Source organism: Indicator indicator, chromosome 6 (genome assembly GCF_027791375.1).
Source record: "Indicator indicator isolate 239-I01 chromosome 6, UM_Iind_1.1, whole genome shotgun sequence".
NCBI lineage: Eukaryota > Metazoa > Chordata > Aves > Piciformes > Indicatoridae > Indicator > Indicator indicator.
The window spans coordinates 27189256-27261344 of record NC_072015.1 but is presented as its reverse complement, the minus strand read 5'-3'; positions in this window follow the sequence as shown (position 1 = coordinate 27261344).

The following is a 72089-nucleotide window of genomic DNA, read 5'->3' as shown; positions in this document are numbered from 1 at the left end:
AGCACTTCTGCTTCCATTCAGTGCAGCTGGGACTGGTCCTGTGTTGGTCTTATAGATGGATACTCTTCCTGCAACATCCTTGGGACAAGCAGAGAGCTGGATGAGAAGGAAAATGTCTCCTAATTGACCATAAGTGGACATTCTGATTTTAGAGGTATGTTTAAGGAAAAAAAAAAAAAACAAAAACCAAATTTAGTGCTCAATATTAAGCTTCATCTTGATTTCTCATTGTGATTAGCTTAAACTCAGAAGTCAGACACTTAATATTCTTGCTGAACTGTTGTAACTCTGGACAGCCTTCTGATCTGCACAGATGTCATCATATGCTTTATGAAATTCTTACCCTCAGCAGTCTCTAACAGGCACTGCTACCATCATGTGCATATTGCAGGGAAAAGTGTTTCCTTTTATGAAAGTAGTCAGCAGTCTTTCTCAAGGCCTGGTAAGCCAATGTTTAGATGTGATCAAGTTGTAAATTGCTCAGGTCAGGATTTGGAGGCTGCAGAGTCCTGGGAGAGCACAGCTCTGTGCACCTGGAATGAAGACATGTGCTTATCTGGTATTTTTTAATGCCTGAAATAATGAACAAATATGGAAAGGCAGGAGAGTCCTCTGCTTTGAATTTGTGTATCTGGGGAATCATGGGGGGAATTAGCAGAACCTGGAGGAGAGTTCCACCTTTCAGCTAGAGTTGACAGCCTGTTAAATGATGTTTCTGGATTTCAAATCAGAGGACTCTAAAACCATGCAAAACACCTGACTCAAGCTATTTCACAAAGGACTGTTTCTAATCATTAATGGCTTATTGAATACCTCAGATGAACAGAAGTACACAGTTGGAAGTAAAATTGATTAAAATAATTAAATCAAGAGGAAATCCCTTATCCTGACTGCAGAAATTTCACCTGAGGCATTCTGGATGTCCTGTTGTTGAAAATTATTTGGCACAGGGGAAGTCCCCCTCAGCTTTGTTCTAGAAGAAGAGCATTGGTGTAGATGTTCCTCCTAACTTCCAGGATTTTGTAGCAACTGTGACACACTCCCAGCTATTTCTGGTTTTAAATGTTGTAAACAGTAAACCTTGAAACACTGTTGTTGACGGCATAGCAGGGAATGGAATAAAATCTGTTGCATCAGGGAGGTCCTAGTATAGTATGTGTGGATGTTAACCTAAAGTATATATGACATAAGGTCTCTTAGTAGATGACTGAATCATTGTCTAGGATATGTTCAAATTCCTTTGGTACTTTGCTGACAAAATTGAGTTTCATAACTCCAGTTACAATTATGGCAAATAATTAATTTGATACCATTATCACTTTAGCTTTGGCATGCTTTATTTTGTCTGTGTAGCTCAGACTAAAAGGAGTTGCAGATGTGTTATGGGAGTTATGTGCTGAGTTAGGACATGATCTGTGCCTGGGAAGCATGGCTGGGTCCTGCTGGAAGGCTTGGGAAGCAGAACAGTCCTTAAATATTCCTTTGACTGGAGCCTAATTTTCATAGGTGGAATATGTTTTACTAAGCATCTTCAAGGGCTTTGCATTCGAGATAGAGTTTTCCTTTTTTTGATATTCTGTTGAATATTTGAGGAACCTTTTATCTTTTGCTTCCTGGCTGAAGGTAACTTTAGATAAAGCTGCGACTGGAGTGTGTGCCAATCCGTAATGAAATTTCCAAGTGTAGATTATGTCAGGCACGCTGCTTTGACCTTTCTGCTTTGTTTCTGTAGGAGATGTGCAATGGCAGAGCCTAATCTGCCTCTTTCTAAAGTCAGAGCTTGTTTGGTGAGGTTTTCAAAATATTCCAATCTGATAAATTTATCTGACAAGATTTATGAACCTGTTAATATTCCTTAAATTAACTCAAGACATCCCATTATCTTGATAATTATGCTTGCACAATATCTTGTTGGCCATTAATTTGATTTCATATCTAGCTACATACAGGCTTTGAAAAAGTTTTGTGCAACACATGCATTTGTGTACTTTTATCTATAGTATGGAGCTACTTACCTGAAAATTGTTTTCAGCTTTATCTGTTCTTGGTAGAGCGTGACATGCCTCCTGTGTGTCCTGCCCTAAAGTAGTCCTGCTTTGCAGGGGGGTTGGACTCAATCTCTGGAGGTCCCTTCCAACCCCTAGCATTCTATGTACTGTAATGTGTTCTGTCCTACCTCTGCATCATCTTCACACAGGGCAGAGCTGTGACTCTTCAGGAAATATTAGAAAGGAGCACATTCCTCTGAGGACCATTGTGTATAGAGAGATGCTAGTAACTGTCAGCCTCAAACAGTCCATACAGGCTTTGAGCAGACAACCATTAATCACCAACAAACCACAGATTCTGTAAAACAGCGAGTAATATTTATTTGGCATGTTACAAGTTTTAAATAAAGCCCTTGAGTGAAAAATATTTGGATACTCACACAGACTTGCCCCTGTGTTGCTGTTAAATATTTACATTTCTAGGCAGGGCTTCAGGGTGGTGGTCTGTATCTCAGCAGACATGTATAAATACATTCCATGCAGTGATTTATCAGTCTATACAGTCTCCTTGCACTGTACTATGTACATCTTACTGTACAAGCAGCTTGTCAGCCTGACTTCAGTACTTGAGCATGGCACCATCCCAGCTCTTCCACATGGCTTCAGAGACCAGCAAATGTACAGTTTTTCTGGGGTCTCCACAGCAGAAAGTTCTCTGTCCTTGAGCAGTGACTGGGCAGCCTGATTTAGTTGAGGATGTCCCTGCTTGCTGCAGAGGGGGTTGGATTAGATGGCCTTTGGAGGTCCCAACCCAGACCATTCTATGATGGAGCAGGTCAAAAGAAGGGCCATGAAAATTATCAGGGGGTTGGAGCGCCTGTGCTATGAAGACAGGCTGAGGAAGCTGGGGTTGGTCAGCCTGGAGAAGAGGAGGCTCTGGGGAGACTTAATAGCAGCCTTCCAGTACCTGAGAGGGACCTGCAAGAAGGATTGAGAGAGATTGTGGTGACAGGACAAGGGGCAGTGGCTTCAAACTAGAGAAGAATAGATTTAGATTGGATGTTAAGAACAAGTTCTGTGCCATGAGGGTAGTGGAACACTTGAACAGGTTGCCCAGGGAGGTGGTTGTGGCCCCATCCCTGAAAATATTCAAGGTGAGGCTGGACAGGGCTCTGGGCAACCTGATCTAGTTGAGTGTGCCCCTGCTTACTGCAGAGGCAGTTGGACTAGATGACCTTTGAAGGTCCCTTCCAACCCAGACCATTCTATGATTCTACAATTTTATGATTCTATGACCTGCCTCATCAGTTGCTAGTGAAGCAAAAACATCTTTCCAAAGCCTTCCTAAGCTGCATTTGAACAGCAGTCATATCTCTGCAGCCTGGGCAAACCAACTGTCAAGTCTGCAAAAAACCCTGCACCTGCAGCCTTCCCTCCAGCCCTGACCAGGTCAACTCTGGGAGAGTGGTGGGGTATGACCTGTGACAAGGATTGCCCAAAGTAAAAAGATTGACCAAAGCTTCAGAAGTAGTTAGCAACACCATTACAAGGTAGTAGCTGTCTCATACAGGTTTTGCAGGGGCACCAGCCCTTCTTAACTAAGCAACTCTGCTTTGCTCACCGCAGGACAGGTGGCTGAAAGATCAGACTAAATTCCACTGCTCCCTCCTACTCTCTTCTCCTTGCTGAAGTCAGGCCCTGCAGTTGGGCACTGACATCCACATTCATTCGTGACCTCATTTTAAGGAAAATATCCATATTTCCCTCTAACCATTTAAATGTCTGATCATTTGGATGAGGAAGACTGGGCCTTCTAGCCTTCTGCTTGGTAGTCATTGTCTAGAGGGGTGTTGGGCCAGTGAAAGTTGCTTTTGGAAAACTTAGTGCTGTTTAAATGGCAGCTGTGCCCCATTCCCCAAAGGGCTTTGGTTTTATCTGTTTGTTTCTAGTGTCTGTGGAACAGATTTTAAACGGAATGAACAACAGTGGGGCAGAACTTAGCAGGTCAGGGAGGAATCCTGGGGATATTAAAACTGAATGGGAAACAAGACTTTGAAACAAGACTTTGACCAAACTCTAGAAAAATATGGGCTACAAGTCTCCTGTGAGTTACCTGGCTGGCTTTCTACCTCTAAATTATTTCCATACAGCAAATTTAGCAGGGACAGACCCAACAGGCATTGGTTGGGAGTCTCCAGGAATTTTGTGTATAATTGTAGGTATTTTTAATCTCCTTCTTAGATAGAAAAAGTATGCTTTTGATTGGTAACAGTATTTGGCATGACAGCAGCTTGAAAGGGAAGCTGCTTTGGAAAGAACTGTGAAGAGAACGTATCGATGTGTGTCTAGTAGAGGTAAACAGACTCCCTTTGTGCAGGAAAAAAAACACTTCTATTCTTCTCTGGTGATTTGCCAGATGAGATGGATAGGAAGAATTTCCCTGCCCTGTTCTTTGCCCCTGTCTCTGGCATGGCTTTCACCAGCAGGCTCAGCTGGTTTCTTGGCCACTCATGGCAATGATACCCTTACAAAACACTGTTGACTGAATCCAACCAGACCAGCCTCTTCCCTGTAAAAACAAAACTTTCAAGTGAGAAATAAGTTTGATTGCTTTAATCTCTTTGTGTCTTCCTCTGTGCATTCCTTTTTCAATGGAAGCACGTGTCTTGATTTTTTGTCTTACTTGGAAATGGAAAACTGAAGGGGAAGGCGGGGAGTGGGGAGGAGTGGAGAAATAATGATGAAGGAAGAGATAAATGTGGCCAAGGTGGAAGCGATGGTTTATTCATGGCATTACATCTCTGTTATCTTGATCTGCCCTACTTGAAGACTGTTTTTTTTTTTCCCATCCAAGCTCCCTTGATGGGTGTTGATAGTTCTCTTCCCACGGCTGTGGCCGTGGCCTGATCCTCTCGCCCCACTTCCCTCACAGTCAACATCCACAGGATGTATATTGTAATTTTTGTGGATGGAAGCAGAAGCAGCAAAAAATAACCTTCCCTGGCATAGCAGGCAAACCATCCATCTGTTTTCCACCAGCTCCCACATCTCCTGTTTCTGAGGCTGCTATACCTATTTTGCAGCTGACTGCCAGGCTCCAGCTATCATGCTGGAATCAACAACCCAGAGATTCTCTTCCATGCTTTATTACCTTTCCTACCAGGAATGGCTCCAAAGTCCAACATACTTCTGGAGTTCTGCTGGTTTTATTATTACCCTTTGATTTAGAGAAGTATGAGACTTGTGTTGTGGTTTGGTTTGTTCTGTTGAGAGACTTTCAAAGTCTCTCTATGTGGCTATAGCTTTCCATTTTTGCTGCCAATTTTCTCATGCTCTTGAGGAATTCATTGAGGCTTAGTTTTGAGGCAGGGTTTGTTGGGTTTTTTTTTTCACCTTTCTGATATTGCTAATGCCAACTATTAAAATCATGAGGCAGTCTGTCAAAATCAGGATTAGCTTAAAAATCACAAGCCTTTAATAAATGGCTTGTTTTCTTGAGGAAGTGCTTCCTACTTGGGCTTTTCAGGCTCCTCTGTGCATCTGTGGTGGAGACCACCTTTACTGGAGGCTGCTTCCAAGGTAATCAATTGTTTTCAAAAGCTATGACTTGAAATAGAGCATCGTGAGACTTGCAATAAAACTGCAAGGGTTTGCAACACTGAGCTTCTCATGCTATAAGCTTTACAGTATTTTAAGTGCTTTTGTGAGATACTTACAGTGGCACTTCCCCCCCACCTCCTTAGCTGCCTCATTTGAAGCAATTCATGCAGCTTGCAACATGGTTCTGTCAAGGTTCACAGAGACTACAGCTTCTTTCCTATGTGACCCAGACATTCTGTCCCCTGAAATGTGCCAGACAGACTTTGAGAAACACTTTGCACTTTTCCCAGACTCTACCGCTCAGCTCCTCTAACAAATACGTAGCTGAGGTGATGTCACTGTGGACAGTTATTTGTACAGCTTTTCCAAAAGCCAAATGTCTAAGCTAATAAAATCAAGAAACTTTGTCATAAGCTCTCTTTTTTCTTTTCTTTTCTTTATTTTTTTTTAACCCCAAGTTTCCTTCTGTCACTGCTTTAGGAGAATTTATTGAGACTGTTTTGCAGTGTAAGGATTCTTCTCTCGAGTATCAGGTGGTAAGTCCAGAGGAAGTGGCCTGACATTGTACTAGGGGAGGTTTAGGTTGGATATTAGGAGAAATTTATTTACAGAAAGAATGGTCAGGCATTGGAACAGGCTACCCAGGGAGATGGTGGTGTCACTGTCCCTGAAGGTGTTCAAGAAGTGTGTGGACATGGCACTCTGGGATGTGGTTTAGTGGCCATGGTACTGTTAGGTCCATGGTTGGACTTGATGATCTTAGAGGTCTTTTCCAACCAAAACAATTCTGTGATTCTGTGAACCAAAGGACGTCCTTGCCAGCGTACAGAGGGTTTGTTTGAAGGGCTTCTGACAGCAGCAGAGTGCATTTCTTCTTCTGCACCTGAACATGGTTGTTTCTACTTGCACTGATAACAGCAGTAGCTCCTAGGCAAATGCCATTTAAAGCCATGCTGCTCACTTTTAAGGCACTTTCCCCCACACACCTCACACAGAGATCTTGCCCACCCCAATCTTATGCTTGCTTGGTGGAATTTCCTTTTTGAGCAGGTACTTCAAAGCATCAGCAAATACAAACAGAGACTCCTTATGTAGCCTGGCAATAATCTCAGAGAGGCCTGAGGTCAAGTGTTTTCTTCAAATCCAGCAGAGGTAGTTTTCCATACTTGAGGTAAGGGCTCTCTGATTTGGAATTAATTCTTGTTAACTTTATCTCATCATGGATACAGACCTGTTGGAATGAGTCCAGAGGAGGGCCACAAAGATGATCAGAGGGCTGGAATGCCAAGTCTAGTCGAGAGGCATCCCTGCCCGTGGCAGGCAGCTTGGACTAGATGATTTCTAAGGTCCTTTCCAACCGTAGCCATTCTATGATCTATAATTCTATGAAGACAGGTTGAGAGAGTTGGGGTTGTTCAACCTGGAGAAGAGAAGGCTTCGAGGAGACCTTATTGAAGCCTTTCAAGACTTAGTGAGGCCTATAAGAAAACTGGAGAAGGACTTTTTATAAGGGCATATAGAGACAGGACGAGGGGTAGTGGCTTTAAATTGAAAGAGGGTAGATTTAAACTAGATATAAGAAATTCTTCATTGTGAGGCTGGTGAGACACTGGAACAGGTTGTCCAGAGAGATGGTAGATGTATCATCCCTGGAAGTGTTCCAAGGCCAAGTTGGAAGGGGTTTTGATCAACCTGGTCTAGTCGAAGATGGCCCTTCCGATGGCAGAGAGACTAGATAAACTTTAAGGTTCCTTTAAACCCAAACCATTTACTCCTGCTTAAAGAAAGAACTTTTCAAATTTATATTTCTTTCTGGGTTTGATAGTGATTTACTGTCATTAGTAAAAACTTGGTGTCTTTTATGTGCTCTGCAATTATAAAAAGGAACAGAAACTCTAGAAACTAGAGTGCTGTACAGTAGCAAAAGAACTGTGACACAAGGCAAGGTAGAACAGACAGCAAGCCATAGAATGGCCAGGCAACCAGCGAGCTGTACAGCTGTGCAGAAGCCTTCAGTCTTTGCCTCAGAATGGTGACATGGAAAAAAAACCACAAATCAGAAAGGAAGGAGCAGAGCAATGGAAGGAAACAGAGATAGAAAATTAGGTGACTTTTTTCACAGAGAATTGGAGCATGAATACTAGAACCTTCCTACCTCTCTACAGGTACCTGAAGGGAGGCTGAAGTGGAGGGGGCAGCTTCTTCTTGATGACAAGCAAAAGGACTAGAGGAAATGGTTACAGGCTGTGGCAGGGGAGGTTCAGACTGGATATTAGGAAATATTTCTTCACAGAGAGGGCTCTCAAACATTGGAATGGTCTGCCCAGGGCAGTGTTGTGGAGTTTGGTAGTTTTAGGCTGTGTCTAGAAAATTTTCCACAGATCTTGAACAGAAAGTAGTAGAATGTAAATAAATTACCATTGGATGTGAAAAGGAAAAGAATGATAAGGTCTAAATAATCCCATTGGACAGATAACAAATGTAAAAGTTAGATCTGTAAACTAACTTGTCTCTTTTCAACTCCTCTGCTCTGGCAGATACTAGCTCGTGCTTCTGCTGGCTTTGCTGACCTTGAATATGTTCTTGTTGTGGCTAAGTATTAACAAACAGCAACTCTCTGCTCTTTCTTTTGTTCTGTGTACAGCAGGGGAGGGAAAGGAGCAGGGAGCAGGGAAGCTATCAGTAGCTCTCTGGTTTGTCCAGGGGGGGGTTGTGCTGTTTACAAATTAAAAATACTTGTAAATATTGCATATTGTATATTTTGTACATATTCATTGCATTCCATATTTTAGCTTGTAGTTTTGCTTGTAAATACGGCTTAATTTGCTTTCTAACTGAGCTGGTCTGGCAATTTTATGTTGGGGGGAATTTTCAACCCACCACATGGAGCCTTCATCCCTGGAGGTGTTTAAGCACCCTACAGACCTGGTGTTTAGGGACATGCTTTAGTGTTGACCCTTCAATGCTGGCTGGAGGTTGGACTGGATGATCTTGAAGGTCTCTTCCAACCAGATATATTCTGTGATTCTGTGACCTGATCCAACCACCCTGACTTTCACCTTGCCCTAATTCCTGTGCCATACCCAAGAGCTGTAGAATTAAACTGAAAAATGTGTTTGTATGTAGCCAAAACTCACGAGTTTTCCCAGTGACACAGCACACCACATAAACTGGTGTCTCTTTGTTAGTCATTTTTCTTTAAAATCCTTGATGGAATGGTCCTGGATGAAGGTTAATACCTTCCCAGTGACTCTTGCTTACCCCAGCTGGAGATTGGGTTGACATTTAATTTAAGGCACAGCTGACATTCAGGATGAGCGTGAGACACTCAGCACCAGCATTAGTAAAGTCCTGGTTTAGTATAACCCGAGACTGTGATAGACTGGTCTCAAGGGCAAGGAGGGTAGTGGGGCTTACATCACCAGATCTCTCAACCTGCATCAGATGTCTCCTAGAGATGTCCCTTTAAGGACTCTTCTTCTGAGCATACACTGTGTTACACATTTCCCAAGGACTGTCACTTGTACTAAAGATGGGGGAGCCTGTAATTGGTTTCACTTTATACATAGATTCAGTGCAACTCTGATGAATTGCAAATTTGATGAACTAGCAAGTACCTTGATTATGTAAAGAAATATAATTCAATTATTAATTGAAGTTTCATTCAAGACCACTTTTTTTTTTCCCTGAATATTTTGGGTTGATTTTTCTATCTCTTTTTCATTTGTTCCGGTTTTAAGTTGGGAGCTGCCTCGGCATGTTACATATGCTACCGTAGTGGCATTTCTTAGTGAAGCTCAAGGGAAGGTTTAGAGGTTGCTGCCTCCTGAGAGTGTAACTCATTAAGACAGTGGCTTTGCTGGAGAAGTCAGTGCAAGAGCCTTCTGGCTCTGCATATCTGCCTGCCACCGCTGAGGTTTTGGCAGTGCAGCTGTTGACAGGGCCAGATTGCTGAGCCATCACTGAAAATATCTGTGTGGAAAAACAACTCCACAGGAAAAAGAGTGGATATTGTTATGCCAGTTCTGTGATGTGTTTTGTGGGATGGTGGCACAGGCAGTTGTGGTGGCTAGCTGTGGTGTTGAGTCCAGGTGAGTGGAACCCTTTAAACCTCAGCTCACTGCCATAGCCAGACATTTGTCTAGTGCCACCGTGCTTGCTGCTGAGACATCTGAGTTGGTTTAAGCACCAACAGTGGGAGCATATTATGGAAATACCAAGAGCCAACCAAGACACAATTACAGGCTTCTATGGTTTCCATCAGTTGTGACATATTCCCCAAGTTAAAGCTTTCTTGTTAAAATAAGTAAATGTTAAATTAATCAGACTGGTTACCACATTCATTTTCAGAGACATGGTTAGCTGGTGGTATATTTGTAGATTGCTGATTCACCTGGGAGATGCAATGCAGCAGGGAGCATGGACACATCCCCTGGAAAAAGAGGCATTTCACTTGTGTCCTTTAAAGCCTTTCTTCTCCTCAAATGCCCTCATAACAAAAGCACTTTCTGAAAGGTATTCAGTGGTGGTTGAAAGAAGATGCATTTATGCTGCAGGTTGTTAAATATATTTACAGCCTTTATTGGGGAGCTCAGTGGGAACTGTGCTGTGGTTATTTATTGGTCTGCCTCAACAGCTACTGGTTGAAATTAAAGAAAATCTATTGCCATGATTTGCAAAAACATTATAGATTGCTTGTGTTACAATGAGTTATGTAAGGCAATTTCAGTGAAGTCCAACACGTGCTGGTAGCTGGAGCATTTCAGAAGAAAACATGTAGTGTGCAATATTCAGATAATCAATATGAGTGGTCTGCACTTCCTTAAGATACAAAAGCAGTCTGGTTTGAACTGAGTTCTCAGTTTCCTTTGTGATTTTTCAGGCCTGGCCAGAAGGACTGAAGGCTCTGGTTTCACATTTGAGTTAATGGTGGTGACTTCAGCTTGTGCCACTCTTTCCTGCCCTGAGCTATGCAGATACAGGTGTTTTCCGCTAGTGCGAACTATTTCTGGCAGCTTAGTTGGCAGAAAAATCATGTGGAAAAAAAACAAAGAGCACTGGAGCCAGTACTGATCAGTCCACACAGCCAGTACTGATCAATCCTCATACCCAGTAGTTTGAGCAGGTGCTTCCCCGGATTCCTGGTCCTCTGGCAGCCAGCAGTTCTCAGGCAATTCTTTCAGGTTCATCTTTGAAGGAAAGAATCATAGAATAGTTTGAGTTGAAAGGAACCCTTAAAGATTATCTAGTCTAACCCCTCTGCAGTAAACAGGGACATCTCCTACTGGAACAGGTTCAGAGCCATGTTCAACCTGACTCGGGATGTTTCCAGAAACAGAGCATCTACCACCTCTCTGGGCAACCCGTGCCAGTGTTTCACCACCCTCAGTGTAGAAAATATCTTCCATCTAACTAGCCTAAATCTCCCCTCTTATAATTTAAAACTCTTGCTCCTTTTCCTGTCACAACAGGCCCTGCTAAAAAAATTGATGCTGCTTAAAAAAGATAATGTTGCCAAAGAAAGATCTGCATGCAAGTCTCTCTGACCACAGGCAGAATGCAATATGGGAAGCCCCATAAAAGTAGGAAGACCTGCTCCCAGATGCCTACTTAGTCTCTCCTCACTGCAGCACCATTCTTTTGGCACTTTTTCCCTATCTCTTCTGTTCTCTGGAAGCCTTGCCGCTAGGAGCCTTCCTCTCTACGTTTTGATTTCTCTCTTCTGAAGTGACCCAAGAGGCAAAGAGCATCTCCAGGGGACTCATTACTTGCCCAGCATAGACTTGAAACTAGAAGGAGTACTTTGCCTGCAGCTCAGGTATGTTTGTCTGAAAGGACAGTCCATGCAGTTATTAATAGGTGCAACTATTGTCACATCCAGGACATTCCTATCTTGATTGGGTGACCATAAGGCCAAGGTCATGGCACACAGCAGATCTGAAAATTGTTGACTAAGGAAAAGTCCATAAAGCCAAGTAGAACGTATAGGTCATAGGGGCAGGTAGGCAGATTGTAAAGTGTGTGAGAAATCTGTGGGCAATTACGTTGTTTCAGAAGATGAGCTAGCTCTGTAAGGCAGGGACTTTCCTCACATCATATTTCATTTTATTTTCCACATAAAAATCTATTGGAAATCACTCAGCCTCTTCAGTGAGATTTTAGTTTTCCATTGCAAGTAATGATAAATTAACAGTGGGACACCAGAGGTCTTTTTCTTCTGTGATTGGTACTGATCCTTGTCAATGGGATACTGTGTTTGGTTTGAGTTCCTTCACTTGGAGAGAGAGCAAAAACTCATGTAGAGAAGGTTCTGAATGCTCAAAGAATCCAACTAGGTAACCATAGGAAAAAAAGACAGAAAAAATTGGCTTGTTTAGTCTACAAAAAAAGGAAACCAGAAGCTTTGAGTGACAGTGATAAATGGCTTACTGTAATTTCAAGAGGAAGCAAAGAAATCAATCTCATGTGCCACAGAGGGGATTTAGGCTAAAATTCTGTAAGACCTTTCCATTGCTGAGATGGTCAAATATTATCAGTGGCTACCTGAGGGTTACTCAGTGCAGCGTCCTCACTAGAGGTGAGAACAGCTTCATCATCAGTCATAGACAGTCTGCATGCACTTGATCCTACCTCAGAGTAGGAGGTTGGACCAGTTAATCCCTGAATTCTTCATCTCCTTATTTCTATCTTTTTATACATGAATAAAAAGCCCTACAGCACCCTGTGGCTACAACAGAGGACTTTGCAAGATCTCTGTCGACTTTCCGTGTCTAATTTTATCTCTGTCTGCACTTGGTCTTGCTCTACCTCCGGCCACATGTTCTTGCCCACTTCCTTGTGACAGTTCTCTCACAGCTGCATGGTGACCTAGACTGCAACACTGACCTAACAGGAAGGCAACTCAGTAAGAGAGATGAGTTTAATGTAATTTATTCAACTCGTGTAGCTATTTACTAGGTTTAATGCAAACTTTTACAGTGGTGATAGCTCATACTTACCTACTGCATCAGGAGTGCTGATTAATGGACGACACAGGATACAAGACCAAGTCTGAAGTTTTCTCTGCGTTTAATAATGACTTGGGGAAGCCAATTAACAATTTTATCTTGTTGCCCTGTCTGCAAAACAAAAAAACCCTCATCTAGCTTGCAAGAACTGTTGTACAAGATTTAGAATTAAGTTTTAAGAGTGGGAGAAAGTCTGGAAATGCTCTATTTTTCTTTAAAGGTCAAACCAACATTTTCTGATAATTGTGCCACAAAATTAACTTGAGCTGACACAGCTTCTCATCTCTATATGCCAAAATAATTTTTCTCCTGTGAATGTAGAAGGTAGAGTTAGGGAATCCACTCAAGAGAGGAGTTTCTTAGGTATTTGTCTGCTTCTATTTTCTCATTTTTACTCTCATTGTATAAGGAGAGGAGGAATATTTCCCCAGCTGTCTTTGCCTGCACATTGGAGTAGTTTATGGTCAAAATGTGTTGAATACTATGAAAAGGCTGCAAAGATTTGAGCATTTCAAAAATGCAGGCTGTAATGAGGGGACTGTGCTAGTGCTGTCTTTTTCCTGCCCAGAGAACCAGAGAGTTCAGAGCTGCCTGAGCTGTAAACACTGTGTCATCCCTCCTTAGGCTTTAGCAACAACATGAAAGCCCTGAGTGGTGGTTTTGGCACATTTTCCTGTAACCTTGTTGGTGCAGAACCAGCTAAGCTAAAGGAGTAAACAGCTTTTGATCCTATGTAGTTTCCAGAAGTCTGGAATACAAACCCGTGTTAAGGTTGGGTTCAGGAGCAACACTTGGCAGCCCATGCAGAAAAGTGTTTTACTTCTTTCTGGCAGTGATTGACTGCGAGTCCTGTAAATACACCTGACGAAGAGTAGACTTCCTCCTGGCCTGCTGGGGTATTTATGTATGGGTAATTAAGTATGGCCACCTAGGGGTTCTGAAACACAACCAAGTGAGGTCAACCCTCATGTATAAACCCTTGTGTCAAATGCAGCAGTAAATACTGAGCTGCTCTTGGTGGTTACCTGTCCTCTAGATCCTTGTGCGATGCTTTATCTATGGCTTGGCCAGCACACTGCAGATATCCTGGGTTATGACTTGAAGCAGACACTGCCTGGGATTTCATTGGAATTTCACTGTTTGATTCTTCCTGAAGTTAATATCCAATTTATGGTGTGCTGTCATTGCTGGATTAGTGTTACCAACTCTTGCAGTCTTCCTCTGTAGTTGTGTGTTAATCTGCATTTTCTTTAAGACCTGCCTTCCAAGGCTGCTGATTATATAAATACTTCAGAATTTTGGTCTCACTGTAAAAAAGGTTAATTTCCGTCTCTCTCAGTTGCAAAGCGAAGCTTAAACACATGATCCCCAAAGGCTCTGAAAGCAGATAAAATTAAGGAAAAAAGGAATGAGAATCTTTAAGCTCTCCTGATATAAGCACTGCCATAATTTCTGAATGGTTTGAAGTGGCAACTCCTGTTATGTTGATTGATTCCACATAATACTCATTCGTTAAAGATCTCTCTGTGTGTTTGGCTGTGGTTTTCTTCAGTGCCATCTTCAAGACCTGAAATGAATGGTTGGAGTTGAAGATCTTAAAGGTCTTTTCCAATCAAAAGGATTCTATGATTCTATTCTATGAATGACTCTATGCTCTGGATAATTTCTTTCCATTGGTGACAATATATTCTGATCTGTGTCCCCACTGTAAAAGGGACATAGATCTGTTGAAAAGGTCCAAAGGATAGCCATGAAGATGATCCAGGGGCTGGAACACCTCTGCTATGAGGATACGCTGGGATAAAGACTGTGAGGATAAAGGAACTGGGATGGTTCATCCTGAAGAAAAGAAGACTCTGGGGGACCTTATAACTGCCTTCCAATACCTGAAGGGATCCTACAGGAAGGCTGGAGAGGGACTTTTTACAAGAGTGTCCACCAATAGGACAAGGGGAAATCAATTTAAATTAAAGGAAAATAGATTAGATCTTAGGAAGAGGGATCTTCATTACGAGAGTGGAAAGACTCTGGAATGGATTGTCCAGAGGGGTTGTGGATGCCCCCTCCCTGGAGATGTTCAAGACCAAGTTGGATGGGGCCTTGAGTAACCTGACCTAGTTGAGAGGTGTCCCTGCCCACGGCAAAGAGGTTAGGTATAGATGGTCTCTAAGGTCTCTTCCAGCCTAAGCCATTCTATGATTCAAACCTAAACAAAACCATTAAAACCAAAAAAGCTTTTTTCCTCCTGTTACTACTGATAATGCCTCTTAAGTATGCTGGTATCTTTTTTGCTGTCCTTAGTTTTTGTGAATACTACCTTTCAATGTAATTAGTCAGCTGCTTACCTCTACTTCACATTCTCTGCAGCAAGATGCTAACCAGAATGAGCTGTTGGTGTAATCTCCCCAGCCTGCCATCTGTGCTCTGTTTCAAGAAGGTCTTAGTCATAACTGTTCTTGAAATACAGTTGAACCTCACCTGGATTTTCCAGTTCTTTGTTTGTCTTTATGGTGAGCACTGGGAAAAAACTCTACAAGAGCGACCTCCTAGATAGACCCAGTGTGGAGCATGAAGGATTTCCTGTGGAATTCTGTTAGTGACAGGTTTGTTAACTTTGCATTAATGAGAAGTAAACATGGCTTCAAAAGTCACTGACAAACCTAACTAAACACAGTCAAAAATTTCTTCGTTTTTGCTAAGATGTGTTTCAGTTTTGATGATGATTTAACGTTTTTGGGAAGTTTTCTCTTGGGGAGAGAAAGCAGAAAGTTTTATTGTATGTGATGAACTTAAAGACAGAATCTGAAATCTAAATCAGTTTAATTCAGCAGCAGCTTTTTGCTAGTTGTTCTGTGGCTTCATTTATATGTCACAGTTAACTTGATGATTTTTATGCAAGCAAACTTGCCAGGTTATGTAAAAGGAAAAAGGGTGATTGTTCCTCTGCATTTCTTACCAGACCAGTGCAAATGTGGTAACACAGCAATACCACTCTCCTGCTTTTAATGCAAGGTCTAGATAATATTTCACTGCAGGGTGTAGACATGCTGTTAGAGGATCACGTTTCCATAAGACAATAATAGCTTAAGTTAGTATGTTAGGTTTGCTAAAACACGTTTGCTCCCATGTCTTGATCTTGTTTTCATTGGATACAATCAAATACTTTATCATTCAGATAACAAAGTGTGTCAGCAAGTAATTGTATTTGCAAATTTCAGGCCATAATGACGTGAGCATAGGCAAGGAAAGGGTAACTCAGGGTGAGACTGAAAATTTCTGCTTTTTGAAACAGGGAGGGAGAGGCAAAACGTTTCCTGGAAAGAAGTCACTATGGGGTTGGCACTGCTCTTTAATGTGCTTTGCCAGTACAAAGGACAACTTTTTTATTATTACTTGAATCCTTTTCTTTCTGGGACAGGAACAGAAATTAATTTAGAACAAATTGAGAAGTAGGAGCTGTAACGATATGAAGGCTTTTCTTCTGCTTAGAAATTAATGTTTAACAGCTGAAGAGGCTGGAAAATAAATAAAATCTTAAAAGGCAAGAAAATAATCTTACTTCTCATTAATATTCAGCAAATCTGCAGCACATGACCTTTGCCATACAGCTGTGTATGGGAAGAAAGAGTTTGTCCCCCAGCAGAGCGAGAAAGTAGATTTTGAGTGGTGTCTTGTCAGTGCAGACAGGAATAAAACCACCTTTCCTCCTGCATTTCAGAATGTACATGAAAATAACTATATTTTATAGTGAAAGAGATGAGTTTTCTAAACACAAACACCTCTTTCTCCCTTTAGTCTTTGCTACCCTGACTACCAGCCCCCTGACCAAAGCATCACTTCAGTTCAAGGGAAAGGAAGAGGGATGCCATTCCCCTCATGAGTTGGGTCTCTGCTGCTTCAGAGCAGGCTGTAGGGACTGTGTCAGAGGAACTGGAAGATGCTTGACCCTTGGGCCTCCACATGCCAACTCCACACTGCTCCTAGCTGGGAGCTGAAATCTCCAACTCTGATTCCATGCTGAGTAGCACTGGTTATTCACTGGGTGGTCAGTTTGGGTCTATTTTTAGGGTATGAATAAGGATTACGTGTTTCATCTGTCTACACCTTTTATGTAACACCAGACTTCTTTCCCCATTTACAGTCTGAGCTGACTGGGAAATGTGAGTGGAAAAAAAGGTTTCTTAAATCTGTGGTTTCTTAAGATCAGGATAGCAAGGTTTGGTTTAGGTTGCAAGGCAGTCTGAGACAGAAGGCTCACTTATTGCAGAAGAAGTCTCTGGAGTTTAATTTTATTTGCATGCCACATTCCTTAGAGCAAATAAAAAGTGTGAGTTTTGAAATGGTTTAGATGGATTTTTCCCAAACCTCAACAAAATCTAAGCTCCCATTGTTCACAACTCCTTGTGTTAAATTCCTTACTCAGACTGTATGTGGCAGTGATTGCCAAGGCGCTTCTCACAGCTCTGCAAAGCTGACAATAGGTGGTTTATTCTCTCAAGGGTGGGTTTTTCTCATCCTGGCTTGTTAGTGCAGTAAACATTTTTCACTGTTACAGAAAATTGTTTTGTAAGGGCTTATCTTTACCTCTTTCTCTGGTGAAGCCTCAAAAAAACAGTCTTTGTTATATTTTAAGTATTGAACTGTACAGGAACAAGATGTTTATTTTGGACATGCTGGAATGTGTCCAAAGAAGGGCCATGAGGATGATCAGAGAGCTGGAGCACCTCTCCTATGGAGACAGACTGAGAGAGTTTGGGCTACTCAGCCTGGAGAAGAGAAGGCTCCAAGGATACCTTCTTGGGGCCTTCCAGTGTCCAGTGTCTTAAGGGGGCCTACAAGAAAGCTGGAGAGGGACTTTTCAGGGTGTCAGGTGGATGAGGAGGGTGTCAGATGGATGTCAGATAGGATGAGGGGGAATGGAGCAAAACCAGAAATAGGTAGATTCAGGTTGGATGTTAGGAAGTTCTTCACCATAAGGGTGGTGAAACACTGGAACAGGTTGCCCAGAGAGGTGGTAGAAGCCTCCTCCCTCGAGGTTTTTAAGGCCAGGCTGGATGTGCCTCTGAGCAACCTGATCTAGTGTGAGGTGTCCCTGCCCATGGCAGGGGGGTTGGAACTAGATGATCCTTGAGGTCCCTTCCAACCCTGACAATTCTATGATTCTCCTATAGTGCACTTTGACTTCCATCTGATTCTCTGATGGTATTTAGCCCAATTTACTGCTCTGCTGTTTCGTGCTGCTTTAGCAGGAACTGTTGGCTTGTGCTGTTCACCTCCAGGAGCTGCTTCTCTGTTATTCCTCTACAAATAGATCCACAGACTGGAGCCTGTTAGAGAAGGTGCAGTGCAAACACATAGAGAGGCACTGTTTGGCCTGCAAAGGTTGCAATCTAAAAATGAACTTGATGATGTCTAGACAAGACTGCAAGTATTTAGAACCTTTACAGAGCTTTGCATCTTCAAAGCACTCTGCAAACATTAACTGATTAACATAACTGCGCCATCTGTTTTGTTGTTTACATTTTGTGCAGGCAAAATTCCTGCTTTGCCTTATTACCTCTAGCAGGTATGTGGCTGTCATTATGGCCCTTTAGAGGATGGTAAAGTCAGGTCCATGCACGTCTACAGTAACACCTCACCTTAAAACTCAAGCCAGTGCCATTGGGGGCCTCTGTTCTTTGGGATTTGGCAGTTGGGGTTATTTCCCTCTGAAATTTCAGCCTCTAGTCTGTAGAAATGTTGTTCCCATGGCTGCTGGAGGCTGCTGCCTCTCTTGTCGCTTTGCTGCTCAACTTAACTGTTTTGTTCCTGGCTACAGACAGGCAGGGACACATCCAGCAGCATGGGAGCTGCTGTGCAGAGTGCTCCTGGGTAGGGAGCTGAAATATCAGCTTGGGCAGACAGCGTGGTGAAAAACATGAAAAGAAGAAGGAAGCCTTTACTCAGCTTTTGGCAAAAGGTTGTTTTCTCTCCAACTTCACACATGGCTATCAGAAATTATATTTTCCTTCCTTTTCCCACTTGATAATGGAGGTTTCGTGTAACTCAAGTGTGTTATGGATTGAAGGAATGTTAATTTTCCATTTCAGTTTAAATTTATTCCTAAGGATTTAAGCAAATTCTGGTTTATGACTGATTTATAAACCAAAATGCTAGCAGCACTGAAAACCATCAGAACTGAAAAAATCCAAACCCGAACCCAAAATACACTCTTCATTTATGTCTCACTTTTATTTTCAACTGCTTCCCATTTCAATGTTTCACTGCCTGAGTGGTGTTTTAGTTAGGTCACACAACCTAAAACTCTTGAGTTTATGCAACTTTGTTTTACAGCAGAGCTGTAAAGAGACAGGGCTCTTGTCAGCAGGGAGAGATGGACAATGTTTTGATTCAGGGGAAATGGAGAGAAGTGGATCATGAGAGATGTGTAGGGAGGCAGCATGCTGGCAGACTCTTACGTCAATGAAGGAGTCATCATTTCAAATCTCAGATTAAGCTCCGATTAAATCGTGCCTTGCCATCTTGTGGGACTTGGCCGTGGCCGAGAGGAGACACGGCGGCTGCTAAGTGGTGGGGAAGGGCTTGCTGTAGTTGCACCTCCTTCCTGAATTGCTCTGTGCAGAGAGGCAGACATAGTGCTCAGTCCTGGAATAATCTCTTTCACAAACCCTGTGTCTGGCATAGTTCACACCATGGTTTTAAGTGTGACCCCAAGGCGTTTGCAAGGAATATCTCTCTAAAGACCATAACAGATGTGCTAGAGACTCACACAAACAAATTGGTCATTGATGAACCAACAAACCTGGGATATTAGGATATAAATACAGTGAGAAGACAGACTTGGGCAGACCTAGATGATGGTGTGGCTTTCCTTCACACTGAATATTTTTTGCAGCTTTTTTTTTTTTTTGGTAAAGCTATTTTGCTAGGCTTGCAGGCTAGGATATGGCAGTGGGAACAAAGCACTGACAAAATGGAAGCCTCCTCTGTCAGATTGTGGCATCAGAAAAGCTAATGTCAAATGCTACCATTTCCAATTGGAAGCCCTTACAGAGAGATTGAACATTCCATAAAAGATAGGCTGTGGAATTGGTTTAGGAAAGGACTGTAGTGTCCCTGGGGTGAAGTGAGACAGCCACAGTTACTCTCCTCTGACGAGCCTCTCATTCACCAGAGAAAGGCTGGAAGGAGCCAGACACCATCCTGAGCAACCTGCTCTTGATAACCCTGTTTGAGAAGGGGGGTTGGATGAGATGACTTTCAGAGGTCCCTTCTCACCTCAACCTTTTTGTGAGCCTGTGATTCAGAGCCTTCCTCCTATTTCTTCCTCAAGTTTCATCCTGATGGTTTGATTTCTTTCATGTTCCTGCTGTAGTCCCTTCAGGAGGTTACCCTGGGAAGGAAAAAAAGTAAGAAGACAGAGGATTGCAGGCACTGTTATGAATTTTACAAGATGGAAGAGAACCTCCTATAAACCACCGAGCTTTGTTCACTCAGATGGAAGGAATTGCACTGAGAGCACGCAGCACTCTGTAGAGAATCCCACAGCAATCAGAGTGAGGTTTGCATCTAGCTCAACGGAGATGGATTGTAAGCTTGTTTTCCCTGTCATTGTCCTTAGTATCCCAAGCATTTTTTCCCTCAGAAAACAATGCACTCAACAGCATTTCTGTACGCTGCAAAGGAAAATGTTTCACATAATTGATGTAAATACTTCAGTCATCTTAGATGTGATTTTTCTTTAATGTAATGACCCGTATCTCATCTGCCTTTTTAGTCCTATTCTCTCCTTCATCTCTAACTTTTCATGAATAAAACTGCTGTATCAATGTCTTCAGTTAAGCTGTAATGATGTCCCACATGGAGGTGGGGAACTTCAGATTTTTAGGCAATTTACAAGTAATTCCATTTTATTCTATTCTATAAAGTAATGCTGATAGGCAATTGATGACCTCACATCTCAGAGAAAGAAAAAGGGAGGAGATCTCTCCTACTGCAGCAGCATGATGAAGTTTCTGAAAGTCTGTATAAGACGAAGAATATTTGCATGTAGGCACAGAGGGAAGCACTGTGCAAGCATCTAATTGCAACACTCCCTGCTGACTGCTTTTAATGTGTGTTGGTTTTAGTAAGCATTCTTAATAAGAAGACACACTTTTGCTTAGGCAAGACATACAATAGAAGCAGTTTCAAATCTCACATTATTGAAGTGCACATGGCTGGGGAGACCTGTCAGGATACAGTCAGCTATGTGAATTTGCTCCTTCTGTGAAAAATGATAATGAATTGGTGTTTTGTGGCCCTGCACTGGCTGGCTGACCTTTTGTGTGTGTGCTGTTACATCTACTCTGCTCTGGTGAGACCTCACCTGGAGTACTGCATCCAGCTCTGGAGCCCTCAGTACAGGAAGGACATGGACCTGCTGGAGTGGGTCTAGAGGAGGGCCATGAAAATGATCAGGGGTTGGACCACCTCTGCTGCACGGACAGACTGAGGGAGCTGGGGTTATTCAGGCTGGAGAAGAGAAAGCTCTGGGGAGGCCTAATTGCCACCTTCCAGTACCTGAAAGGGGCCTGCAAGAAGGCTGGAGAGGGACTATTTACAAAGGCCAGCAGTGACAGAGGCAATGGTTTGAAATTAGCGAAGAGTAGATTTAGACTGGATGTTAGGAACAAGTTCTCTACCATGAGGATGGTTGAGCTCTGCAACAGGTTGCCCAGAAAGGTGGTTGAGGCCCCACGCCTGGAGATATTCAAAGTAAGGCTTGACAGGGCTATGGGCAACCTGATCTAGTTGGGGGTGTCCCTAGTCACTGCAGGGGGTTGGACTAGATGACCTTTAGAGGCCCCTTCCTCTAGAAGATCTAGATCTAGAAGATCTAGAAGTTCTGGACTCATGCTTTATATTATCCATGGCCCATGAAGGATAACATTTGCATGACAGATTGCAGATCCATACTTCTCAGCTGTGTCTGCGGAGGTAAAGAGGCAGCCTGCTGCTGACCTCTCATTAAAAGCAACTTCTCTTGAAAATGCTCCCATCAGACACAAAATGGCTGTGGTTCAGTCCTAGATCAGGATGCAGTATCAAAATGATATCACTTGGTACGTTGACTTATGGCAGCCACAGGTCATTTATCTCACTGAAGAGATTCGTAGCTTTGCAGGGAAAGGGACAGGCTTTCTTCCAACATGGGAGAGATCCAGCTTTACAAGTCTTTAATGATGTGACATTTCTGGTTGGGGAGATGTTACTGCAGGTTGTTATTAGCCATTTTAGTAACTCCTCCTGACCTTTTCATGGTTATAGCCTGACTCTGGCCAGGTCTGTGGTAACCTAAAGCTGTGGCTTTACTAAGGATAGTAAGTAGCAATGAAATAATTTTACACTCTTCAGTGCTCAGTTTAGTTTTTAGGGGCATGCATGAAGCAAGATCCATAGAGATTTATCAGCTCTCACTTTAAATGACTTTTTAAAATGCATTCTTGGCTTTGTCTTCATAATTAATGTTTCCATCTCCACTTATGGTTCAGAAACCTTTATACCGGACTACACGATGACTTCCTTGTTCAACACAAATCTCATAGTTCAGTCCTCACAACAGGTGAAATATTTCGCTTAAGGTAATTACCTGACTTCAAAGGAACTTTCACAGAAAAGTAATAATACCAAAAAGAGCCCATATGCTATAAATAGGGTATAAAATTCCTCATTAAAGATGTGTCTATATTACAGGAATATTCAGAGCAGTGTGAAATATAATTAGGGCCTTCTACTGAGGCATAAAATTCTCAGTAATACGTGCTAATCTTATTTGCTTGCAATGAGGTGGGAATATACCTATGAAGACATCTTTTGAGATATCTGAATTCTTTACATCTGACTTTCCTGTCATACTTGTCTGACTCGATATTTTTCTTCCTCATAATTTTTTTTTTCAATCCTGCAAGGTTTATTTGGGAATAAGCTTTCTCCTCTAGACAGGTAAAGTCAGAAGCGTGAACTTTTGGTAGGACAATGAGGATTTTTAGTGAGATGTAAAACGCTTTCTAAGAAAAGAGGAAGAAGAAGTAAAATAAATAAGTTCACGTTTGATTAACTCATATGCTCTTCACAGGGTGTGTTGGCTGTCTGAGAGGTCACATTGTAGTTGAAGGCAAATCAGGTCCTTCAAAGTAGTGCCACTGCTGTCTGTAGCATCTCATTCTTCCCACAAAGAGAGGTCTGTTGTAAAAGAGTATTTTTAATTAACATACAATGTGTTCTATTTATGTCCTTGTTTCCCTTTTTTTTCCCCCCACTTCACAACTAAAGTATTTGTCCAGAGCACATCTGCAGAAATAATGCTTTAATGGAAAGTATTGATTTGGTGCACAAGGGTTAATATGTTTAGTTCATAATTACTGCAGGAATGGTCTGCCTGTGCTGCTGGCTGTGCAAGCAGCTTGGGAATAAGGTAAAGTATTGCTTTTATCCAGAACAGGAACGTTTCTTGTCTTTGATCTCTGGAATTTAAAGCAGTGCTTTTTGCTTGGAAGGTATCGTTACTATTAACGTTGTACAGATGGACAGACTGAGACAGAGAGGGCCAGTGACTCATCCAGCAAATTGCTGATGGGAAGGCATTGAGCTGTCCTGTCCCTTCAGCTTCCTGCCTGCCCTATTGCTGCCATCTCTGATTCGACTGACTGAACAGAAGGTGGTTTGGAGCAGCACTGCTTTGGGTATGCTTCTGTGTCAAGACTTCCAAACTGTCCTCACTCAACAGGATACTGGGGTTGTAAATGCGCTGTTTTTTTAGTGGGAGAAACAGTCTGGAAGGAATGTGTATCTACATGACAATTAAAGCCAGCAGTTTCTACCTGTCTAGTGATTTATTACAGGACTTCTAGTGATCTAGGGCAAAACCCAACCAAGTTACCTGAATTACTGTTTTATGTTGGTTCCCAGTTCATTTTCATCTTTATATTGCTGGGCAGGCTTTAGCTGTTCTGGTAGGTTGTAAAGGTTCTGAAATATTCCTCAAGCAGTGCTTGCCACAGCCAGTCACTGTTGACAGTCATCTTTGTATCTCACTGCTAAAATCAAATCAAATCAAGTCAGAATACACTCAGTATTTTCCTGTTGATAGGTTCTCTGTAAGTAGTAGTTCCAGGTGTCAGTTCCATGGGTTCATGTAGGTGAGAGGGAAAATGGCCTCACTCCATTGGCATCTCTGTTATGACATGGCAAAGCTCTGTGAAACATTTTTCTTTTGAAAAATGGATTTGCAGTTTTATGGCCTGCCATGTTAATTGTAAAAGTTCGTGGAAATCTGGAAGAGGAGACTGGGCTAATTTCCTCCCAGTTTGCAGACAACTTAGTGACCTCTTACGTGGGCCTTTCACCTGAGGGGCTGCGTTGAGCAAGAGGGCTCAGAAGCTTAGGGGCTGTGACACTTTCAGGGCTCCCCAGAAACCATGAAGAGTAGCTGAGGGAGGTGGTGATGGAAGCCCAGCTCCATACTCTGCTTTCTCTGGAGTCAAGAAAGCCATTTTATTTTGGAAACTTCACACAGGACCCCTGTCATGAACACTTATGTTTCCAGAAACCTGCTCCTAGTACCACCAAAGATACAGGTTTTGAAATTTGGGATGACTCAAAAACAGAGGGGAGAGGTGGTGGTTTTGTTTTGGGAGGATGTTATTAAAGTTTTGGGTTTTTTTAAATAAAAACCTGATCTGGACTGAATGGAACTGGACTGAGTTTTAGATAAGCAAAGTGTATCCACACTTACTATGTGGTGTCATGAGGTACTTTTTTTAGGTTGCCTCCTATTCCAATTGTCTAGGCATATGAATTTAATACAGGACCATTATTTTATCATCAAAAAAACATCCTTAAATCTAGTGCCAGCAAGCCTAAGATGCAGAGGAGCCTTTGCAAGTAGATTAGTTTTATTATTTAAGTAAAGGGAAGTAGGATGAACAGTCATTCAGGACACGTGTGCTAAAGTTCCTCCTAAATTTTTTCCTTCTGACTTAACAGAACACAACAAGGAAGAAAAGTAACAGGTTGATATCATAGAGACATAATAAATTAGCTGTTTTAATTTAGATGTGTTCTTCTATCTCTGCATCACCGTTGCATTGTTTACTGGGGAAAGAAGACCCAGTAATAAACAAACACAAAGATGTGGGGCTAGTGACCGCCTGCATATCACTTAGCAACATCAATATTTTTGTGCACAAATAAAGGTCTCCTGCACAGTGCCTGCTGCAAGCATGTGTGTGTGTGTGTGAGAGAGAGTGTGTGTGCCTCTGTAGCACTGACCTTGTAGGCAGAGAGATTGGTTAGTCGGTGATTGGTCACTCCTTAATTTGGATGTCTAGACATTTCAGTCCACGCAAGCGAAAGGCAGACATCTAAAGACGTGAGAGGAGATTCTAAGGGACACCAGGACCTTAAAATAATTCCCCGGCAAACTGCAAATATATTTTGTGCATTTTAAAAATATATGGTGTAAGTGATTGAATGTAACACATGACTGGAGGCTTTTTTTATTTATTAGCACTATTAATTAATATGCTTCTGGGATTTTTTTTTTTGTGTGTGTGTGGCTGTGATATAAATAGTTAAAGCTTCCTTAAAGGTTACATGCAAGTGGGAGAGAGTTAATATTATGAGAGTTAGTATTATGATTGGTCTACTGGCTGGGAATGTGTTTTCTTCATTTGCTGAGAAGCAGAATCTTTAGAAAATAAATGAATGAGGTTTAAATGAGCTATCAAATCTTAATTTTTAATGCTAAAGCTGCAGTCAGGAATGTCATCTCCCAGAATGTCCAGATGAATGGGGAATTATTGTCCACCATCTGCATGGTATTCAGAACCTCTCTATGTGCGAGCAAATGTGCTTCTAGCCACGCATAAGAATGGCTCAGTTCTGCCAAATGCTGAGAGCCCTCGATTCCCACCAATGCCACTGGGCATTTGAATGTTTCTGGGGCATTAGCCCCATGTTTGCAAAACAGTGGTGGGCACGTACATTTATAGCAGTCCACATTTTTAACTGCTCTTTAAATATGTGTGCAAATGGGGCAAATGATCACCCAGTTGTCATTTGCATGGATGGTTGTGCTTGGGATATGGGATATTTGTAAAATTAATAAAAATTTACTTTTTTTGGGGGGGGGAAGAGAACATTTAAATTGAGGAAGCTCTATTACCTTAAGAATATTTTTCTGTAACAGTAAGATCTAAAATGTGACAAAGCATGAGGGAGCTATTAATATCTTTTGGAGATCTATTTTAGTTTTCTTTGGTTTTAATCCTTTCAGTTGTAAATCCCAGAAAGCAGCAACTGGTGCTTGAAGAGCAACAAGCAGGCACTCTGCAGCACTGCAGCAACAAATTGTTTTGGAAATGGTGTGGAAATAGCTTCATTTCAGTATGGGTGTAATTTGTCTCCTATCAGAGTGTTCCCATGTGGGAATAGCTGTAGCAGCATCACAGGAACTTCTGCACGAGTGTAGAAGTGTCTGTATTACAGGCTCTGCTGGTATAAACTAGGTAAGAATCACACCAATAACTGAACCAAATCTACTTGTACAAAAACAAACAGACCAAATGTTAGAGCTGGTTTGTACTGGGAGGATCCCCAGCATAGTGTTAGCAGAGTGGTTGCCCAGCTGTAGCTGTACTGATGTGACACTCCCACCCTTCCCTCTAAATCTGAGCGAGCAATTCATTGCAGCATAAAAGTCAGTTTATTTTCAGATAAATAATTGCTTTCATTCCAGGAGGAAATTGCACATCTAGAATATCTTCAGATCATCTTTCTTACGAGATTTTCCCTGATCCTTTCAGTTTCTCCTTTTTTTACCTTTCCTAATGTTTGATTCAAATACTACAAAGCTACATTATGTCCTGAATTGTGTATCGGGTGAAGGGTTGCCTTCCCTAGGCAAAGATCACTAGATTTTTGTGGATGTGGTGACAGAGTCTGCATCCACACAGACACCTGATGGCAAAGCACTAATGCTGACAAGTGGCTTGATGTAAGTACTGTCCCCTCTGGTAGATCTGTCCCATTTTCAGAGGCAGGCCACAACAATTACTGCATATCTCTTCTCCTTTCCCTTCAACAAAGTTTCTACCTATGCAAATATTAAAATACATTCAGACCCCAAACCTAGTCTACCTACATAGATTGAGCTTCTCCTGCAGCACCAGGATGGCATGTAAATACAGGGAAGAAAGTAAGCTTTTAAAAGAGATTCTTGAGACACTCTCAATAGAGCAAATTGTACTTTAAAAATCAATAGCAATGTAAAATGAACAGCTGGCTTGCCCTTCTTTTATGTGCTAGCATGTTGAAGTGTTTTACTTGCAGTACTGCCTGCTAATTCTTGTGATTTTATTGCGTATTCTCCAGTTTTCTTCAAGTTTCAACTCTGAAGTTCTAGTGATTATCTGAGAATCTCAGCTTTAATCATAACACATAGTGACGTGGAAATTAATGTAACACCACCCCCTGCCCTCCACCCCAGTCAGACAGTTATGGAAAAGGAAGGTGAGATCTGTTTAAACCAAAACTGATTCCTCCCACACTTGTTCTCTTACCAATTTCATGCTTGCTCTCACAACCCCCCCACTCTTAAGCTCTGAGACATGTATGCCCGAGAAGTGATCTGGCCAGGATCAGTTGTGTGCACCTGGAGGACAAGGGACATCACCCACCAAATTCTCACCACGTTGCTTGACTTGGTGATGCAAACACCACATTCCTTAGTGCTTACCTGTTGCATTGCTGTCACTTGTGTCCATGGTTATCAAAATGTTTTGGAGGATTTTTCATAACTTTGCTCTGTTGCCTTGCCCAGTGCTTTTACCCACAGACATACATTCTTCTGGCCAGTTTTAACTTTTCTGCCACAAATGCTGCAAACCAGCAGCAGATTCTAATGGGAAGTATTTTAAACTATAATTTAAAGAAGTACAAATTAAGGTATCAGGTGAAAAAATAAATTGTGTCCAATGCTTTTGTAATGTTGAGTTTTTATATGTGACTGTCATTTGAGTCTGGCATATCTATAATTTGGGTTACCCACATTACAATAAAAAGAGGCCAACTAGGATGTTTTAAAGCATTACATCTTCCTCTAGTCTAGGCAGATTTTCACTAACAGTCCAGCCATGGCCAAGAGTCTCTGTAGATCTAACACAATTCAGATACTGCTACTTTGGGAACATTCTTAGAGCTCACTGGTGCTGAAAACAATATATGAAGATTACTCATTTATTTGCCATACTGGCAAAATCATTTGAGCAGTTGCTGCCTCATGCAGTCACTTTGCTCCCATCCCTGTGCTGCCTCCTGCACTTTACTGGTGCTCAAGAATTGTGTATCATTATTCTGATCCAGCTTGCTGTGTGGCTGCGCAGAGCTTTCTACCACTACAGCAGAATGGGTATGGCAGGATAGGGAATACCTAGAAGCTGTTCCTCAGTGTGTCCTGGGATTTTTTTATATATATATGTAACATCAAGAAGGAGGTGCTGAATATGTACCCAGCACCCATTAATGCAATATTCATAAGCTTTCATTAAGGTCACTTAGTTTTGAATCTTTGGAGGCAGATTGCAAGGCATTATCCTGTCCTCTGAGATGCTAGTGCTGAAATGGGAACTGATGGAGATTTGAACAAATTTCATTTTTTGGAATGCTCTCCATGGTTTTATATACAATTTGACTAGATATATTACTTAGCCTGGTTAACCTGGACATGTAAGGAACTGGTTTACTATCAGGTCAGCTTTAATATTCGTACATTCCTAATCATTAAGGTTATATTTTATGCTAGCAGATATTTTTGCATGCATTTAGAAAATATCTAGTGTTCCTCTATCAGGCCCTTTGACAAGGTATTATCTAAATGAGCTCTAGAGAATAATTTTAATTCAAATTCCTCCCTGTTTTTTTTTTTATTTATTCTTGCCTGTAGTGCTCACAGCAGTGCAGTAGCCAGGATTTGATTTCTGTCAGAAATGATACTGCTTCAGTCTTGTCTCTGTAAGTCTCCACAGGGAGGTTAGAGGGTGGTTATCCTCTGGCTGGTCTGGACCTGGTCCAGCATTCGATGAGAATGCAAATCCTCTTGAAAGCAGATACTTTCTCTGCAGTGATACTGCCTTTATGTTGTGTGTGCTTCAGGAAGTTTATGATAAGTTCATATTTGCATTGAAATAATGCTTTTTTTTTTATGGTATCCAATCTTTTGCTCTTCTGAAAGCTTAATATATGTTTCTAATCCTTTTCTTTTCCCTATTTAACAAGAAGGGAAAAGAAAAAAAAAGAGAAAATATAACACGACTCAGAGCCTTGCCACAGCAATGTAGGAGATTATTGTTACTGCTTTGTTGGAACAGAAGTTTGATTGCTAAGGCTTTTTTTCTGTAGTTCAGCACATCAAGGTTTGTGACTGGGGGATTCCACATCTTCCTTGTTTTCTAAGGCAGAGTATGGCAGCATGAGCTTAAACAGGTTGGGCTTTCTTGTACATCGTTGCCGTCCAGGTACAGAGGCTTTGGCCAGAAGACCCAATCTGAATGAGTGAAGCAGTTTTCAGAGTAGATGCAGTACTGAATTTCTGGAGCAAGGCTGGAAACCCCAAAGCCAGTTCTGTGGCCCAAGCTGCCTGCCGCCACCTCTCAGAAGAGAGCTGGGGAGCCATGCCATCCACACAGGGCCAGCTGTCGTGGGAGAAAGCATGGCCCATGGACCAGCGCACGCTCGCTCAGGGCATGTCCTATGGCTGGGATGGCACAGGTGGGAAGCCAGATCTCTGGCTCTGCCTTTTGTTCCTGCTCTGAAGCTGCACCCACTGCCTGCAGAGGTGTGTTAGGACTGGCAGGGCAGTGCTGGAGAAGCATGCTGCTATTGGGGCCATAATTTGAAATGTTTCTGCACACACTTGTCCTGGTTTTGTGTCCTTATCGAGGTTCAAACCATGACAACGCTAAAAAGCTTTACTTTCTGCAGCAAAGCAAATTGACCTTAAAGTGGCTGTAAATCAGCTACTTGAGGGCTAGAACACCTCTGCTGTGAGGACAAGCTGAGAGAGTTAGGGTCGTTCAGCCTGGTGAAGAGCAGGCTTCAGGGCAACCTTGTAGCCTTTTGGTTGTTAAAGGAGCTGACAAGAAAGATGAAGACAGACTTTTTAGCAGGGCCTGTTGTGAGAGGACAAAGGATGATGGTTTTAAATTAGAAGAAGAGAGATTTAGACTAGATAGAAGGAAGAAATTTTGTATAACTAGGGTGGTGAAACACTGGTGCAGGTTGCCTAAAGAGTTGGTAGAAGTCCCATCCCTGGAACTATTCCAGGTTAAGTTGGAATGGGGCTCTGAGCAACCTGACCTAGTTGATGATGGCCCTGCTCAGCGCAGGGGGGTTGGACTAGATAGATGATCTTTAAAGATCCCTTCCAACCCAAACCAGTCTGTGATAGTCTCCCCCGATTCAAGTTTTATCTTGCTGAGGACATTCAAAAATAGCTGTTCTCTGCAGACCTGCCAGCGGATTGATGGCCGCGCGTTTGCAGAGCCCGGCTATTTCCGAGCGTGGCGGCCAGAGCGGCTGGCTGACATCATGGGGCGGCTATAAACACCCGCGGCCCGCAGCTCCCCGCGCAGCAGCCCCTCTGTTGATCGCACTGTTGTCACTCCCTTAACAACCGTCGCCACGTCGCGCCTTCACGTCCTGCCGGCCCCCCACCTCCTGAGTCCCCGGCTGTCGTGTTTCCACAAAAAGCCCTCCCCAGTGGCGGGGGCCGGGCCGGGGTTGCGGGGCCCTCCCGCCTTGGCGGCCCTTGGCCGGCAGGTGTCCCCGGCGCTGGGGAGCAGCCTCCTTTCTCGCCGCCGGCGGGTTGAACGCCCGGATCCACCGCCGCTGGGTTTCACCGCCCGGGAGCGGCCGCCAGGTTTCCCCCTTGCGGACTCCCGGCCCCCTTCCCTCTGGATGCGCTCCCGTGGGCTCTACCTGTCGTAGCCGGGAGGAAATAAAAGTTGTTTTCTAGGTTCGGGAAAATAGGTAAGGGCTAAACTATCACCTTGGAGCTAACCCGAAATCCCCTAACGGGGAATGAAACGGGCTGAAGGCAGTGTTATGAGATTGAATAAGGCCAAGTTCCAGGTCCTGCACCTGAGGTACAGCAACCCCATGTAGGTGGGGGGGAGTGTGACTTAAAAGATGCCAGGTGGAAAAGGACCTGGGGATGCTGGTTGACATCTGGCTGAACATGGGCCAGCAGTGTGCCCAGGTGGCCAAGAAGGCCAGCAGCATCCTGGCCTGGATCAGCAACAGTGTGGCTGGAAGGAGGCCGGAAGGAAGTGGTTGTGCTCCTGTACTTTGTATGGCACTGGTGAGGCCACACCTCGAATGCTGGGTTCAGTTTTGGGTCCCTCACTACATGAAGGACATTGAGGTGCTAGAGTGTGTCCAAAGAAAGACAATGAAGCTGGTGAAGGGTCTAGAGAACAGGTCTTCAGAGGAGTGGCTGAGGGCACTGGGGTTGTTTGGCCTGGAGAAAAGGATGCTGAGAGGAAATGTTCCAGCTCTCTACACCTGCCTGAAAGGAGGTTGCAGCAAGGTAGGGGTTGGTCTCATCTCCCAAGTAGCAAGTGATAGAAGAAGAAAAAACAGCCTCAGGGTACACTAGGAGAGATTTAGGTTGGGTATTAGGAAAAACCTCTTCCCTGACAAGGTTGTGAAACCAAGGAACAGGCTGTCCAGGGCAGTGGTGGAGTCAACATCCCTCGAAGTACTCAAAGATGTGTAGATGTGGTGCTGAGGGACGTAATGTAGTGGTGACCCGGCAGTGCTGTGTTAATGGTTGCATGCAATGATTTTGATGGTCTTTTGCAACCTAAATGATTGCGTAATTCTATAATGGTTTAATAAAGAAATTAATTATAATTTGATTAAACTGTAGGTATTTCGTAATGTGTTGATTAGTCCCTTTCTCTACCCTCCCGTACTGAAGCCTTCCAAGCAGCTCTTTGGAGCTGCCTAAACATACATCCTTGCCTGCTGTCCCCATAACATGATGGGATAAAATAAAAAAAGTCTCCAGCAGCTGAGCCTGAGGTGAGGACTAAATTTCCCCCACCATTTTCTACACGCATGAGACCAACATTCTGCAATTCAAACAGAGGAGACTAAAGAAGAGTGGACAGACATCAAGTATGCAAATGCTGGTGGTATCTATCCTAGCTTGCCAGATTTTCTTCTTTGCTCCTTGTCTGATGGCACTGTGTTTCACTATTTCAGTCCTTACTCAATGAGGCATGTTCCTGCTCACCATATTGCCTGTGGCACCTTCCCTTCCCTGCAGGTGTCCTCCAGGACCTTCCTGCCTTCTTCTCTTGGTGGTGGCCCAGGCGCTCCTCCCTGGCTAACAACCACCTCTGCCAATGTATGCCAGGGCTGAGCTGGTGGAACAAATGCTTTGTTCCTTGTCTTTTATCGCAGTAGCTATTTTCTTCTTCATAAACCTTTCCCAGCTGCAGAACAGATCCTTCACTTCATCCGGACTTGTCTCTGTTGGAAAATAGGCTACCTTTTATGTTACAGTGTGGCTCCTAGTATATTAAAATTAGCCAGATTTTTAGGATTTTTTTTCTTCTAATGTTTTTGTGTAGACAGAGTAGTTCACATTTTGACATTGTGAGCTGTTCTTTCCTTGATCTATTGTTTGGTTTTGAAAGACTGACTTTGTGTAACTGTGCAGAAGGTGGCATCTCAGTGAGCGTCAGGTCAGATCTACAGTCATCTATGGCCTAGTTTTCAGAGATGCTGAGGATCCTGTTTCCTGAGTAGTCAACAGGAAACAGAGTGATGAGCATCTTTGAAAAGCAGCCTCATACCATAAAAATGGTTATTTAAAAACAAAGAAGAAAGGTAGATGTGTGACCACTGGACTGATAGGATACATGGCTCAGAGTATGCCTCAAGCTAGCCAAGAGGCTCAACAGCTTGGAGACATAACAAAAGTTGGTGGCACTTGTATGAGAACTTCATTGGCATGGACTGTGAAGGCACACTTGTTTGAATTCCAGGAGTGATAACTTTTAGCTGTTACTAAAAAACTAGAACAATTTTTTTTTTTTAATGGTAAGAGGAGGGCTTCAACAACTTTTAACTTCTTCTGATTGGTGTAGCTTCCAAAGAAGTTACTGAGGTTAGATTTTTGAACAAGACAGATCTGCAGCTATGTCATTACATGTTCAGGAAATGTGAAGTGCTGAGCTCTGTAAGGCTCAACATTTCTGGATGCTGAGAACTTCTGAGAATGCTTTCCACTGTATGAAATCATGGTGAATCTTTTCAAAGCAAAGGAAATAAATAATCAGATGGCGTCCAGGTAGCTGGGAAGATGTTATGTCATTCTGCATGGGAGAATGGACAAACAAGGAATGCGTGTTCTGTGTTGGAGACAAGGAGGTCATCCTTGCTGTGTGAGGAAAGGTACATCATGTTTATGGCTTCTCTATAAGTCAACCAGGCAGGCACAGCCTTAGGTTTTCTTCTTGGCTTTGCCAATTGCCTTTAGCTGGTGCTCAGGACAGAGGATTTATCTCAATGTGCCTGTTTCTCTGGTTACCCTTTACCTTTTACATCCACTGACACTTCTGGAGAAAAGCAGCCTGGGAGGAGATCTTATTAATGTTTACAAACATCTAAAGTGCTGGAGGTGAGAAGAAGAGGCCAGTTTCTTTTCAGTGGTGTCTTGTGACAGGACAAGGGGCAGTTAGATACAAGCTGGAACACAGAAGTTCCACCTCAGGGTAAGGAGAAACTTCTTTGCTGTGAGTGTGACAGAATCCTGAGCAGGCTGCCCAGAAAGGTTGTGGAGTCTCCTTCTCTGGAAACTTTCCAGACCCACCTGGATGTGTTCCTGTGTGACCTGCCTTAGGTAATTCTGCTTTGTCAGTGGGGTTGGACTCAGTGATTTTCAGAGTTCCCTGCCAATCCCTCGCATTCTGTGATTCTGTGATTAATTAGTTACGGTCACACGGTGTGTGTGGGCTGCATGTGGCACTGCAGGGACTCGTAGGTACCACGCTGCTACACGCAGCAGCACCAGTATGGGGGTTAACTTACTTTGATGCCACTGAATTGGAAAAACTTTTTCAGCTCTGCTGGTGGCCGTGTGGTATCTGTATATGTAAAGAGTTATTGTAATAGTCACTTTATCTTACAGCTGAAGGACTACATCAGAAAACTGTTAGAGGGCTGCGTTACTAAGGGTACTGGCAGCAGACATTTTCATTTGGTTTGCAGTTCTTCAGTTTTAAAACTCAGCCAGTTCCTCTTCTGCTTGATCAGATCTGTGTCCAAAATATTTTCTCTGTTATTCTTTCCCCTTCTCATTACTAAGGATACTGATTTGTTAATTATCCAAGATGATGGACAAAGCCTCTAACACTGAGGTGATGACATTGCTTACAGACCCTGAACACGTTTGTGCTGAGGGACCGTATAACACAAAGAAACTAAGACTTTAAAGCCAACTCATGTGAGGAACTATTTTTAGGACGTAAGAATAAGAAGTTCTGGAACAGACTTTTTCAAAAATCGTCTATAAATTGCTTTTACAGAGGAATAACTATCATGGCTTATCTCATGGCCAGTAGAAAATGTTGCTGTGAGGACTGGACTGACTTGCAGCAGAAGTACAGAGAGGAATGGAACAGACTGGATTTTTTCCAAGCCTCTGTAGATTTTCTGTCCATTGCCATACTGGTTGGATTGTATTGCTTCCCACCTAATGTTTTCATCCCTGGTAGGCTTTGAGTTCAAACTGCTGATGGCTTGTCATGCCCTAGTGCCACTAGCATGCTTGTTTGAGGGGAGGGAACCTACAAAATGGATGAAGAAATGTAATCTTGAGGCTTTCTTAAATGTGAGTGTTCATTCTTAATTGAGCATGCTTTAACTTGCCTTAGTTCTTCTTTTGTGTGGTGAAGAGTGTTTAAGTATATTGAATTTCATGCTGTTTGCTGTGGAGATACACATTAACACAGGGTGAGGAGTAAATGGAAGTCTGCTGTGCTATTTTGTCTTCCATAACCAGTATTATTAACTAGTTGCCACCTTATTCTCTGTTCTTTCCAATTTCTTTACATTCAGTTACAAAGAACTCAGAATGTCCGTGTTCTCTAGAACAGCTAGAAAACCTGCATACCCAATGAGCTTGTGGTATCAGTAATGGTCTCCAATATCAGCCTTAAGCACAAAACTTGGGGTTGTTTTTTGTGTGTGTGTGGTACATGTTTAGATTAGTGCCAAGATTCTGGAAACCTTTGTTTCTTAATGTTGTTAATATCCTTGGTTTCAGTGTAATCTCATCTTGCATCCATCAGAAGTACAGTACTGACTAATCTTTTTCATTTGCTTGACCTATTTACTAAACCCTGAGTTTCCCAGAGTGCTGAGGATAACACATGAAGGTGACTCAGGTACAGTTTAAGAATATAGAGCACTCTGGAATAAAGAGCTCAGGAATAGCAAGTAGGAGTTATTTACAGCAATTTAAGATAATCCATCTGTGCGTGGAGCCCAATCAGAAAGCCCTAGCGTGAGGGGGCATGGGAGCAGTGAGTGAGCTCCGCAGGAAGAGATCTAATACACCTTTCCTCTGGTGGCCTTCTTTTTGACGCAGTTGTCACTAAAACACAAAACACCAGCCATGTAAAATATCCTGAATGCTTTTGTGTAGTTTTGCACACCATAAAGTGGCAAGGGCTTGCACCTCTTCTCTTTCTTTGTAGACAATATTAATGTGAGGGTTTTAAATAGGTTTAGATTGCCACTCCAGATCCATGGTGTTCCAATAATCATGTTAGTGTACAGACTGAACTTGAGGACCTGTATTTTAAGTTTACAGGTATCTCAAAAACTGCCTTCTGCGGATGGGAATGCTCTTCCCATACACAGAAATAAATTACTTCTGGAAAGGAAGATTAATATCTGTTTGGCTGTTTTAATCCATTGCAGCTTTCCCCTGCTGAATATTTTCTTCAGCTTTGTTTTGAGCTCAGGTTATTCTGAAACTTCATTCTCTGAGCAAGGGGGTCGGTGAAGCTTTGGTATCTGTAAAAGATGGTTATGAAATAATGACAACATGGAGTTTTAAAATAATTTTACTCACTTGTAATTACTGTTTCATTTCCCTAGTTTCAGAAAACTCCTGCTTCATCTTTTGTACATATGGATAATTTTATAATGCAGGGTGAAGGCATTAGCAATATTTATGTTCTTTTTCATTTCTGTTAGTATTTTAATTACCATTAATTTCTCTAATCAGACCATGCCATTAACATTTCTCCTATTCCATGCTTAATGGGAATCAGAGTTGAGGTTCACATGCCACAACCACACTGGGTTATCTTCCTGATTCTGTGTCTGCCTATGTAACACAAACACACATACCCTCCCACTCCCCCACCCCGTCCTGCTTCCTTTTTTAGTTTGTAATTAACAGTATTAATTTTTTTCTGGAAAAAGGTGAAGGAGGTCCATGACAAGTCATAAGGGTACAGCTCACACAACCAAATCACAGAAAACATCCGGTTGGAAGAGACTTCAAAGATCATCCAGTCCAACCTTCGACCCAGTTTAGAATCAATCCTAAACTATGTCCCTAAGTGCCAGGTCCCATGTGCTGCTTAAACACTTCCAGGGTTGCTGACTCCACCACTGCCCTGGGCAGACCATTCCAATGTTTGATAATCCTCTCTCTGAAGAAATATTTCTTAGTATGCAGACTGAACTTCTCCTGGTGCAGCTTGAAACCATTTCCTCTAGTCCTGTCACTTGCCACCAAGGAGCAGAGGCTGCCCCCTCCCCGCTCCAGCCTCCCTTCAGGTAGTTGTAGAGAGCAATGAGGTCTCCTCTCAGCCTCCTCCTCTCTAGACTGAACAGCCCCAGCTCCCTCAAACGTTCCTTGTAGGCCATGTGCTCCAGGCCCTTCACCAGCCTCGTTGCTGTTCTCTGGACATGCTCCAAAACCTCAATGTCCGTGTAGTGAAGGGCCCAGAACTGAACACAGTACTCAAGGTGTGGCCTCACCAGTGCCAAGTACAGGGGCACTCGATGCAGAGGGCTTCTCTTTCAGCAAGCACACAGTGTCCATCACGTGGCACTTGGACAGCTCATGTAAATGTTGCATTGCTTTGATAAACAGCAATGCAGTACTGGGAAGTCAGCTTGGTTTCAGCTCCATTTAATTATCAGTAACTGTCTTCTTCCTTTGAACGCCATGCCCTCAGTAGCCTGACAGTACCTTTGCTGTCCCTTCACAATTTTCTGTGCTGCGAGCTGTGCCTTTACAAAAGATTTGAACTTGTGGAAGTGGCAGGGGCAACTTTCGGAAACGTGTAGCTGCCAAGTTTCCTGTGATGTGATCTTAAAATAGATCAGACTGGGAAAAGAGGGGAGGACTGTCACCAAGTGCCTCTCCGCATGTCAGGACTGTTTTTACTTGATCTGTATCGGCTGGTGAAGTCCTTTGTGAAGAGAAGAAAGAACATCACCCCCACCCATTTCCTCTTTTCAGGCTATTTTGGGCTGACTGTGAAGTTCTCAGTGTACTTTCTCAGCCAGAGCAGCATTGTGAGCTCCTTCTGGTAAATCATATTTTCTGGTTGGGGCATGGGGAGGACTGTAAAGGGGAAGGCAGGAATTTGTCTTTGAACAGGTTGGGTTTGGGGTTTTTCCCCCTTTGTGTGTGTAAGCACATAATCACTATCCCACTAAATGTCTTGGAAGTTTCCAGAGTAATTTTCGTGACCAAGTTTACCTAGCTAGCTTGAATTCATGCTAGCAGGTGGTAGAGACATTTTCTGTTTTAAGGAGTCGTTGAATATAATGACGAGATCATCCCAGGAAAAGCCATCAGAATCTTAAGGAATTTGTGGAATATTCAAGCTGAATGTGCTTATTAGTGCGTGGTTGGAAAACGCCACTGCCTAAACATACGTCACTGATCTATTTCTGTAGTGAGGCAATAGCCTGGTTTTTGGTTTGTTGTTTTTTTTTTTCTGAAGTTTTCACCATTATAGCTCACTTGTTTTCACTGAGATTTTCATTGACTTCAACTACTGTGGGAGGAATAAGAATTGGAGTCCAATTTTCCATGCTGATGTGAAGAATTCCCCTATCCTTAGTTATACCCATATTCCCAGAAAAGCATCTAGAGCAGCAAAAAAAAAAAAAAAAATCTGAAAGAAGATGTGGAAGTATGGGAGAACACACTCTCAGATTTCTCTGCTAAGAAAAATCGGGATTATCTGAAACATAGAGATGTAAAGGGAGAAGAAGAGAATGAGAGGATGATGTGAAGGCTTCTACCATGTGTTAGATTGAAGCTTTTTTGAAGCTTTTTGCTGGATTTTGCAGAACTGCACAGTGCTGCTATTCCTCGAGTCCTCCAGACTGTTACTGCTTGAACCTCCTGAGGGCTAAGCAGGTTAGAGGGGGAAGGATTTGTCCTCACCGCAAAATTTTCTCCATGATGTTGTGAATTCTAGCTTAATCCTAGGGAATGTTTGGTTGAAAGGCTACATTTGGTTAAATGAGAGCATTGTCCAGACTACCCATGCAAAAAAATCCTCTGTGGGGATGGAAAAAATTATGGAATTTTTTTTTTAACCTTGTTAAGTTTGAAATTCAAGAACAAACCAGGAAAAGATTATTTGGGTCTTCCTGAATTATAATAAATTGTCATAACAACAACAAAGACTCGCATTCGTATCAGAAAATTCTCTGAAGTTTGTCTTTGTGAAAAATGATCCTTGTGCAGTCACAGTGAGGTCAGTCAACAGTTCCTGACTTCTCCATGAACCAATGTGTTATTTTTCTTGTACTATAAACACATTGGTCTTCTGGGTGTGTACATATCCCAAACAAGTACATTTTTTTGCTGCCATTTTAAAAGGGAACAGTTATTTTCTAGACAAATCAGTTGTCTTTTGTTTTGCTCCCAAATTAGTTTCACCATTGAGAAACAGCCTTAATGACTCTGAAGTCCTTGGGAGAGAGAGTTGACAAGAAAGGACTTGGTAATATCCAGTTTCTGAATCCATCATTCTGGTTTGTTTGGCCTTTATTAAAATCCCAAGTAAAAGTCCCTGCTTTATGTGTAGAAACTTGGAGTCAGTCCTGGTAGCACTGTGTCCTCCTGGTGCTTTTATCTTGTCTCATCTTTTCCCTGACCTGAGGCATCCTGTCTGCAACATCTTATTATTTTCATGGCAGTGGCAGTACCTTAAACTTACTTTCTGGTTCTTTAATTCCTTGCTGCTGAAAATCTGTTTTGCAACCTCCTGCCTCTCACTTCTGACATAAAAAAAAATGAACTGATGGCATTTTGGTTTTGGTGTGGTGATATAATTCGTTAGAGGCCAATCCAGAGACCTTCATGGGTTTGTTTTAGGGAGCCCAGGCTTGAATCCCTGTAAAACAAATCACATGAAGTAGCTCCTTGTGAGTATTTGTCTGTAGGCAGCTTGTTTTACGATGGCAGATCATGGAGAAGGATGGCTGTTGGGACTGGGTACGCGGAGGGAAGCACATGGGGTCTCTTTCAGGGAGTGGGGGAAGCATTGCCACCCTGGTGAGCCTGGCACCGACAGCCCAGCCCATCTCATGCTGCTTTATGAGGAAGGCTATTGTAAGCAGCCAAAGTGTAGAGGGTCATAAATTCTGGGATGCATCAATGACTTAGTCAGTGCCAGTCGGCGAGCAGGAACTTTTCTCAGCCAGGCATGGTTCCAGGTGGCCAGGGACAAGACAGGGCTGTGTATTTACAGCCCAGACAGCCTGCTGCTAGAGATTGCCACCACTGCGCAATAGCCCTTACTTGTAGTAGCTGGGTCGTGACATTGGCATATGGTAACTTTGTGCAGCTGGGCCACCCCAGTGCCAGATACGAGTCCCATGGTATGAGCTGACCCAGCTGCACTGAAAGTCTTCTTCTGTTCTCTCTCTTTTTTTTTTCCCCCTAACCAACAATGCAAAGCAAGGGCTCCAGCTAACACGGTCTCGCACCCACGTGCATGAAGTACATAGACATTAAGCAAACACAATTCTCTCCTTAAGTATTGTCAGACTTTCCCCTTAAACATCTGCAGATATCCAAGCTGCATATTTTACACTCCTAAAGGCAGAAAGTGTGATTTAAAAAAAAAATAAATTGGGTTTTTGTGTAGAGATATATCTATAGAGAGATAGAGATATAGATATAGATATATAAATAGCATATATCCCTGTTTTCTATTTCAGTTCTGCTTAGGAAAGAGCAGTTTTGAGTACTGAAATAATGCAAGCTGAACATTTTCCTAATGAGCATCACTTGATTTGCGTTGGAAATACTGAAATAGAGTACATTACACAGGTCAGCAACTACAGCCCAATTACATTCTTATTTGTGAATTGTCCAATTGCAAAGGGGCAGCAGTCAGCTTTTCTTGTCCAAGCTGGGGTGTCTCATAGGTATATATTTACAATTCCTGCACCAGCTTCATAAGCGTAAAATGAGATCCAAGTTGCCTTGAGAGTTTTCTAGATGGAGAACGGACTTTGTTTCCCAAGTTTGTCTCAAATCCAATAAAGAGGTTTAAATTGTTGCTATAAAAGAATAGATATAAAAATATAATTAATGAACATTGGCTAATGCTGAAAAACAAGTGAAGAAACTTTTTTTTTTTTAATCTTCAGTCATGGCAGTCTGAATCAGAATTTAGCTCAGAGCAAATTGCCTGTCTGAAGCATTCAAAAATAATTTGCCAAGACTTTTCTTTTTTAAAAAATTAGACAATTGCTTAAAATAGTGATGTTAAGAAAAATCAACAAATGACATCAAACCAAGAAAAACTTCCAGTTCTTTTTATTTGTTTACTGGCTTTTTATTTCCTCTTGGGAAACTCTGAAGCCAGATTTGCAGCCTATACTGTGCAATTTTGGGAACCCAGAAGGGTTAGTTTTTAAATGAAAGCCAAGTTTCTCAAGAAGAAACATGACTCCAGGCACTGGGACGTTAAGAAAAAGAGCAAATACTGCACTATTTGAGGTGGCTTCATTGACTTTTGACTTTCCCACAGGCCAGAAGAGCCATGGTCCTTGACAAACAAAGATGACAGTACATGGCTCCCAGGAAGATCTGCTTGTGGACGGCCTGCTGTTGGCCATTGACACTGTGTGTTATCAGTCTCTGGCCAGGCAGTGACAAAAGAGCTTTGAGGGGCAGTATGTAATAAAGGTGAGAAGGCACAGGAAGCCCAGTGCTGCGTGCTTGTTGTTCCAGTTTGTCCCTTTTTATTTTAAGCAGCAGAGCATGGAACGATGTGAGAAACAAAGGGTGGAGCGGAGTACTTGCATGAGTAACATCTGCAGGACTGGGCCTGATCCTTTTCCCACTGAGAGCAACAGGCATCTTGCCAGCACCAGCACTGGGCCCAGGATCCGTGCCAGCGAAAAAAAGGGAAACCGATGGGGCTCTTTGTATGACCTGCTCAAGGAGAAAGGGTTTTGTTTTGTTTTAAAAGTACAAATAGGTGAAAATAAATGAAACTATTAAAACAGACACTTCTGCTAATACCCATAGGGACATGTTGTGTAAGCAGTGTCTTCAGTTCTGCCAGTCTTCCTTCAGGCATGCAGGAAGCTTGGCGCCTGGTTGGAGGAGTCAGGCTCTGGGCTTGAATGTGTGAGACACGGAGAGCTAGAAGAGGAGATAGAGGGCCACTGGCATCTCAGTGGTGGGGTTGCTGTGAGGGCAGGGAACGTGTTTTTCTCAGCTTGGGAATGTTGCATTGCAGCTGTAAAAAATTTGGAAATACCATCCTCATGACCTGGATCTTTTCCCTAAGCTTTTCCTTTCTTTTCTTCTTTTTATTGTAGTTAATCTTATTTCTAAATACCAATTTTCTTTCCCCCCAAAGAATTTAGTACGTAATGGCATCTTTACTGCTTTTTCTACCCCAGTTAAGTTTTGGAGATGTTTTGTTTTCCTTTCTGAAGAGGGATTTTTTGGGTTGTGTTTTTTAAGTATGGCAAATTAGAGTAGAAATAGGTCAACCAATTAGTAACTGCTGGTTTGCCTTTAAAAGCACATCACATTGAAAACGATTCTTCGTATTTCTCTGTGTGTGTGTGTGCCAGCTATATGTAATTTTAGCTTGTGGTAGTGGCAGTGGGTTGTTTAGAGCAGGGGACAACAGAAGGGAGAGCAGAGTAAGGAAAATAACAAAAGCACATGGAATTATTTCCTATAAAAGTGTAGTGCTCCAGGGAGGTTTCAGGGACCCTGTGTGCAGGACAGTTGCAGCTTTGAACCTAAGTGTGTTCAGAAAATTGCTTACCTTGGTAGGGCAAGCATAACTTGTCAACTGAGGTGAGAACTTTGCTGTTTAAATTAAATAAAGAGGAGGTTTTTCTATTCACTGTTCTGTCACTGTCAGCTTGCGGGCCATAAGCAGAGGTGTTACAGCGCTGGCACATCTTAAAACATACTTTCATACCTTTTCAGGTATCAGCTCAGCTCACAGTGATAATACCCACGTTGTGTTAAAACAAACTCAAGGGCACAATACAGAATCATAGAATCATAGAACATTAGAGGTTGGAAGGGACCTCCAGAGATCATCAAGTCCAACCCCCCTGCCAAAGCAAGATCACCTAGGGGACTCTTCACGGGAACACATCCATGTGGGATTTGAAAATCTCCAGAGGAGTAGACTCCACAACCTCTCTGGGCAGCCTATTCCAGTGCTTGGTCACTCTCACTGTAAAGACATTTCTCCTCATGTTGAGGTGAAACCTTCTATGTTCAAGTTTGTACCTGTTGTTCCTTGTCTTATTATAGCACTCCACTTGACACCCACCCCTCAGATATTTGTAGACATTGGTGAGATCCTCTCTCAGTCTTCTCAAGACTAAATAGCCCCAGGTCTCTCAGTCTCTATTTATAGGGGAGATGCTCAAGTCCCCAGCGTATCTACTTGGTGTTCCTCAGACTATGCAGCTCTGTGTTTCACCGCTAAAATGTTGTCCTCCTCCTCCAGCGCTGTTAATTTAGGGAAATCCTAAATGTCACCAGGAGCTGTACCAAAACTGACCACAGTGATTGCATTGAACCTTTTGAAAGACCAGTCTCCTCTGTAGAGGAAGGGCTTCTGACTTGTTTGCTGTGCTTGTAAAAATTGCTTGACATGTATTTCTGAACTGGTTGGGGAGCTCCTTTAACCTCCTTGTATGCTGAAGTTCTCTTGGTTAATGAGCACAGCTTAGTCTGCACTAGAAAATGGTAACATCAGCTAGGGCTGCGAGTAAATCACTCTCCTAACACGTTCAGATGTGCCAGTGGAAACTGGAGGGTAGATGACGTTATGTATGTGTTACAGAAAATAAAAGACATTATTTGCTGGTGTGGCTTGTTCCTTTCAAGAAGCAGGTTTAAACTATACTGTCTGAGGGGTTCTTTGCTCATATGGACTGTGTAGGAATAGGAGATGGTTGCCTGTGGAACTTTATAACTCTGTTAAGTGCTCTCATGCCAGGAGAAATGTTTCCTGTCACTGAGATGGCCTGTTTTCAGAAACCCTTGCCAGCCTTACTTAGAACCAAGTGATACTGGTTTAGTACCTTTTTAGAATTTAATTAGTTTAAGCCTGTAGAGTACCCTCCTTGTCCTGATGAGTTAAAAGGCATTTCTTATAGTCCATCTGGTCAGCAGAGTATGAGTTGCAGCCTCATCTGGAGTCAGTTCTGACCTGGCTTTGGGCACAGCATTGAGTGAGCACTTCCCAGGGCCCCTCCAGCCTGAAGGATTCAGTGGCTTTGGGCAGGTTCCCCAGTGGTAGTGCAGCATGTGCTCTATGCATGAGAATGACTTCTGTAGCCTTCATAGGTGCTGGCAAGGGGATCCAAGAACATTGCCTGAACAGATGAAAAAAAGATCTTCTGTATCATAAATGCTTTCTGAGTGCCTGGATCTCTCTTCTGTTTCATCTGATGATCACTATGGTTTCTCTGCATTTTGCCATCCCTGGCAGGTTTCAAAGGTGCAGTGCTAGCAGTAACAGCACTGATAGAACTCCGAAGTATTTTTATGGTTCCTTTTGTTTTTCTGATGTTGTGTCTTTGATGTGCAGCAGTGCATGCCATGTGGAACACCTGTGGTACATCTACCATCCCTCCCTTGCACTCAGTAACCTCAACGAGCAAGCAGTGTGAAGGAACGTGGCACACAATTTCCCAATTTCTCTTTCAGTGTTCAGAAGATTTTTTTTTTTTTTAGTATCTTTTCATTCTCTGTAGCACAGACAAGATCATCCAAATGGATTTGCTGAGCTTGGTCATGGGGTGTTACGGAGAAGACCTTTCGTCTCCTGCTTCTTTGTCACTGTGCTGGCACCACTTATGTTCCCAGTAGTGTGGTGCCTCTCCAATTTCCTGTCTCCACATGCCAGAACATGGGAGCAGTCAGCAGTGCTGTACTGGGGCCAGAGCCAAAGCAGAGGAGCAAAAGACGTGAACAAAATTCCTTCCTTGATGAAGCTCTGCACTAGTGGTCTTAGGTTATTGACTTGGAATGACTGACCCAAGTCTTTCTAGCAATTTGAAGGTGGAGCTTGTAACTGGAAGCCCTCCTGGCCCCTCTTTTTTGTGCTATCCTATTCCAATGTTATTATCTGAGCTGGGTTTAAATTCTGTGGAGTCTTCAGGGCCGTGAAGAAAATCCTGGAACTCCCGTCTCATCCTTCCAGTGCTTCACTGCACACTCAGATTTCCCATTTTATTTGCCAACTCTTTCTGAGACTAAGCCCAATGCTAAGACCCAGCATGTTCCACTGGAATGCTCAGACCCTGCAGGAAAATTTCTGCAAAGCAGTCTGAATGGTAAGAGGAATGATGGCTTATTTTTGGATTTCAAAGACACTCAGCAGTAATTTGGAGACTCTGAAAGTTTAGAATTGAGAGTTGCAGTTCTGGTTAGCTGGACCCTTGTGTCAGCTGGAAAAACAGACCATGGTGTTGATATTGCTCAAAGTGTCTCACAGCCACAGAATTTCATTTTTTGTTAATGGGGTTGATCTGTTTTGTGGTGCAGTGCAACTTGAGAGAGAGGACTAGGCATGCCATCCTCTGCTTTTGAAACTGCCTTTACAAGATCACCAGTCACTACAGGGAGCTGCTTTCCAGCTACCATGGCAGAAGCAGTCTGGCTTTTTTCCCACTCTCATCCTTAAGGGTTTTTCAAGATCCTTCCTATTCCCCACAGGTCCATCCCTTAATTGCTGACATCCTTGCTGACCCTTTGTCCCATGATTGGCAGACCATCACCAGATGCCTCATCTCAGATCCAGGAGTAAAAAACCCAAGGGACTATTCCACCTTTTCTTTTGTGACCTGACTTAATTCAGGGTTTTCAGTTTTGAAGACTGATTGGCAATTTTTTTATTGGCATGGGAATGCTTGTCTGAGAATTGATTCATAGTTCTGTTCTTATGATCCACAACAGACAGAAACATGGATCTGTGTGCATCTGCTTGGCGTAGCAGGACGTAGGACTTTGGTTTCATTTGGCTTTAGGTGGTATGGTTGGTTTTTTTGTACCTTGAGATGTTACTTGAAAAGAGATTTGTCCCAATTTAACAATAATCCCTGACCTGGAGGCAAATGTATGTTTGAGGATGCCTGTAGCATGATTAAGTTTTTATTTTTGAAAGGTCTTTCACATGGTAGGATCCATGCTTTGGGCCTATGCTCTTTGCAAAACTGAGAATGAAGAAGCTCTATGGGGTTTAAGATAAATCATCCCTTTTTCCTCTTGCTTCCCTGGTGAATTTGCCCTTACGGTGGTTGCATGAGGCAACCCAGCTGAGGAAAGCCTCAATAAAAGACTTAGAAGCTTACCACTTGCTTTCTGTCCACTTGCCACCCTCCTTCTGTACATGCTGCTCTGCACCAGTTGCAGATCACCACAGTAAACAGCTTCCACATTCTAGCAGTCCCATCTCCCATATGCCTTTGCTTGTTAGCATGGCCAAACACCTTTTGTGCTGCTGTGGCACAGCACATCCATTGCTGCTGCACGGTAGAAACTAGTTTATTATCAGTGTCCTTTTTGATACTTTGAGAATCCTGGCTGATCATATGCTTCTGCTTCTCAAAAAGGAGGGAATTGGGTAACTGGAAGTGTGAGCAATCACCTGGAAACATTCAAGGTCATGTTGGGTGGGGCTCTGGACAACCTGATCTAGTTGAGCATGCCCCTGCTGACTGCAGTGGGATTAGACTAGATGACCTTTGCAAGTCCTTCCAAGCCCAAACCCATTCTATAATTCTATTATTTCCTGGAAGGTCACACTCAGGACTTGGAAGTCTTTGGGAGGAACCTGGAAATCCTTGTCTAGAAGGGCATGGAGGAATCCAAGGCAGCATTATATTTCCAGTATACTGGATGCCCATCAGAATGAGGAACTTCTCACCAAGAAGCAGTGTGCCCTGCAGAACTGGAAATTGAGACCATACCTTATAAGAGGTTGGAAATGAGAAAGTTTTAGGGAATTTGAATCAGGTGAGGTGTGGGGCTCACTACATCCATGGCCTGATCCCTTCTCCAAGTAGAACTGACTTATGTTTGCCCAGCTCCCTGATTACACTGTCCCACACTGGAGGTAGGAAACAGGGCAGCATGACAGCTCTGGCTTGCAAAGAGATACTTTAGTACTGTGTTTCTACATCGTTTGCTCCATCGAAGTTAGTGAGGTTCCTGTTTTACAGTGGGGGGTATAGCATGAGCCTACACCACCATGCTCTCTCTACCTTCCTACATACATGCTTTCATCCAATTTGTACAGTATGAGGAAAGACTTGGCATTGTCTTCCTGACTTACCAAATCTTGCATTAGTCACGTCTTGGGGAGATGGTGGCAGTTCTTCACCTCCCACACCTAGCCTTGATACAGTCTTTTACCAGGCTCAATGTGGATTAAAATAATAACAATAATCCTAATTCTTCATCTTCTTTAACTGCAAATGGAAATAATTCATCAACCTTACAGTTTTGTTTGTCTGATGAGAACGGTAGCCTGTGCTATCAGAAGTACCTTTTTGCTTCCCTTCCCCCTCCTCCTGTTGCAGTCAGGCGAATTGCATCATTTTTAATAAGATTAGAGCTATTTGCATTTTAAGGTGTTCAGGGTATTAGCTGGCAGTGTGTCAGTTTAGTCTGTCTGAGCTGGCTTTGGTCACCTCCCATAAAGGTTAGAGAGTTCAAAAATATTGTGCCTTGTTGAACTGAGAGTCTAGACATGTCTGGAGAGATCCTTAGCTTTCAGAATTTGTCTAAGCTTTGTTTCAATAGGGGTGTGAAAGCCACCAAAAATGACAAGCGAGCACAAAGGTTTGAAAGTCATTTGAGTACCGTGTGGGTGAGAAATGCCTGTATCTGTACTCTTAGTCAAGGAACAGTAAAAGGGCACACATTAGAAAAATAAAGAGCACTGTCAAGCAAATAAAAGGCCCTTTATTTCCGTGTAGAAATGGAGAAGCAGCTTGTGATTGCTCCTGCCTTTGCTGTAGAAACTTAGGTGTGCCATTCAGACCTCTGCATGCCAGGCTGTAGTCTTCTGTCTGTGTTCAGCCTGATCTGACCAACCTTCCCTGGCTGTGAGCCAGGTGACAGCCTTCCCTCAGGCTTCAGGAATGAATGGAAAGAGCAATAAATATGCAGAGTATTATTCCCGCAGGACTGCCGCTCCATGCAGCCGTGGCCATCCCTCTGTTCTTCTCAGGTACCTTCCCCATGTGCCACCTTTCACTTCAAGAGGGCTTCCTCTGAAGACCTCCAGTTGTCTGCCTTGAAAAGGCCTGTTCTCATTTCTCCTCCTCTTCCAGTGAACCTCTTTTGCCTTTTGAGGGGGAAAGTAAAGCATATTGTCCAAGAACATGATTTTTAGGGGAAGATCTTGAAACAAGAAGCAGTGCTAATTCTATATCAAAAGCTGTCTTGAATCATGGAGAGTTTAGTGGGTCTTAGCAGACGTTGGGCTGTTGCCTGAGCTTTGACAGATGCTGCTGTGTATTGTGAGCTATCTTGAGGAGTTCCTGTATACTGGGGTCATCTTAGCTTGTATAGGTACTTTGAAGCAGTGGTTGAAGTAGGAATGCTTGAAGGTCTGCCACAGAGACTGCTTTTGCAGTTGCTGACAGATGGACAAGACACTAGAGTTACACACTGGGGACTTTTCCCCCAAAAGCTTGCAATTTCTTGACTAACAGATGAAGCAACCTGGGAAAATGACAAAGGAACAGTAACATAAGCAAAATATCCCTGTTGAGGTTTCCTAGAGAGGAATTAATGCAGAACAGGAGCTGTTTTGCTTCTGCAAGTTTCTACAGGCAAATTATATTCTTGACCACTCTTGACCACAGTTCTCATGATAGTTGGAGTAATTTAAAGCTCCAATTCCTGGAACTGCTTAAATGAGAATGTCAAGTTTCATTAAAAAAATTACAGTGTGGAATCATAGAATTGTTTTTGATTCGAAAAGACCTTTAAGATCATTGAGTCCAACCATTATCTACAATAAATTATCTAAGTAAAGCATATTTTGAACCTTCGTGGCTGCAGTCTAAATCTTTAAGATACGGCCTTAGTAAACTCAAATGGTTCTGAACACCAGACAGCAATGTTTTGTTTTGTTTTGTTTTGTTTTGTTTTGTTTTGTTTTGTTTTTAAATCTTGGGATTGACTTCAAGTGGGCAATCCCACAATTACAAAACCTTTGTGATCAGGCATGCTAAAGACTCTTGAAGGATTTAACTGTCTCAGCACTTAAGTTGAAGTGTGGAGCAAGAGCAGCCAGTTTCTTTCCCTAGTTATTCAGGCACCCTTGATGAGATATTTGTGGGTTTTTTATATTTCATACAGACTTTGATGTTTTTTTCCTTATGCATCTTTTTATTATATAAATAGTGTCCTCCTTTCTTAGTGTTTGTTGTCAGTGTGTGCAAATACATTCATCTTTTGTTTCACCCTTCCCTAGTGACCTGTTACATTTAGTTATAGGATATGCAGAAAGGAAATAATTAGCTTAACTTTGATCTGCCCTTGAAATTGCGCTGCGCTTTTAAACCACCATAGAAGAGGAGAAGTAAGTTTGTTTCTGCTCTCCTCAGCAACAAAGAAAAATTTCAGCATTGTGATTTTTTGTCTCTCAGTAGCCTAAAGAGTCGCTTTTTAACAGCTGGGTTGTAGAGGGCGATTTCTCTTCCCAGTACAGAGATGCTGCAGATAGGGCAGTGGTGTGCCAGGAGCTTCTGAGGTGTGAAATCAGGAGACTGTTAGGTCATTGCTTCTGAGAACGTGCGTGCCTGAACGTTTCATCTCACCCACTTAGTTTCATATAGTCCCTCGCCTCACTTTAGGGGGTTTTCCACTTTTTTACACTGAAATTTAGTTTGTCATTGATTCAGTTCTGCATACCTCCATGGATTTCCCTTTTTTTTTTCTTTCCTTTTTTCATGTTAGCATTCTGCTTGGCACTGCAGGAGAAAATTATTGAAGGTTCCCTGCTCCAAGGAGCTCTGGGGGAAAAAAAAGGCAACAAATAAATCTGCCGGAAGTTATTTGAAGTGGGGCTGTGAAATTTGCAAACAGTTATGGGAGAAACAAGTACAGTTTTCTGATTTTTCTGTTCCTGGTCTGCCTAGTCTGGAAGCAAAGCAAAATTTGGGTGCTGGTAGTCTTGGGAAGTATGGCCACAGCATTCGAGCTGTGTGTCCATCTGGTGCATATGCTTTTACTTAAGTTGAACCTTTCAGATTGCCATTTTGGTTTACTAAACCTTAAATTATTTTCCAGTGCACGTTGAGTTTTGAGACCCAGAGTGCTGTACAAGAGGCAATAGGAAGAGAGGAAACAGCTTTACTTCTGTTAGTATCTGGACCTTGATTTAAGTGTCTTTTACTGCTCAGAAAAAAAAGTGAGCAGAAAGCATTTGGAATATGGAAAATCCAATGGATGCTGATTTCTCCTGCTACTCCCCTTAGTCTGGCAGGTGTCCTTCAGGGTGGCTTGCTTGGGATTCTTTTTGGCTAGGTAGCTGTTGAGCTAAGAATACATAGAATTTTGTACAGTGGATGTGACCATCTTACTCCTTAACCTCACCTCCTGTCTCATAAGCAATTCATCTTTTTTGATGTAGTTCCAGACCTCAAGACTGTAGGTGTAAGGACTGTCCTTTTTCAATTCTGCAGTACAAAGGCCACTGCAGCTGTGACTTTTGGTTGAAGGATATTTGTGGTCCTGTAATACAAAGGAATTATGAGAATGAACTGATTTTACCAAGATGGTGTTTGACAAGCACAGATGAGAGACTAGATCTAAGGAAGAAATTTTTTATGATGAGAGTGGTGAAATACTGGCACAGAGAGGTGGGAGAAGCCTTGTCCCTGGGAACATTCCAGGTCAGGTTGGACAGGGCTCTGAGCAACTTGATCTGGTGGAAGATGTCCCTGCTCACTGCAGGGGGTTTGGAGTAAATGACCTTTACAGGTCCCTTCCAACCCAAATAATTTTATGATTCTATGAAGTGTGAAACCAAGGACTTTGTAGATCCTCATAATTAAGGATTCCACTCTAATAATTTTTGTAATTATTCTAATTTTAATTAGCTGTTATTACTATTGAGTGATGGTTTCCAGGCCAGTTCAAGTACTTTTGTTCTTTTTCAAGTATTTTTGTTCCTTTTATCTATTAGCTCTGTGGTAGGCTGAGAGAGCTGAGGTTGTTCAGCTTAGAGAAGAGAAAACTCCAGAGGGACCTTGGAGCTGCCTCCCAATACCTGAAGGGATCTACAAGAAGGCTGGAGAGGGACTTTTCATGATGGTGTCTAGAGACAGGACAAAGGGGGAATGACTTGAAGCTGAGGGAGAGTTGGTTTAGGGTAGATCTTAGGAAGAAGTTCTTCAGTACAAGGATGGTGAGACTCTGGAATAGGTTCCTCAAGGAGGTTGTGGATGGAGTAGATGATCTCTGAGGTTCTTTCCAGCCTAAGCCATTCTGTGATTCAATGATTTCCTGCCCAAAGCAATCATGTTGTTGCTTTAAGATAATCACAGAATTGTTAAGGCTTCAATAGACCTCTGAGATCATCAAGTCCAGCCTATGACCCAACATCACCATATCGACTAGACCATGTCATTAAGTGCCACATCCAATCTGTCCATAGGCATCTCCAGGGACAGCAACTCCGCTACCTCCCTGGGCATTCCATTCCAGTGTCTGATTACTCTTTCAATCAGGAAGTGCTTCCTAACATCCAACCTAAACCACCCCGGCACAGCTTCAAGCCATGCCCTCTCATCTTGTCACAAGTTGCCTGGGAGAAGAGTCCAACCCCCACCTTACTACAACTTCCCTTCAGGTAGTTGTAGAATGTGGTAAGGTTCCCCCTGAGACTCCTCCAGGCTAAACAACCCCAGGTCCCTCAGCCTCTCCTCCTCAGACTTTCCCTCCAGTCCCTTCATCAATCTCGTTGCGCTCCTCTGCACCCGCTTCAGCACCTCAATATGATGACACCCCCACCATGCTATGCCCCAGAGCTAGATACAGTAGCATATATAAAAGGATCCTGACACACTTCACACTGTTATGATGCTAAATTATTTGGGGTTTTCAAAAGTCCTCTGCTGAAAGAGGATTCAAATGTGCACAGCAGTGGTGGTTGTTCCTCAGTGTATGGTTGTCCATAAATGCATATGAAAGGTATAGATGATGTTTCACTAAGTCTACCAGGCTGGAAACTGAGTGTAGATCTGATTATGTATCTCTCCAGTGTGTTTTGCCTCTAGCAGCTTTCAGAATCACAAATGCACATTTTTAATGACTAAATGTAATATTAGCAGAGAGCCATTCTGCCCCAGTTGTTCCATCAGAGAATGGACTTGCTAGAAACAACTTCTGAGTAACCATGTAGCCTCTAATTGTGGTGGTTTAAAACTGTCTTTTTAATTTTCAAAGTTCAAGCAGAGAAAGCGAAAGAATATAAATAAGGCACTATTAGGTGTAAGAAAGCAAAATACTGATTGTTCTAAACACTTCCATTGGATAGATAGAAATGTTTAAGAACCACTACTCAAAACAAAGTTGGGGCAGTCGGGGTCTGCAGTTCGCAACTTGCTGGGCTGTCTGGCTGCTGCTGCTTCTCTTCTGGCTGAAGATAACACACTGACCTTGGCGAGCTAAGTTTAACAGCCTCTCTGCTTCTTAACTCTCTGCTTTCTGCCAGGGGGGTCTGGGGGGAGGAGGCCCCTTGGGAAAGGCCCCTTTGGGGGGAAGCAAAGGGATCTTGGTTGTGCTTTTCTGTTGATTGGATATATTTGTAAATGTTACGTATTTTGGATATTTGTACATATTCATTGCATTTCATCATAGATTGTAGGTTTGCTTGTAAATACAGCTTTCATTCGCTTCCAGACTGAGCTAGCCTGGTTATTGTCTGTGTGGGGGGGATTTCAGCTCTCACACTGATACAACTAGAAATGCTAGAAACAACTTCTAAGTAACCATGTAGCCTCTCATCAAGATTTTCTCCTTCTCCCTGAAAAAAACCTCTCAGAATACTAAAAAGCAGCAAAAATGAGATTATTCATTTCTGTGCAAGCTTCAGAGTGGGAAGTGGCATGCAAAGGGAAAGGAAGAGGTCATGTTTTATGGCTGCACAAAAGGCATTTTCCTCTAGAAGCTGGTGGGTTTTCAGCCCTACCACAAGTGGGCAGGAGGCTGCATGGTACCCCCAGGCTTGTTGATATTGTGATGAGTAACCTGCTGCCTTCTCCAGATACGGGTGTGCAAAACACCAGCAGAGGTGGAATACTGTAAAGGGTGAATAACCTCATTGGAGTATTATGTTTTCCTTCAAATTTTTAACAAAACTTTTCTGCATTTTAGGAAATGAAGAGTGAAACAAAAACATTCTGGAAAGCTGCTGTAGCCTTCCTCTCCATTTTGCATTTCTGTGTTTTCTAAACACAAAGTGACATTTTGCTGGATGTTGGGGCTGAGAGGGCAGGCTTGGCAGTGGCACTGCCAGCTGCTGGCTGCCATTGGGAGAGAGGGCCTGTGCCTAGACAGTGGGACCAGCCCCAGACTGAGGAACCTGGGGATAAGCAGTTTCTCTGTATCAATGGGGACATAGTGGTCCAGCATCCATTCCTCTCCCCCTGGCATGCCTCAGTGGGGAGCTTGTGGCTTGCAGAGAGCAGGAGGACACATGGCATTATCCTGCCTGTCCCTCCAGGCAATTTCTGCAAAGCATCTAGCTGATGGCATCCTGCTCCTGTGTGAGAAATAGGTATCTGCATCCCCTTGGACAGGCCTTGGGTGGGTCTTTATAAGGGTATGGAGCTTCACCAGCTAGAAGACTCCATGTGGCATCAGTTCCGGGCACTTTCCCATTCCCTTTCCTTTCCCAGTAATGTGAAACTGGTCACAGAAGGTTGAGTGTTGGAAGGGACCTCTAGAAATCATCTAGTCTAACCTGCTAGGTTCACCTAAAGCAGACTGCAATGATCATCTTAAATTAAGTGCTTGATGTACATGAATAAAAACAAAATTTTGAAAAAGGCAAAACCACTCTGCAAGACTGATGTGGGAAAATGCAGAGCAGCTTTTGACTGACCCAAGGACAAGGGTGATTCAAAAAGCCGTGCAGCCAGCTGGGATGAGATAAAGCACAAGGGATTATCCCTGACCTGTCCCACCTGTGCTGGCAGGTTTGGAAGCTTTTACTGGCTCTCTGAAAGGAAGGCTTTCCCGGGAGCACCAAGCTCTCACACTGCTGGTCCCTCTGGCCAGGCTGATGTGGGGAAAGGAATAGATCTGTGGTGAGAGGTATCGCAACTGCTTTTAAGGGTATGGCCATAAAGGAAGAGGATTTGAAAAAGCCAAAGAAAAGATGGCCCAGAACATCCTTAAGGCTGCCATGTCTAAAATTAGATGCAGGCTAGGCTTTGTTTTCCTTGCAGGCTCACATGCCACACGTGTCTTCCCCCAGTTGGCCTGCTCCAGGAGGATGGCAAGTGCTGACACCAAGGAGCACTTGACTCCCTGGGAATAGGTTCCTTGTGACTTTCTATATTCCACGTCATCACACGGTGGGAGCAGACGGGTGGCACAGCAGGGCTGCCGTCACGTGCGGGCACTGCTGACAGCAGCTATCCTGGGACTGTTGCTATTGATGGCCAAAGCGTTGTTGACTACAGGGAGGATCAAAATTATTACTGGTGACCAGATGAGGTATTAAGTGCAGCGTTGACGTTAGCAGTCCACGCAGAAGGCACAACTCACCGTGTCACTTACAGGGTGGTTTAAAATGTGGGCAGTGGATCAGGAATAGGCAGCAGAGGGATGTTGGATACCACATTCCACAGGCATGTTGTAACCCTTCCCTCAGTGCCTGTCGCATACGTTTTTGTGGGACACCTATTCAGAGTTATGCCCAAAAAATCCGCTTTGGCCAGATGAAAACAAACATTTGGGTGTATCTTGGCCATTCAGGGTGGGCCAAAACCATGCTGAAAGCTTATACTTGGGGCTGCACTTCAGTGCAGGTTTGATTCTCCTGTCACTGCATTAATCTGGAGCAGTGTGACCGTATAGTCACTACTGTTGAAGATGGTGTCTCTGTTCAACAGACGTGCTGTTAAGTCAGCCTTACTCTGTGAGCTCTGAAACAGGCTATCTTAATTTTATTCAGAATCTGCTTAACGCTGTTGTATCCACATTATGCAGCATAAAAGCCTGTTAGATATGTGCTCGCCTGGGAGCCCTGCAACTGAGCAAGAGCCTGTCTGATCCATTTGCCAGGTTGCTACCAATTCCATACGAGACTTGGGCAGTTTTAGAGAGGAGAGGTACAGGAAAACCAGGCTGCAGTGGTACTTTGGGGTTCGCTGCCAGCTGCTGTGCAAGGGACTGATCATCATCATTTATAGAATGGTTTAGTACCTCTGCTGTCTGCCTTTGATTGCCACTGAGAACCCCAAAGGCTACATCCAGGATTATTTAGACAGCTCAGAAACTACCTTTCAATAATTCATAAAGAGAGAGATTCATAGATTGATGAAATTGTTTGCACTGGAAAGGATCATAAAGATCATCCATTCCAAATCCCCCTGCCATGGGCAGGGACACCCTCCACTAGCCCAGGTTGCTCAAGGCCTTATGCAGCCTGGCCTTGAACACCTCCAGGGAGGGGCCATCCACAACTTTCCTAGGCAACCTCTTCCAGCATCTCACCACCCTTACACTGGACACTGCAAGAACACAGAATTTGATTTTTTTTTTAATTTTGCTTTCCCCTGCCTGTCCTTCTCTTCCCTCCAGCTGCTTAGGGAAAGCAGAGGTTTTTATAGCTGCCTTCTTTAATCCCCTTTGACTGGACTGCAATTTTAGCTGCATGGTACCCCCATTCTAGGGGGAGAGAGGCGCCTAATATAATGCTGCACTAAGGGTTTTACACTTGTCTCCTTGCTTGCTGCATAGCCAGGATAAGTCGTAACTGTTCCTCCAAATCCCTGGGAGTTTTTCTTCAAAATGAAGTGATTAACTTCTGCTGTAAACTTCCCCTTGTCTAGGGCATCCAGGCCTTGCGCTGAGCTTGACAGCATTCAAGATCTCCTGCCCACACAGACTATTAGGTTCTGCTTATCCTTCCTTTCCACTGCCTGGTGAAATATTAGATAACGGGGAAAGAGCTTATCTTACAGGCGTCTGAACTGACAAATATGGCAGCCTTTCAGTAAAAAGGCTAATGCAGACGAGGCCTTTTTCCTGGCTGGAATAAGAATGAGGCCGGCGCTTGTCTTCTGCGGCTGACAACGGTCAGATGCGTGCGGTGTGATTTCCATAGCACCCAGACAGTCGGAGCACCTCGTATCTTACCTGTCTAGTCAATACATCAGCTTTGCTCGAGCAGGGGAGCTGGAGTTTGTCATTGAGGAGGGTTTCTAATGCGGCACAAACACATTTTTCAGCCCTACCCCAGAGTAAAGATTGTAAACCCTGCAAATTTATTTACCGGCGGTGACAAATAATTCTGTCAGTCACTTTTGTTTTCTTCCCCTAAATAAGATGTTCTCTGTAAACGCCCTTATGGATTTGATTTTTTGTAGCTTTAAGCAGGTGGGGGGGGAGGGAGGGAAGGGGGGATTTCTTGCTGTTTGAAGAGGTTAATGTTGGTGTTTGTTTCCCTCTGTGTCTCTGCACATGGAAAATTAGTTTAAGTTTGGAGTTGATGATTTTAAAGGTTTTTTTCCAACCTGGAATTCTATGATTCTAATAGCCTTCAGAGGGACCCATTTCAGGATTTAACTATTTGAGGATAGCAGCTGGGAAACGCTGTTCTGGTATCAGTATTGAGGAGAATCTGGCTTAAAAGCATAGGTGAGAAATGAGTTTTTATTGTGCTGGGACCACCTGGAGCAGGAAGATGGAGATGGAAGGAGGGGGCCACTTTGCTTGCAGGGTGCTGAGCAAGGCCTGTTACTCATTCCAGAAGTTTCTTGGCTCATCTCAGGCACAGAGATGTGCTTGAAGTTTAAGACTTCCATTTTGAGAAAGAATACTCACCATTAAAAGGTGGCATGTTTGTGCATTGCATTCAGACAGATATTTTGGGAAATTGTTTTCCCAGCTGCAGATCCTAAAGTGTACATTCACTGTGGAATTCTCAGCCACCAGCTAAAACCCAAAGTGTCTGACAGCCCATAAAGCTGGGGATCTAGTGGAGAAACTGGGAGCCTTTTTGGAAATGAAGGAATAAAAGGTAATGGGTGGCTTGCCACAGTATGGCCAAACACAAGTGTGCTCTGAATGGAGGAAGTGGAAAGAGTTGTTAGTTGGGCAAGCCAGACACACCTAGACAGCATCCTGAGCTGCTGCCAACCCATGTGGGGGGAGGGGTTGGATCTTTTCCAGGCTTTGTTCCTGAAAATAAATTGTTCAAGATGGGAAACTTTGAAGATTACATTGACCAGTGAGCTGTGCCTCTGGGTGGGAGAGAACTTGGGCTTCAGGTTCAGGCTAGAGGCTCGGGGAGAAAAAGCTATGATCAAAGTTTAGCCTACATTTAATCTGCTTGCAGGAGGTGGACTATAATTTTTTTTAGTTTTGTCCTTATAAATGAGAACCTGATCTAGGTAAACCTGATTTTTTTGTAATAGCTGGGGGGGACTGAACTAAATGATCCCCAGAGAGCCTTTCCAACCCCCACCATTCTGTGATTATTCTGGCCTTGGAAACTGAGAAAGGGCTGTCAATCTGATTATTTAGTGTACCTATTGACTTGCTTTGTAGCTGCAATTCATATCAAATGATCACCTCTGTATCTATTTCACAGGGGCAGCATGTAAAGAAATTAAGTAACATCTATCAACCATTCAGAATATGTAAAAGAATGGATATGTGCTCACTATTCTGTTATTTATTTAAGGTTTTGATAACCATGTTGCAAAACAAGCGGGGAGGTGGGGATGTGTTTTGGAACACAATATACTGCAGCGCCCGCCTTGATCTGCATTAGACATCTGCACTGTGAAATGCAAGCGATGCTGAAAGATGCACTGAGAAAACAAATGGATTACAGCATGGTTGTGTTAGAAATGACAAAAGGTGTAGGCAATAAGCTAAAACTACTTCAGTTTCAAGAGGAATTGTGAAGTATTAACTGAAGAAATAGAGCAGAAAAGATAAATATGGATATTTTGGGAAACTGGGACTCAGACCCTTCTTTAAGTGACAGAAATTCACATGGCTTAAAAAAAAAAAAAAAAAAAAAGAGTAAACCGGGGGTGGCAGGGAGGGTGGTGGAATTCAGCAGAAAACCAGACCCTCTATGGTTTGTGATTTATTACTGGGAACTCCAGCTCTTAGCTTTAAAAGTAAAACTCAAAACAACAAACGAAAAACCCAAACCCAACTGACAAAAAACCCCAAACCACACAAACAAACCAAACAAAATAAAAAGAGAAAGAAAGAAAGAAAGAAAGAAAGAAAGAAAGAAAGAAAGAAAGAAAGAAAGAAAGAAAGAAAGAAAGAAAGAAAGAAAGAAGAAGGAAAGAAAGAAAGAAAGAAAGAAAGAAAGAAGAAAGAAAGAAAGAAAGAAAGAAAGAAAGAAAGGAAGAAAGAAAGAAAAAGAAAGAAAGAAAAGAAAGAAAGAAAGAAAGAAGAAGAAAGGAAGAAAGGAAAGAAAGAAAGGAAAGAAAGAAAGGAGAGAAAGAAAGAAAGAAAGAAAGAAAGAAAGAAAGAAAGAAAGAAAGAAAGAAAGAAAGAAAGAAAGAAAGAAAGAAAGAAAGAAAGAGAGAAAGAAAGAAAGAAAGAAAGAAAGAAAGAAAGAAAGAAAGAAAGAAAGAAAGAAAGAAAGGAGAGAAAGAAAGAAAGAAAGAAAGAAAGAAAGAAAGAAAGAAAGAAAGAAAGAAAGAAAGAAAGAAAGAAAGAAAGAAAGAAAGGAGAGAAAGAAAGAAAGAAAAAAAGAAAGAAAGAAAAAGAAAGAAAGAAAGAAAAAGAAAGAAAGAACCACCCCCCTCCCCATAAAAAAAACCCAACCAACCAACCAACCAAAAAAAGCCAACAAACACCGTCCTCAAATTTTTTGGGAGGTGTTCTGGTTTAAGCTGGCTTTCAAGAGAGATGACTACAATGAACAAAAAGTGCTCATCTGAGCTTTCAGAGCTAGAAGTTTGAGAGGACATGAAGGAAAAATGTCAGAGTCCTTGTAAATTCAAAAAGTCTAAGCCGCCTGCCCAAAAAAGGATAGATTCAAGCTGGGAGCCAGTTTGGGTTGTTCCTTATGTGCACAACCTTGGCTTGAGCAATTCCATTCTTCTCATCTTCTGTGTGTAAAACAGAAACCCAGATGCACTGACAACAAGTTGAGGGTATGTGACATGTCTAAAGTAACAGGATGAGTGCTGGGAAGGGTGTGCCTTTTTAGGCAAAACTCTGCTAACACGATGACTTGCAGCTTCCAAGTCAGAAAGTATGGCAGGTAGGATGCTGGCAATGTTTCTCACACTGCATCTATGAGCCTTGGGTGGACAAGAAGTTCGTTATGAGCCAGCAATGTGCCCAAGAAGGCCAGTGGTGTCCTGGGGTGCATTAAAAAGAGTGGGACCAGCAGGTCAAGGGAGGTTCTGCCCCCGCTCTAACTCTGCCCTTGTGAGTATTGTGTCCAGTTCTGGGCTCCCCAGTTCAGGAGAGGCAGGGAACTACTGGAGAGAGTGCAGTAGAGGCTACAAAAGCAATGAAGGGACTGGAGCATCTATCTGATGAGGAGAGGCTGAGAGACCTGAGGGCTGTTTAGCCTGGAGAAGACTGAGAGGGGATCTTAAAAATGTTCATAAATATCTAATGGGTGAGGGTCAAGAGGATGGGACCAGACTCTTTTCTTACCCAGTGATAGGACAAGGGCAGTGGGCACAAATTGGAACACAGGAGATCCCATCTGAACATGAGAAAGAACTTCTTTCCTGTGAGGGTGACAGAGCCCCGGAGCAGGCTGCCCAGAGAGGTTGTGGAGTCTCCTTCTCTGAAGAGATTCCAAACCCACCTGCACACACTCTTGTGCAACCTGCTGTAGGTGACCCTGCTTCAGCAGGGGGGTTGTACTAGATGATCTCCAGAGGTCCCTTTCAACCCACACCATTCTGTGATTGTGTGAGCTGTAAGTGAACTGAGGTTTCTTCCATGAGACTCTTTTGTGTACCTACTGCAGCCAGGGAATCAGATCCCTAAGAACAGAAGTGGGCCGGGAAGCTCTTGCTATGAGGGAAGTTATTGCAAGTTTGCCCTGCACTTGGGTTGAGTACTACAGGAACAGGAGCAGCATGGGATGTGTAGAGGGTATACATGGTCCTGTCTGAGGGCAGGGGCTGTGTGCCCACGTCCTTACTGTGTGCCACAGCGAGTATGTTTGCATGGTCCTTGTGGTCTGGTGTACCTGGCTGTGGTAGATGGGAGAGGGGATGCATGTGTGCACGTAGATGTTCAGTGACATCTGCATTCGGCATGTGGGGAGGCCACACAGTGTGTGCAGGCCAGCAGGTGCCTGCCATGCCAGCCGTGTCCCAGACTCCACATGCTTGCCGGATACATGCTGTGCTGGCAGGCTTCAGGCTCCCGCCAGTGCCTTGTCTGGGACTTCTGAATGGCAAAAAGCCTGGTCTGAGCTGCTCTGCGGATCAGGATGCTGGGCGTCCTGAAATCCTGGACAAATCCCCTTAGCTCTTTTGGTAAATCTGCAGCTGGGATTTACTGTTGTGACAGCACATCCTAAGGATTGTAAAAATAGTCTGGCCCCCAGCACTGCAAACCTGCCTTATGCCCCATGTTTAATGCTCAGCAGGCAAGGCTGTTTCTGGAATCGTGGCACGGATGCATGAAGGGGTCCTGGTGGCAGGGAATCACAAATCCATGTTGCAAAGAACTTGCCTGGCTCAGGTTGAATCTCTGCAGCTTTGGCTTTTAAATTTTTTTCTTTTTCTTTTCTTTTTTTTTTTCCATGGATCAGAAGTATTGCAGACATCGCTGATCTCAGGCTGAATGGGATGATAGAGAGATTTCTCAGCTTTGCTTCCCCAGAAGGCTCTGTCTGCCCTGCACAGGCAGTGTCCCGTCCTAGGATGGCCAGAGAGCACAACCCTCTCCCTGGAGGCTGCATAACAATTTGGTTTTTATTTGGTTTTAACCCTTGAATCCCAATTAAGACAATGTTTTTAATTAAAAATGAGGAGGGCACCAAATTTAAAGCATCAGAAGTTTTGCAATCCTCTAATAGGACAAGAGGGAATGAATTGAAACTTGAGGAGGGCAGATTTAGACTGGATATCAGGAAGAAATTCTTTACAGTGAGACTGGTGAGACGCTGAAACAGGTTGGCCAGGGAGGCTGTGGGTGGGGACTCCCTGAAGGTTTTCAAGTCTAGTGAAGGTGTCCCTGCCCATGCCAGAAGGGGGTTGGGACAAGATGATCTTTAAGGTCCCTTCCAACCCAAACCATTCTATGAATCTATGAATCTGTGAATGTGGAGAAGTGAGAGGGAGTCAAAGTGCTTAGAATCATAGAATTGGTTAGATTGGAAAAGACCTTTAAGATCATCAAGTCCAACCATTAACCCAATACTGCCAGGTCACCGCTAAACTAGGTCCCTCAGCACCACATCTCTGTGTCTTTTAAATACCTCCAGGGTTGGTGGAGGCTCTGTCCCTGTAGACATTGAAGATCAGACTTGATGTGGCCCTGGGCAACCTGATCTAGTTGGAAGTGTCCCTGCTCACTGCAGGGGAGTTGGACAAGATGACATTTGAGGGTCCCTTCCAACCCAATGCTGTCTGTGAATTGTTGAATCTTACATGGTGATTCAACCACTTTGCTAGGGAGCCTGCTCAGTTTCTCTGTAACTCTGAAAACAAGAATCTTATTCTCAAAACTTCCTTTTCAACAAGGAGACTCACCCAGAAAGTATCACCCCACCCAAACAGGGTATAATGGTATCTCCTTAGTGGGCTCACACAAAATGCTGCCAGTGAGTCAGTACAGTGTCAGATGTGCAGTTGCACAGAGTGGGAACATAGGATGAAGTAGTTTGAAATGCAGCCTCCTGTCCAAAAATACCAGCCAACCAACTGCAAGATACATTAGCTGTCAGTTCCCTGCGTGTCTGGGGAGGTTTCAAGCAAATTTTTGGTTTCGCTGTCGCACACAGAAAAATGCCATGGCAGCCACCTGGGCCCAGCCTTTTGCTTGCTGGGAAAGGGCATTTGTCTGCTTACCACTTGGCAGCTTTGGCAAGTGCACCTTTGTCATTTAGGTGCTCACGTGGCATTTTCAAAAGTAGCTTAGCAGCCCTAATTTCATATGATACCAGTATCAGGCAGGGTTTTATGACTGAAGTGAATGAGGCCATGCTCGTAGAAGCACTGCATATGTGCTGCTGTGGTATCGAGAGAAGGTTGGGGATGGACTTGGAGAGTTGAAGGGACTCCCCAGCAGATCTGTGCTAGAGCTGGAGAGACAAACTTAATTTCAGTATGATCTTGTAGCTAACAGAATCATAGAATGGTTTGGGTTGGAAGGGACCTTTAAAGGTTATCTAGTCCAAAATTCCCTGCAGTGAGCAGGGACATGTTCCACTAGAGCAGGTTGCTCAAAGCCCTGTCCAGCCTGACCTAGAATGTTTCCAGAGATGAGGCATCTACTACGTCTTTGGGCAACTTGGGCCAGTGTCTCAACACACTACTGTAAAATATTTCCTCTTTCTCCCTAATCTGAATCACTCCTCTTTAGTTTAAACCCATCACCCCTTGACCTGTCACAGTAGGCCCAGCTAAAAAGTCTGTCCCCATCTTTCTTGTAGGACCCCTTTAAGTAATGAAAAGCCACAAAAAGGTCTCCCCCAAGCCTTCTCTTCTCTAGGTTGAACAACGCCAACTCTCAGTCTCTCCTCACAGCAGAGGGGTTCCAGTCCTCTGGTCATTTTTGTGGCCTTCTCTGGACCCACTCCAACTCCAGAGCTGGACGCTTCTGCAGGTGAGGTCTCAATAGAGCAGAGTAGAGGGACAGAATCCCCTCCTTCCATGTGCTGCCCACGCTTCTTTGGATGCAGCTCAGGACATGGTTGGCTTCTTGGCTGTGAATGCACGTTGATGGCTCATGTCCACCTAGCTTCTCATCCATCAGCACCCCCATGCAGACCATGCTTCTCCTTTAACATTTCCCATGACATATGTTTGGGGCAGCCTTGTAAGTTCTGTGTGCAGGATGGTTTTTCCATTCTCAGTCCCTGAAATCCTCCTATGAGACACTTCAAGTTTACTTGTACCCTTTCTGATCCAGCATTATGCTGGTTGCACTGGGAAAAAAGTAATGGAGGAGCAGGTTAGAAAGCACCCCTAAGCTCTCACTTAGAACCCAGCCCTCTCCTGGAGTCTGTTCAGAAACATCCATCTCTGGGCTCAGTAACATCACGTGGTCCACCAAGCAGTAGGACCCTGCTACTCCACCTATGAAGCAGAACTGCATTGCTTGTACCATGAGCCGGCTGGGTTTGCTTCTGTCTCAAATGACGGTGTCACTGGAACTGCCTAGAGGTACTCCACCCTTACACAGGGTGCAGGAGGTGCATGGTCTCCATGGTGCATGGTCAAGCTGCCTTCCTATCAAAAGTGGCTTGAGTCTGTGGATACCATTGATTCTTCTGAGCACAAAAGCATCGGATGAAATTGGCCTCATTTTATGGAAAGTAGATGCAGATTTAAGCTTCATATCGAGTTGCTAGGGTGCTGTCCATCAAGTGATGTTTGGAAATGGATTTTCAGAAGCTATGCCAGTTTTGACATGCTGCTTTAATATTTTTCTGGCTGCAATAGGGCAAGACAGAAATCTTATGTTGTCATCACACGGAACTATGAAGTGTTCCTGTTTTGCCTTTCTTTTTTTTTTTTCCTTTCTCTCTCTTGCACTCTGTCATATGGAAACCAGATCAAGATTATGAAATTATTGCCCACAAACTTCTCTTTTGTGGTGGTAACTGACAAGTCAGTGATGGCTGGGTGCTGTTGGTACTAGCTGTTCATGCTGCACACATTTGTATGTACCAGGAAGTGCTGAACTTGGCGCACGCCTCGGTTGGCACACAGGCTGGTGAAACGTCAGATTTTTAATTGTGATAAAGTTCACGAAAGGAAAAAAAATGCAAAAAAAAAACCAACAAAAAACAAACCCATGGCAGATGTTTCCTTTTGTCAGAGCTGAACTGAGTCATTAAAATGTGATATGATGTACTAGGAGCGAGTCAGCATAAACACCATCCCTGTGAACATGTCAAAAGACTGACTGAAGAACAGAGACCATTCATGGTGATGTTACAAACCATGTGGTCTGAATGCTGGATTACCAAGCTTTTCCTCTTGAAATGCGGAGCATGAATCTTATGAATTTTGATTGTCTTGATGCAAAATGAAAAGACAACATATTCTGCTTTGGTAAAAATAGCCCGGTAGCTGCTGCAATGTGGTTGTCATTTTGCCGGCAGTTTACTCAGAGGTCTGCTTCTCACAAGCAGCAGTGAGGTATCTGATTCCCGTTGAGCACTCAGCTCGCTCGACAAATTCCCTCTTTTCTAGAGGATGTATTTTTGGGAAGTCTTACTCCTTTGCCAGTCTGAAGGAAGCGGCAGAAACGCTGCTTGCTGAGGAATGCCTGTGATGATGTGTTAAAACTGGCTCCCAGTTTTGGTTATGGAAAAACTGAAGGGAAGCATCTGATGACTGACATTCCTTGTGGACTTTCTCTCCCCTCTCCACCTCATCTCCTCCATGAGGATTATTGTCTACACACTCACTTAGGCCATTAGTCAGAAAAGAAGTGCATTAGAAACTTCCTGATGCCTCCCCACAAGCCGTGACTACGTTCTGGTTTTTATTCCCTGAGTTGTCAGTTCTCAAGATTTTACTGTAAATTAAGTGGTTTGCTTCATGCTTCAACTGTTGAAATTGAGGAATTTGACAAATATCTTCATTTGGATGTAAAGATTAAAGCAACACTGGAAAGATGCGATCAAAGTGTATCCCAAAGTGTTGCTTTATGCTGCTCTTCTGATTTCAGAGAGCCTAATAACGACCTTCCAGTTCCTGAAGGGGACCTGCAAGAAGGCTGGAGGGGGACTGTTTACAAAGGCCTGTAGTGATAGGATGAGGGACGATGGTTTCAAACCAGAGAAGGGTAGATTTAGATTGGATGTTAGGAACAAGTTGTGTACCAGGAGGGTAGTGAAACACTGGAACAGGTTGCCTGGGGAGGCCCCATCCTTGGAGATATTCAAGGTGAGGCTCAGTAGGGCTCTGGGCAACCTGATCTAGTTGAGTATGCCCTAGAGGGGGTTGGACAAGATGGCCTTTGGAGGTCCCTTCCTCCAGACCATTCTATGATTCTGTGATTCTATGATTTTATGATTCTGTGACTTTTAAGAGTTCTGGAATGCTGGGCATTGGGAATAAAATACTCTTTTTTTATCATAAAAAGGCTTATAAACTGTGGCAAATCCAAATAATTCTGCATGTCCAAAAATCTCATCTCTTTCAGGGGTGCACTGCAAGTGAGGTGAATGTGTTTTGCAGACCAATTTAAGTACTCTTAAACTTTTCCCTTTTTCTGTCAGTTACATTTATTGGGGGAAATGCCTGGGTTCGTGTGCATAAACATACACAAATTATATACAGACAATGTATTTTTTCTTAAGTAGGGCTGCAGAAGCCAGAAGAAATGAACTTAGTAGAAGAGCCATACAGGATTCAGTGGTAACAGTTGTCAACAGCAAAGCATCTCCAGTTTTCACACCACGGCAGTTTGTGGAAATCCAGCCTGCTTTTTTAAATCAGTGCCAAGTTTTTACACCTCTCACTTGCACCATCAGAACCTAATCCATCCTGAAACCTCATTAGAAGCTGCACCATTGTGTGTCCTGAGGCAGATGTGAAATTTAGTGAGTCACTGCATTGCCATCAAGCTGAAGGAAACTGAGTCCAAAATTCTTAAGAGAGAAGCCACCCATTTGCACAGATCCTTTTGTGTAAATCATTAGTGCTAGAAACAATCCGTTATGGTGAGGAGAGGGAATTTAACAATGCAAATAAACCAAAATACTGTGGCAGAGCAATTTTATGCTTGACTTTAGTATTTAATGGCATGTTCTCATAAGGAGATCTTCCCATCCTTCAGACCTATTGTGCCTGTGACTTACTTGGTTTCTAGTGGTTTGCACATCCCCTCCATTTTATTCCTCAAGTTGTTTTCTCCAGAGCAATTTCTGTAACCATGCTGCAGCATGGAGTTATCCAGGGTTAATTTCCCTTATGATTACACATTCAGACAGCAGGTATGTAAATGCTGCAAAACAAAGGATAAGAAAAATGTAGGATAAAAGGAAACAAAATCCTTCCATTTTGGTTGTAGATCCGTTCTTCTCTTTGGTATCAATGTATTTCCCTTACTCTTAAACGTCAACAGTAGCTTATATTGGCATTGCAGTTCTTTAAAAGCTTTCTGTTATCACTGACCTCCAGTTTTGCATGATTTTGAATCCCATTCTCCCCCATAGCTCTTTAGATACTTTTTCCATCTTCCTCTCTTTAGCATTTTAAGTTCAGATACTAGGCAGTACCATCAGTGAGGCAGAGCTCTGTATCTCTAAACCAGCTGATCAATGTCAGAAATAAAATACAGCTCCTCACAGTCTACTTGCATTTTTAGTACTTTATTGTAATCCTGGTTCTGCTTTCCCCTCTTATCTCCATTCTGTGTCTTGCCCTTAGCTTTCTTTTTTAGACCATCTAGGTTTTCTTGTGATGTTGAAAGGCTTCTGCACCATCCAGCTTTTCGAAGTCTTTCCCTGCACCTTAGTCAGAAAGTACTAAAATATCTTGATAGTCTGTTAATCTGCAGTCGAGTGTCCATTGTTTTTTTTTTTTCCTTGGCTGCCAGGGAGTTCGTTGGCAATTGAGATTTATGGAGTGAATAATCCACCTGACAGAAGACTCTCTTAACTCCAAAGAGTGTTTTTTTGTTGGAAGAATGAATGTTCTTTTGTGTGTGTGTGTGTGTCTGTGTGTGTGTGTTTAAAATACTCCTAATAGCTTACTTAACAACCTGTATTTCTACACCAGGGCTTTCAGTTTTGTGTTGGAGGTGGATTCTTGCCTATGCAGAGATTCTAGCACCCATGCTAATTCTGTCTCTCATTTAACTTTCATCTGTTCCTGTGGTAGGATGATGTATGATGTGATCTCTCAGCTTTTTAATGTGGGCCTTAGTGCATCTCTAGCTCCTGTTTGAATGGGCTAAAAAAAAATATTAATAATGAGGGATGATTCTTCCCTGTACTTGCTGAGAATTGCCTGGAAACCACAGGGAGCTTAGGCAGGATAGTCATGATGCAGCCACTGAGACTCCACAGAGTCCAGTACAGGTACAAATTGCAATTACTGATGGGAGAGTAATAGAATTAAAAACATACATTGTGATCATCTCTTATCTTCTCTTACTTAAAGAGCTTGTCTTTACCACCACCCATTAGAATTGAGCTCAGAATAAGCCAAAAGCTGTGGAATATGATCAGAAATGAAGGATGGAAGGGGGTGCAGTATTTTCAGAGCAGCTGATGTTGTTCACAAGCTTTTAATAGAACTAAATGGAGGATTCAATTAGTCAGTGATTAAAATGAGGGGAGGCCACTGTGTAGCAGCCTTCAGCATAATGGGTACCTGCATGAAGTGCTGGTTCTCAGCCCCTTGGTTGCTTCATCCTTTTAGGGGCATTTTCATGGTCTGAATAGTCTGAGCTGATGATCACCCTCAGATTTACAGCTGCCTTTCCCTGCCCGGAGTTTCTCATTCCTTATGCATCAGCAGTAGGAAATTCTGTGCCTGTTTTTCAGCACTGGCAGGGGGAGCGTTGAAGTTACCAGCAGCATAATCTCCAGGGTAAACAGGGCCAGCACATTATGCTCACTGTACCATTTAACCCTGCTGCAGGAGACGGCTCCAAATTGCCTGCGTCGAGCCGGCGCACAAGGACTGACAGAGCTGCAGTGGGGATAATTCATGAGTAGATTTTCTTGCTCACCAGTGTAAACACAGCTCGGGCTAGTCAGGTCTGAAACGGTGATTACTTCTGAAACAATGTGGTATAATTCAGTGTCTCAGACTGAACCCTCCTTCCAGTGCAGGAAAACAAACTGCCGCACAGCACGGACAGCACATGGACCGTGCAGGATCATAGAGTCGTAGAATCGTAGAATCATAGAATGGTCTGGGTTGGAAGGGACCTCCACAGGTCATCTAGCTCAACTGCCTCTGCAGTCAGCAGGGGCATCCTCAACTAGATCAGGCTACTCCGAGCCCTGTCAAGCTTCACCTTGAATATCTCCCAGGATGGGGCCTCAACCACCTCCCCAGGCAACCTGTTCCAGTGTTTCACCACCATCATGGTAAAGAACCTGTTCCTAACATCCAACCTAAATCTGCTCTTCTCCAGTTTGAAGACATTGCCCCTCATCCTATCACTATAGGCCTTTGTAAACAGCCTCCCTCCTTCTTGTAGGCCCCCTTCAGGTACTGGAAGGCCGCTAGGAGGTCTCCCTGGAGCCTCCTCTTTTCCAGGCTGAACAACCCCAGCCCCCTCAGCCTATCCTTGTAGCAGAGATGCTCCAACCCCCTGATCATTTTTGTGGCCCTCCTCTGGACCTGCTCCATCAGCTTCGTATTCTTCCTATATTGAGGGCTCCAGAACTAGACGCAGTACTCCAGGTGAGGTCTCACCAGAGGAAAGTGTCAGAATCACCTCTCTGAATCTGCTGGCAACACATCTTTTGATGCAGTCCAGGATGTGATTTGCCTTCTGGGCTGCAAGCGCACATGTCTAATCATGTCCAGCTTCTCTTCCATCAGCACCCCCAAGTCCTTTTCCACAGGGCTGCTTTCTATCACCTCATCCCCTAGTCTGTATTGACAATGAGGATTGTTCCAGCCCAGGATGCGCACAACCAAAACTCCATGTGAAGGACTGCTTCACTTTTCTACGAAACAAGGTTTGGAGGGAGCAAAGGAGGACTGCAAAGTGTAATTTTAAAAATAAAAGAGAAATCAATTTCACAGCCCTTCCTTGGGGAACATGTCTTCTGAGGAACAGCTGAAGGAACGGGGATTGTTTGGGGAAAAGAAGGCTGAGGGGAGATCTTCTTGCTTTCTATAAACTACCTGAAAGGAGGTCGGAGTGAGGTGGATGTTGATCCCTTCTCCCTAGTAACAAGTGATAGGACAAGAAGAAATGGACTCAAGTTGAACCAGGGGAGGTATAAGTTGGATATTAGAATAAACTTCTTTACTGAAAGTGTTCTGAAACATTGGAATTGATTGGATGGTCACATCTAGAGGGTATTGGACAGTTGGTTGATGTCCAGATGGAGATTGGTGAGAAATTATATCCCTCAGGGGTCCATACTGGAACCAGGGCTGCTTAATATCTTCATCAATGATACGGTGCAATCAAGTGCACCCTCAGCAAATTTGCAGATGACACCAGGCTGAGTGGTACAGTTGACACACCTGAGGGATGCCATTCAAAGAGTCCTGGACAAGCTTGAGAAGTAGGCCTCATGAGGTTCAACAAGGCCATGTGGAAGGTTCTGCACTTCAGTCATGGTGATCCCCAGTGTCAGTACAAGCTGGGGGATGAAGGGATTGAGAGCAGCCCTGCGGAGAAGGACTAAGAGTTTGATGGATGAAAAGCTGGATGTGAGGTGAGCCCAGAGGCAACCATATCCTGAGCTGCATCCAAAGCAGCATGGGTAGCAGAGCCCCTCTGCTCTGCTCTCCTGAAGCCCCACCTGAAGTGCTCTGCCCATTTCTGGATCCTTCAGCACAGGAGAGAGCAAAGGAGGCCAAAAAAATTAATCAGAGATCTGGAACCCCTCTGCACTGTGGACAAGATGAGGGAGTTGTTCAGCCTGGAGAATAGAAGGCTCTGGAGAGACCTTATTGTAGCTTTTCAGTATATAGAAGGGCCTATTAAGAAAGATGGAGACAGACATTTTAGCAGGGCCTGTTGTGACAGGACAAAGGGTGTTGGTTTAAAACTAAAAGAGGAGAGAGTTAGACTAGAGAAAGGAAGAAATCTTTTATGCTGAGGGTGGTGAGACACTGGCCCAGGTTGCAATAGATGCCTTATCCCTGGAAACTTTCAGCTCAGATTGGATGGAGCTCTGAGCAACCTGCTCTAGTTGAACATGTCCCTGCTTGTTGCAGAGGGGTTGGACTAGATGGTCGTTAAATGTCCTTTCCAATCCAAAACATCCTACAATTCAATTCTATAATCCAAAACAGTCTCTGAGTCAATGAAGTTCTGAAGGCCCATGGGGCTGCTGTGTGAGCTGTCCAGCCTGGCTGGCTATAGGGCTAAAGCAAGGTACTCCCGTGCCAGGCATCTGTCACCCCACCAAGCCTTGACCATGAAGCATTGTCCTGGTGCCACCAGGCACATAAGGACACGTGGCCCTGCCTGAACCGTTAATGTTTGTAGCTGGTTTTGTGGGCTGAGGTTAGGTGTGTGGCTCCAAGCCGTATCACAGCACAGAGAAGGAGAGTCACATCAACGCCCACCCCACCCTGTCCAGGTTCCCCAGGTGAGGGATCCCAAGGGGCAAAAAAATGCAGGTGGAAACACCCACATATTTTCCAGTTTCAAGGTTGTGGTTTTTCACTTCTTCTTCAGGGTAAGAGCTGGTCAGGAGCCTGCCCACAGCCAGTGATGTCTTCAGAGAAGCAGAGAGAAAAAAAGGGATAATAGCAGAAGTGTGCAACTCATATTGAGAAAGCATCTGTCCAGTTTGGGTCACCAAAGCATGACTGTGTTTTCTTACACTTCAGAGATGAACAGCTTTACCATTATTAAAACAACAACAACAACAAAATTACATTTTGTTCTTGCAGGTTCCAGAAGGAGTTTGTTGTTTTCCCAGTCAAGACTGAGGGGACAGATCAGTAAACATGTCCTATGTCACCTAAACGATACTAAGTTTAACTAGCCCTTGGCTTTGTCATTAATATGCTAGACTTGGAATGGCTTCTAGAGGAGCATTACTTCTTCACTTGGAGGGTACTGGAGCACTGGATCAGGCTGCCCAGAGAGGTTGTGAAGCCTCTGTCTCTGGAGTCATTCAGAACCTACCTGGACATTGCAATCCTGAGTGATTTACTCAAGGTGGCCCTATTCCAGCAGTGGGGCTGGTCTAGATGACCTTCGTAGGTCTTTTCCAACCCCTACCATTCTGTGAATCTGTGATTCTGACTTGATATGCCAAAGCCTGCTTAGGGGGCTTCAGCTTTGTCACCAGAGCAGCCGTCCTGCTTAGAGGTCATGGTGGAATCTGTTTCTGGGAGAGAAATTTAGAAGGAAGCCAGTCCTCCATCCATCCTTACAGAGCAGCTTTCATGGGCTATCTGGCACTTGTTGCACAGTTTCCAGCTTCTAAAGGGTTTGATGCATGTTAAAAACTTGATAAATTCTTAATAAATAGGTGATGAGCCAAGCATTGTTCTGAGGGTGCTCTTGAGGATGCTTACCAGGTGTGCTGCTTGTGGACACAGCTGTCTGTACCCATTTTGTGCATGGACTTACACAATAATGGTAAACCAATGTTGGTGGGTAGACAAGTAGTGGTCAAGAGAGGGAGTAAAGTGTGTAATGTATCATTCCCTGTGTGCACTGAATCTCCACTCTCCCCAGTGCAATTGTTTGATGCTACGGGTTGATGCCCTTCAAGAGCTGAAGACATCCAGGCTTCAATTGTAGGAGACCAAAGAAAAAGAGCAGCACTAATACGAGTATATTTATTTTATTTTATTTTATTTTATTTTATTTTATTTTATTTTATTTTATTTTATTTTATTTTATTTTATTTTATTTTATTTTATTTTATTTTATTTTATTTTATGCTTATACTCTTTTAAACTATGCTTACCTGAAACCAGCTTGTCATTTTAAACATGTTGGGAATTATATTTATGGATCAATCCTTGGCTCAGAAACGTTGTTTTAGTCAGTCCTTGACAACAGAGAATTTGGAACAGGAAGAAAATCAGCCTCACCAGCAACTCTGTACATACCAAGCAGGTCATGCCCACAAAACAGCCATGTTTAAAATGTTGAATTAATTGTTCTCAAAGCAGTCTAGGGGTGATAAGATTGTAGTTTTGAAGCTGCTCCAATTCTGTACAAATGATTCCCCTGTGCTGGTACTGGTCCTGTAGTCAGTTGATGTCCCACTCGCACAGAAGCACTCCATCAATGTATAATTTAAACTCATTCTGCTCTTCTTGGAACTCTCAAAGGATATTTATTTACAGTCCACAAGTGCTGTCCCCAGCCTGACTTCACTGTTTGGATTGGGGCCTTAGCCCTTGCAGTACTGAGCTAAATGTCAACAACGGTTTAATAAATCCAGGCAGAGGGGATAGCCTGTAATCAAACGAGAAGGCTCTGCTGCAGTGGAGAAATGTCTCTCAGGATGTGTTTCCCTAATATTTTAAGCCCTCTGACTCAGTTCCTAGTGCTAGCTTGATGGGTGACCACAAGCAGGCTCACTCCTCTCAGTCTCCTTCCCCTCCTGGCATTTGCTCCTTGACCTTTTGAGTCAAGGGTTTGGGTTTTTTTTTTTTTTTTGAGACTGGTCCTTGGGGTTTGCAGATCTGAAAGGTGTGGGGAGCAGCAGGTCTATCTCCATGGTCAGCACCAGAGTCTGTCCTGGGGGCTTGGACCATTGTGGCTATGCTGTGAGGGGACAGCAATGCTGGTGTGGGGCTGTCCTGAGCCAGCTGTCCTGCTGGTAGC